General features: G+C 45.5%; 3 long non-coding RNA genes across 3 annotated transcripts; 2 read left to right on the plus strand and 1 right to left on the minus strand.

Annotated features, from left to right (window-relative positions):
* Nucleotides 1-8,413: 8,413 nt before the first annotated feature.
* LOC134550635 (uncharacterized) lies at nt 8,414-10,327 on the plus strand. The gene is made up of 3 exons (XR_010080384.1): nt 8,414-8,586; nt 9,107-9,823; nt 10,251-10,327. It is a non-coding gene; the product is annotated as an uncharacterized LOC134550635 (long non-coding RNA).
* Nucleotides 10,328-24,406: 14,079 nt separating this feature from the next.
* On the minus strand, nt 24,407-29,221 carry LOC134550637 (uncharacterized). The gene is made up of 4 exons (XR_010080385.1): nt 29,159-29,221; nt 28,696-28,758; nt 26,166-26,272; nt 24,407-25,267 (listed from the first exon to the last, which is right to left on the minus strand). It is a non-coding gene; the product is annotated as an uncharacterized LOC134550637 (long non-coding RNA).
* A 308-nt stretch (nt 29,222-29,529) lies between these two features.
* Nucleotides 29,530-34,329, plus strand: LOC134550638 (uncharacterized). The gene is made up of 3 exons (XR_010080386.1): nt 29,530-29,589; nt 29,680-30,020; nt 31,561-34,329. It is a non-coding gene; the product is annotated as an uncharacterized LOC134550638 (long non-coding RNA).
* Nucleotides 34,330-71,791: the final 37,462 nt, after the last annotated feature.

Raw genomic sequence — 71,791 nt, forward strand, 5'->3', positions numbered from 1 at the left:
ATCACTCACACACTGAACTCTCACAAAACCAGACTGGAGCTGAATGTTCCCAAACAGGCTTTTAGACATATTAGGAACGACACAAACATTTAAAGGTTTCTGACCCCAAAAAAGCTTTGAAAAATGAAAATCCTTCTTTTCCCTTCTGAAGTCAGAGAAAGCCCCAAAGTGTCAGGTGCTTCATAAGAGGAGAGAAGGAGGAAGGGAGCAGGAAAGGCTGGTGTGATGTCTGAGTGCACAAGGAGGCTTTTGTGGCAGACAGAGTTTCCTGAAGCACTCTGAAAGCATCCAAAAGGGGCACTTTCTCCTCAGGAAAGGATCCAGCGCAGACCCTGGGAGGACACAGCTGTGATAATCCCATTCTGGGGCACACCTGAAGGGGCCTCCACCCCCTGTATCCATGCCTAAGGGACCATACCACCTGGGAATAAGAATTGATAGTCTTACCAAAAGGACTGAATTTCCAGAAGGTACATTTAGTCAAGTAAGTCACCTTCCACTTTGACAACACCCATCTTTATCCTTGCTTTGCCTTCACCCTCTCGCAGAAATGGGAAAACTCTGCAGTGCCAAGCTCAACAGCATGTCAGGATGTATCCCACTGTGGGTTTATGCTGCTCTGCTAGTGCTGGGGTGAGCTTAGCTGGGAAAGTGGATTTTGCTGTGCTGGAATGCCACACCTTTAGAAAAGCTTCATTCCAGTCCCTCCTTAGGCCAGCCTGCAGTCCCTATTGAGAGCCCTGCTCATGATGCTTGGTTTCATTCATGATACCAACAACAGCCCCAAAGACACCAGGGGAAAGTGAACCCAGGGTGGGGGAGAACACAGGAGTTAACTGCTCCATCCCTCAGCATCATTAGTTCCTGAGAGGGTGTGGAGATGAGACACCACACCAGGGACCACCCAGGCAAGTACAAAGCTCTGCCAGGGCTTCACGTGGGCTCGTGAGAACGTGTGTGTGTGCTTCTTTTTGGTATTACTAGACTGGCACTTCAAGGGGAGGAATTATGTGAGCATGTCAGTGGAAGCTTTATGCAGTCCAAGGTGAGCATTTGAAAGGTATTTAATAGGCAAAACTGTGCCTTGAACAGTCAGCAAATCAAGGTCATCTCAGTCAACAAATCACAAAGAACAGCAAGAGTGCTAAATCAGTACGGTCATATGTTTACAGTGAATAATTTAAGCAGCTCCAGAGTTGAAATCAAGAAGATTTTCTTCAGGGCTTTGAATTTAGCTCTGTTTTCAGAACCACTTAAAATGGTAAATTATGTACTTTTATCCCACTGGTCTCATGGAAACTCAGTTCCTCCTGTCATGACTTCATAAGGGATCTTTGCCTTAAAGTTTGAGCAGGGACAGGTCCTGTTCTCTTTCATCTCTTTCAAGATGTTAACTTTTGCACATATGCTTACTGAGGACAGAAACTGAAATAAAACAGGTTTTACTAGCATTGTTTGAGGAAGCATTAAAGAGATGTTAAGTATATTTAAAATTAGAACTGTTCTGTAATCTCAGCTGGTATAGACTGACATATTTCCAATGGTATAATGGATCTATGCCAAATTACATCAGCTGGCCACAGCATAAGATGTTAAAACCAACATGAAAACTCATCTGATATTTAAAAGCAACATATGGGAGCAGCAGAGACTTCAGGAAGATACTTTATTTTGGATATTTTGAAAACAGTATATGTCCTACAGGAGTGTGGAAAGAGGAATATTAACTTGTATCTATGTCCTATGGGCGGTAATTATAATTTAAATCTTATTAATATTGCTCCACATCTTATTTAACAGTATTTTCCATGGTCTTCTGGGGCAAATGAGTAGAAAGTGAATGATGCATTGTCACATGTGTGTTTAGGAAAAACAAATTTTAAATGGACAGAAATGCTGACCCTGGCAGGACTTACTTTTGCGACTCAAATTCTACATCTTCTAGAGAACATGCACAAAATATTGTAAAGAATATGTACAAAATATATGCATTGGAGAGAGACTATTTACAAGGGCATGTAGTTACAGGACAAGGGGCAGTGGATTCAAACTGAAAGAGAATAGGTATCTAATGCTAGATATTAGATAGAAATTCTATCTAATTAGATATTAGAAAGAAATTCTTCCCTGTGAGAGTGATGAGGCCCTGGCACAGGGTGCCCAGAGCAGCTGTGGCTGCCCCAATCCCTGGCAATGTTCAAGGCCAGGTTGGATGGGGCCCTGAGCAACCTGGGATAGTGGAAGGTGTCCCTGCCCACGGCAAAAGGATTGAAACTGGGTGATCTTTAATGCCCCTTCCAACCCTGCCTGTTCTATGAGAAACCAGAGACTTAGATAGCCACCAAATTGGAAAAAATCAGTATTCAGTGGGCACAGAGGCTGTGCTTGGCAAACAGAATGGTCACTATGAATAGTCCTATCTACTGAATGTCTTCATCACACCCATATTCAGCAAAGTAACCCCAAGAGGATATCAATGTAACCTGGACTACTCTGCTGAGCCAGGATCTGTCTCACCTTTGGTTTACACAGGAGCTCCACCTGCAAGCCTGTTGGTGCTGAAATGCACAAATGGTGCTGTTTGTAGAACAGACACCATGAGAGGATGACACAGACAAACATGGGAAAGGAGCCTGCTTTCTCACTCTCCTTGGCAGCAGGTTGAAGAGCAAGTGCATATTTTATGGTGATTCAGCATCTGACTACCTAAAGAAGAAAATAAATCAGTATTTCTAATGCTGTTTCCCTTATGTCTTTTTAATCTTTTAAAGAAGGTGCAGTGCTGAAAGCTTTACTGTAAAGATTGGTGTCATCTGTAAATGAAAACTGATTGTTCTCATAAAATAAAAGCCTGCTATTTTTACAGGGTTTAGAAAGGAGAATTAAATAGTTCCCACGAAAAATTCAGATGGGGCATAATATTAAAGGGTATTTTGTCAATGGAAGTAATGTTGATGCAGATCAACATCTGGGATAAATTTTCAGCTTGGCTGAAGGTCTCATGCTTTATCAATATACTTTGGTCTATGCATTAAACCCCTCAGAGACCTGCTCTGAAACCCAGAGATTTCACGGTGCTCTGTGTCAGGTCAACCTGAGAACAGAAACAGAAAGGGACATGTATCAAACATAAATCAAAAGTGGCATCAATACTTACAAGAACTCCTGGTTTGCAAGCACTGACACCTCCCTTTCCACCCCACTGATTAAAATAAGCTCATACAGGCATGGATAAGAAGAACTAAAACTGAAATATTGAACTCTCCTTTCCTATTAGCTGGCAAGAGGGGATGGAGAGTTTGCCTCAGAGATGTCTGCAGCTCAGCCCCTGCAGAAGGCTGAATACCAGGACACAGTTGAAGAGTTGCTCTGCAGAGGTGTTTCTCCAGTGACTGTGGTGGTGAACACAGATGAAGCTCCTGAGTTTCAATGAAATTGTGTGAGATTTCTTCAGGCCTGAATGTGGCCCTGAGCACCCTTCAGGCAGCAGAACATGCTCACCATCACCACAACACTGACTCAGGCCCACAGCACACAAATTCTACATTTTTAGCCTTAAATGGCTAAAACTCAGTGAAGTTCAAAAGCAATTCATATGCATTATGTACAACAAAATGACTGGTTTATACCATTATGTTTTGATTTCCTCAGGAAAACTAGGACAATTAAAGGCAGGAAGGAAGATCATAAATTTGAAAGAAGATATGGAGATCACCACTCACCTGAATAGGAAGTTTTAATAGTCTACCATTGACTCATCACAATTTGGAAACAGTTTAGCTTACACTTTTACTCTTGCTTACAGAACACAGAATAGATATGACACTTAAGAATTAAAATAGACTTATGGTAATCTATGCCAAAACAGTTTAAATAGCTGTATTAGTTTTAATTATATGTGTTAGCCTTTCATGGTGTAGGAGTACAGTGAATAATAGCTAGTTTTGGGAACCATCATGTGAAAATGAAGAGTTAGTCTTCAGCCTTTCAGCCACAATAAATTCTCCATCACAAAACTTGCTTGCTTACTAAACCACTCAGCCTCTAACACATTGCCCACACCTAGACAGATAAATCTGGCTCTTTAAACCAGAGAGACAGATACATGTAATATCTAGTTAATTGTGCTCCATAACTGCAGTTTTCTGTATTAGTCTTCCTTTGTACAAAAGAATATGTTGGGACTGATGAAATGAATATAAACATCAATAATGTGTAAGTCCTTAATAAAGGTGAGGTGCTCCACTGTGCCAGAGGTTGTGCATCTTTATATTGAATCTTCTCTCTGTCTCTTCCCATTATTTAATAGATAAAATAGATGAAGTGTGGAGAAAAGTAATATTATCCTTATCTCCTGATAGTGAGCTGTAATACATAGGAGGATTGAGTAACTTTGTGGAAATCTGCGCTATGACCAGGAACTCACCCTGGACTACTTGTCCCATCATCTCAACCAGGAGCCTGCCCTTCCTCTCATTTAGTAACACCAAAATGGAGTGCAATTTGAAGATTGCACTTGAAATGTTTTCATTGAAGCATTTCCTTTGAAAAAATTCCTTTGAAAATTTCAATTTCCTTTAAAATTAACTTTGGCTCCTTGATTACAAGTCTCAAATCCAACAATTGTTCACATATCTGCATATTCACATTGTGATTGTTTCTCTGAAACAATACTTAGGCAAGCGCTACATTGCCCAGTCAGAGTAGGAGCACTGGAGACTTGGAACACCCCTTAAAAACTATTTTCAACAGCTTGTTGCACATGTATGGCTTTCCCCTGACAACCAGGCTCAAAAAGCAGGTAATTCAGCTGGCATTTGGGCAAGATGGTGCCTTACTGTGGCTTCTGTGCAGCCACCACACGCTGCTGAAACCGGCACAGCAACCGCAGAGGAGCAGATCCCAAATGTTTTGATAGACAGAGCCCCATAAGCATCAAGGTGGAAACTCGGCAGCCCACAGACAGCCATGACTTCAGCAGCTGCCCAAACCTGTATCCAAGCATCAACCCACACGAGTCAAGTGGTGGGAGGGAGTTTCTCATGCCCTTCCTCCAGAGCTTCCTCTGGTGTGATGCTGTGTGGTTCTAAGGTGCCTTCACCCTCCCAAACTTGTGGGTGGATTTCACAACCCTTACAGTAGCAAAAGCCTCTCCATATTATCTTCTACTTGACTATTTTCAAAGACCAACATCTGCACTTAGCACAGGGAACACCATCGACTGGCACTTAGTTGCAATAAATCACATTGCCGTAAAGGCTGTTGCTTGAATTAAAACAAAGACAAAATCAGGGAGTATTCAGGGAAGACAGTTGACTCTTTACAGTTAACTGGTAAATCAATTTTTTAATTTACCAGTTAATTGTAAACTAAGTTGAGCCTAAGTTGAGGCTTACTGAGTAACAGTTACTGTTAGTCTTAGTTTTCTATCTGACCACCTTCCAAATGCTTCAGCACTAAATCTACCCTTTATTAAACTAGGAATGTATAAAGCTGTTTCTTGCTACTAGCATAATCAGTCAAATGTAGGCAAACAGTCAAACAAAGAAGAAAAAAACTTCACCTCAGTGAGAAAACCTCCAACAATGTCTTCCATATGGGATTTTTTTGCTTTCTAAGTGCTTTACAATAGGCACTATCACCATCCCTATCTTATAAGTATGTAAGAAAAAGGCATGTTTAAGCCAAAGTTCATCCAGCAGGTCAAAGGCAGAGCAGGCTTTCTAAGGCCCAGTTTAGCATGTTCTCTAGGCCAAACCTCCTTCCACTGAGAAGAATTGCTGGGAATTCCTTAGCCTGCCGTGGGCAGCACTGCCAGAGCTGTGAGGTGAAGAGCTGCCACCTGTGATAAAGATTGGATAAGAGGGAGGAATGTCTTTGCTGGGGGCAAATTCAAGAGTGGAGGGCCTGCTGCTGGAGAGCACATCCTGATGTGGGCTCCTCAAAGCCTCCTGTTAATAAGGGCTTAGAGGTGACGTGTTGCTCTCGTTTTAAGGTCACTGGAATTTGATCTTGCTCTCCTTGTGTTAACTCCTCCTTTGACCCAGACCCTAAAACTCCACCCTTACAACACCAAATAAAACCCCATGACCCTGCCCCTGCAGGCTGCTCCATCTTCCTCTTCATCTTCCTCTCCCTCCCTGGTCCTGGGGGAAATAAAAATGGATTCTCGAGCTTAACAAAACTGAGGCTTGTCTTGTCTGTTTTCCTGCTGGTGGCTGTGCCTCTCTGGACACCATGGTCACTGCTGCCCCACGACACTACGTGTGTGAAAACAAAGAATTTCCTAGCTGGACACGCACATTTTGAGATTTCTGGATCATAATTTGCGCTGTGAATCCCAGCTGGAGGTCAGTGGGCAGACAACACAGAGAAGAGGGAACACTGGTGGATCAAGTGGTCCAGCAGTTTTCTAAGGAAATCAGTGGAATTCCCATTAAGTCTTCTCATATTTTCCAGACTGCTTGGTATTTTCAAGTGTGGCTTTAATCTCCTGTCTGTGGTAAAAATCTAGTTGAGGTTGTGAGCTAACAGGAGTTAAGTCCTTGATGTATGGCAGTGTAGCATATCTTTCTCACAGTTCCCACTCTGGAGAGCTATGATACTACACCATGGATATCAAAAAGAAGGTGAGATTAATCTCTCTGCTGGCCCACATTAATTAGTCTCCTAGAAAAAGAAACAAATAGCACCACTGCAAAGGACCTCTGCAATCCTTGTTATGGGACTGAGCTTCTCCATGTGATAATTCATGTCCTTTTCTTTGCCTGCCTGGTGTTTGCCTTGCCAGTCTCTGTCTGTGCACATCTGGAGTATTTAACCCTGTGCCACTGGGATTTTCCACCTCCTCTGCAGTGATATTCTTTCCACTATCATTTCCCCCCCAGTATTCAAGCCCTGATGATTTTGCTTTCATTTTGAAGTCTAGTGGCTCAAGGAACATTGCCAAAAATGTGACTGTAAACATGCTATGATCCCAGAGGCAGCAAGATGTTGACTCCAAGGAGGTGGAGAACCAAACACAGGACCTGAGTGAATGGTGGTTTTATACCTATTCTTCCCTACAATGGAGACATTTCCAAGCCAATTCTGCTGGAGATCCAAGTCATGAGGCCATTATCCCCTTCACAGTCTGAAAGTGGCCACGTGTGTAGCCCCCACCATGGCTTACTGATGAGTCTTGGTTCTCTCTCCCACCCAGCAGCATTCTTTCATGGTAAGGTTTGCTTCTGTATCTGACTATACCCTGCTGCCTTCCTTTGGTTTTTGTTGTTTTGGGTTTTTTTTCTTTTCCAGGCTGTGTATGTGTTTATTTGCTTTGATGTTCCTAGTAAATAGGTCATTCCTTCCACCCTCTTGTCTATACCAGTTAATCTATACCATTACCTGTTTGCCTGCACTCTTTTCAGAAGGCCCTGCCTCAAGTGGTATTCCTATTAGCACTTCAAAAGAGGATTGATCTGGGTGTTTTTAATGAATTATCAGCTGTAGCTTTCTATCAAATTAGCATCCAAGGAGCTCTTCTGGATTTCTCCTCTCCACAGCCTCTGGGATTACTGCTTTGACCTCTCCTTAGTGAGCAATGTTACCCTGTGGATGTTTCTGCACTTAGATTTGTTCAATTTCTTGCTATTCCCACTATGTCCCACTCTTCATTTATTGAAATCCCTTTAGGATGGTGCTTCTAATAAATTATTTGCAATTCACACTCCAGCTGAGTGTTATCTTTGAATTTGATTGATGTATTTTTCTTCTCCTTCCTCAGTGCTACTGCAGATGAATATAATGTCCAACTCAGCAGGAGTCCCTGAGGAGCCCAACATGGCAATATTTATAAGCATACTCCACTTTCTATTGTAGAGGCTGATTTTAATCTCTCATTGTTATTCTCTGTATCCACCCTACATGTTTCTTGTAATGCTTTGGGCCAAGTCCAGCCACTGTTCAAGTCAACTGTGTCTGCATGGAATCCTTTAGGGATGGATCAGCTTCTAAGAGAACATTATGTCTGAAGAAAGTGGGTAAAATTACTTACTGAAATCAAGAACCTTTCTGCAGAAGAGTTCTCTGTAAAACCAGTTTTCTTGTCAGCCAGTGAAACCCTTAAGGGTAAATTTACCAAGTGACTCAAGAGACCATATCCCTTCTTCCTCCCACCAGCGTGTCCCACCACGCTGTACACTCATCCCACATGATGGATAAGCAGCTGCTTATCCTTCACTCTCCCCACCCAACACTTCCCACTCCACGTGGTTTTCCTCCTCCCATCAACACTGGGAGTATAATCTGTCTGTAGAGTCTATCACTGGGGTGCAACTGCTCCCCTGAGCGTGACCTCTCTCTGTGTGTGACACATTTCTGTTTTGTTCCTCCTGCAGAACAGCTAATAGTGCTTTCTGATTATTAGAGACCAAGTTTCACCTGGAAAGGATGCCAAGTTAATTGATCTGTAATTCCCCTCTTGGAAAAGAAGCGTGATGTTTTCCCTCTGCCAGTCACCAGGGCTTCCTCAGTTCTCCAGGAGCGCTTGAATATAATGGATAATGGGCCTAAGAGTTTTTCAGCTAATTCCTTTAATACCCTTGGGTTTGTACCATCTGGCCCTTTGTGCCGATTTGAATGCATTGTGCTCTTTTTATTTCTTTGCTGTTTCTGTAATGATTTTGCTAACTCCTGGATCTCAGTTCCTTGGCTTTCCTGTGATTGCTCATTGCACACAATGTTTTTAAAGTAATTCTAGAAAACTGGAATAGGTGATCTTTTTTCAGCTCACTGTATCCATGGCAGAAATTAACTTGCTTTTTAAATTAACCTTTCATCAAGAAGCATTGTGTCTCAAAACTTTGAGCTGAGATTATTACCTTTTATCCTATCCTGGCAAGGCTGCATCTACAGGACATTTCCTGCTATTTGAAAGAGAAAGGCATTCAAGAGAATTTTCTTTAAGAGCCTGTATCCAAGTTTTGTTTGTCAATAATGGTAGGGAATTTTTCCTTCTTTCTATTATATCCTATTTTCTCTTTCTTCAAGTGCATTTGTGTGACCCTGCTTACATCCTGCAGATGCTTGTAGACTCAAGTCTGCTGTTTTCTTATCTCTTTTCCAGGTGAGATCTAAGCACGACCTTATGAATCAAACCCACTCCAAATGATCTGATCATGTCTCTACTCTCCTTTGAGGCCGCTGACTTTGCAGTGTATGGCCTTGAGATGCCAAGGAATTAACAGCAACCTTCCAGCCATATCTAAGACAGGCAGATTAGGGTGATGCCCACTGAGGATGGCAAGGAATTTCGCAATGCCAGCTGGCTGCCAGAAGTTACACAAAGATTTTCCTCCTATATAACTTCCCAGCTTTCCTTTACATGGCTGCTTCTGAGGGTCCTTTGGGGATGTTTTTCCCTGAGTGATGGTAGCCCATATTGTTCCACTTTCATGATGTTATTTCCTGGCTACATTGCTAATCTCTGTAGGTGCCACAGGGTAAATTCTCTGTTCAATTGCACTAGATCTCCTCCCATTTCAGCATCAACACCATCTTACTTTACTGTGAATTTTCCCTGCTTACTTGCATGTGACTTACTTTCATTTTTCTCCAAACTTTTCTTTCTATTATCCACTATTCTTTCCAGAATATTTTCCACTTTCAATGGCTTTTATAGGATTTTCTTTTCCTTTTTTAAAAACAAATGGTTTTTTTTTCCTCTTTCTACACAGACATATTAAACATGACAGGTTTATTCCTGTCTACCTCTAATACATAGTGTCCCTGAAATAGGTAGACAGCAATGGGTCTACACACATGCTGAAAGATGGAATAAAAGGTGAGTAAAATTCATTAGATGAAGCAGCTCAAGTGGGCAGCACAATGACCAGGGCATGGTCACAGGCATGGTTTTGATTTGAATGTGAATCATTCCCTGTACAATCCACAGAGCTTGGGAGAGGACAATCTCCTTCTCGCCTGCATTTAGGTGGCACCAGATGAGGGCAGTTGTGGCTGCCTTCCCTCCACCCTGACTTTGGAAGATTTTAGTGACATGGACCCCAGAGCTCCAGTCCTCTGGCACCTCCAGCAAGGTGCTGCCTGGATAAGGACGAGTCCATGCCTGTCAAAATGCTGGATGGGAAGCAGAGCAGGATAGGACACTCGATAACTTCCCTGAGCCTTCAGGCTACAGAGGAAAAATGACCCCCTTTTTCTTTGCAGAGACAATAAACAAAAGGCTGCATTAAAACCTTTGTTTGCAGGAGATCGTGAAGATTTCAGGATACCATACTCCCCTGCAGGAGGAGGGATTAAGAGGGTTACAGAACAGATTTACAAGCCCTGGAGAGAGTAAGTATCCAACGGAAATCTTTGGCAATCCCCTTCCCTTCCTCTTCTGCATCTCACCCTGGCTTCTGGTAACACTTAGAACAAAACCACCAGCTCTTGCTTGTTTTAATGTGTTCTCTGTTTTACCCCGAACCCAAATGAAACATCAAAGGTCTGGCTCAAGCATTTCCAAGTAAAAATAGCTCTAAGGCCAATATATTTAAGGGCCTTGAATGATATCTCTGAAATAAGTCATCCGAAGACCATGAGAGGGGAATGGTGTTGTTTGTCATGTGTGGTGCTGATAGTGGGCAGTACTGACATGTAAAGAGCAATGGGTGATACTGCAAAACAAAAGGAAGGTGAGAAAAGGGGCATGAAGACTGCATTGCACTGCATTGTGGAAGAAGACCAAAGTATATTTAAGATAAAAGCCGGTTTCAGACTGCCTTTCTTTTCTTTCCAATCTGATCCTTCTTCTCTCTTCTGAGAAATTTAGATTTGAACGTGTCTTTCTTGGTACAGGAGAGAATGATGAATCTTGGTACATCCTTGGTACAAGCGGGTATAACCCTCTCTCTCCCACAAAATGCTACAATTTGTTTATAACCATTCAAGACTCATTTATTCCCTGTGACATGCCCATTTTTGAGGTAAGATGAATCAAGGCTATGGAGGCATCAGGCACATCCCATGTAGTCCTTTTGAATCAGCCTTTTGTCTCCATTGACCTGTGTTTGAATAAAGCACTGTGCTTTTATTCTCTGTTACTACAAACTTCTGTCCTAAATTCCTTTGCTTCACAAGTAAACAACATTTTCTCTTTCCATCTTCTGGCAACAAGGTGAATGCACCTTTGCAGTCATTAATCCATACTATGGATTCATATCTGCAGTCTCTCACTGAAACTTGGGCAAGGACAGTTTGAGCCACTGTGATACCAATACCAGCTGGGGTTTTCTGGAATAGATCAGTGTAAGTCCTGTCTTCATTTGACCTGATGTTTTTTACCACCATTTTCCAGCAAATGGTTCCCAAATCCAACATTTCTAATTAGGTTTTCTCAGATATGATGGAGGTATATCATCTTGGGATGTAAACACAGGGTATTCCACAGATTCCTGCCTGTCCTGGCCTGTCTTGGCAGACAATTTCTGAAATCCCTCGAGTCATGAAGGAGGCTTTATTTACCAGGAAGACACTCGAAAGAAGTAGGAAAGTATACTCGATTTTAAGCACACACATCCTTCAAAGGCTGCTGTGTAGACAAACCCACTAAAGTGAATCCTTGTGGCTCACCAGTGAGGGAAATGAATGTGTCCATACAGAGCACATGCAGGTTTCAAACCTCTGTCTGTGAGCAGTGCAGCTGAGTCCTGTTACCTGAACCAGAGAAAAGGACAATAATGCATCAAAATCAGCCACATACACAAGGGACAAGTGCTGGAGGGTGTGAAAAAGCCCCAGCCTTATGGCCCTCAAGGCTGCTCAGTTAACATGAGGGCTGCTGCAGTCATTTAAGCAGGATGAACAAGACACAAAGGGCCTGTTGGCGTTGGATGCTGAGGCAGTGTTTAAGACATCCCTGACTCACAGCTCACAAGCCAGGACTCGTTTTGCAAGTTCAGTCCCTGTTCAGATAGGATCAGGGAATGTCTCTGGGCTGGATTGTGAAGGAAGCAGTCTTGCCAAATATGCTCTGCCCACAGCACCGTCCAGACCCGTCAGATGATATTTCTTCTAATTTTACTAATGTATGCTTGGCCCCAGTTCCACGCTACCTGAGGCTACAGCTGTAATAAAAACACAGCACACATGCTGTGGGTGGGTGCATGCAGCTGGTGGGAGTTGAGGCACGTGAAAGTGAAAAACACAACCCTTTCTTAATTGCAGGAGAGGAACCAAGAAATAATACCCTGCTGAATCCTTTCCTTCTCCCTGTCTCTGTGGCACACCCTCACCCATGGCTCTGTCTGTCTCTGGAGAGGATGACAGCAGGTTTCCTCCGTGCAGAGACTGTTGCATACCTGAGCAATGCTGAGATTTTCAGGCAGCAGTGGGTCTTGTATTGCCACACACAGCTTGTGTTCGGGCGTGGCTCCTACCTCAGGATCATCCCACGTACCCACCTTGTGGGCTGTGCTGGTGGATGGGGTGTGGGTGATCCAATCCCTACCTGAGGATGAAACCATCACGCTGCTTGCTGTGGTCATGGAAGACATGCACTCCTGGAATGGAGTGAAAGAACCCTGGGCATGCATTTGTCTCCTGCCCATGAACTGATTCCATGAACCCTTCTGGTGGAGGTGGGTTGGGCTGCAGCTCTGGACTGGGTGAAAATCTCACTAAGCATCTCATGGGTTTAGAGAGTCTGACTTCTTCAAGCCACCAGCCCTCATGAACTTCTAAAATCACTGCTGTGTCTGCAGAGGAGAAATTAAAACAGAGGCCCCAGTGAAGGCAAGGACTTTTGAGGAAAAGAAAAGCTAGCCCCAGGGAAGGGGCAGGGAGGAAGTCCTTGGTGCAGTCCTTGTTTCTGCTTTCAGGATGTAAGCACAAGCACAAGAGAGAGAGTCCCTCAGAGGAGCAGAACATATTGAGGTCCTGATACCATCCTCAGCACTGAAACTAGCCAACCACCACAGCTCTTGATCTCCCTGCCACAACGTCCCACCATCATGTACCCCTGATATCACTTGTTAGGGGCCACCTTGTTCTCTGACAGCCATTCCTACTGAAATCTCTTGTAGAAAGAATCAGCATGGGTTAGAGAAACCCATAGGTAGTATTGAGAAGGCAGTTTATGTACTGGGAAATTTGGGATTTTTATGGACTTGCAAAAGTTTCAAGCTTCTGCCATTAGTCCGAATTCTTTTTTTCTGAGCTTACAGTGAACACTGCAGATATTAAGAATACTTTCAGTCTAAAAATTTGTATTCACCACACATAGCACAATCTATTTGTGTGGACTTTCAACAACAGCATTTTATTTACTGGCAGCATTTTTTGTTGGTTGATATTTCGCAGCTCCACCTGCTGATGCCCAACCCTGCAGGATGATATGCAAGTAAAGATGATGCAAGAAATAGAAAATGGTCACTTCCTTTTTCCACTTCTTCTGATTCATTTCACACACTTGGTATATTAATGATTGTTTTTTTCACTGGTCTGTGCTGTCTCAGATGCCTTAAAAACCCTTGCTCAAGCAATGTACTGTCACATCAGAAGGAGTTTCTTTTCCTTGCTCTCCAGGGGAACCTCCACCCTTCTCTAGGAAAAACACATGAGATGCTAAGGCTTAAAATTTATGGAGCCTGATTCAAAAGCCAGGATGTCTCCTGGTCTCAAGAGAAGGGAAATGACCCTTGGCTTATTTTGCAGTCACTCCTTTTCAGAGAAGGAAGTGCTAATAAGCGCTCACTTGAGGCACAACAGCTTAGCACAAATGGAGGCCAAAAAGCAGACACATAATTGCTGTGAGTGGGAACAGAGGAGCCAAGAGGAACACGTGAGAAGTTTCCCTTGTGAGCAGTGCTCTGGGAGTGATGCACATCAGCAGTCACAGTGCTGTCTGGGATGGGAGCTACCCAACACCCAGGATTGCCCCAGGGATCCTGCTTCCCCTCCCAAAGCAGCTCACTTGGAGCTGGGGATGGGTCCATGGTTGCAGCATGGGACAGGAAACAGGAAGGAGAGACAGCACTGGGAAAAGGAAATGCCTGAAAAACTTCCTAGGTGTTGGTAGCAATTCCTTATGGAGAGAGTCCATTGCATGCTCTGCAGATACGTGAGCAGTTTGAAAACAGCTCTGAAAACCCATCCTGTCACCCAGGGGAAATCTCAAATGGATTTCAAGGCACAGCACCCTCAGGCTCTCAGGAGGCCTCCTGGAAGAATATCAGGGCATTTGCTTCCACTGCACCCAGCACCTTCCCCTTGAGGTGAGCCTTGCCACAGCCTCCCTAGTGGGGACATCTCCTCGGCTGTGACACCTGAGTGACCCACACTGGTTTCCCCTCCACACACCCCAAGAGTGACCATGCTCAAGGCCCCACAGAGCACCAACCACAAAACAACATGAACACCATGATGCAGCTGGAAACCAGAAAGGGCTGTTAGTTTGTCTTACCTGGCTTGGCAGTCACAGACCACTGGACTCCACATGAGTACTGCATCCAGAGACTTGGTCACACAAAATGTCTTGATCCTCTCAAGACTGTAATGTCTCAGTCAGAATCTGGGAATGGAATGGACTGGTCTTCAGCAGTGGCAGAAAGGGGCTTGGGTGAGTTGTGCCTCTGTGACACCACCAGGCAACCTGCAACTCACTACTGTAGAGGATGGCAAAATGAATCAAGATTCTTCTTCTCTGGTCTGAGGATAAAAACAGTTTTGAACCTCAAACAGAGTCTTCACTTTGACCCTCAGCAACTTAGAGTCTAAAGGGGATGTGGAAACACTGCCATGTACAACTGTTGCACCACTTTTCTTGTTACACTTCCACTTATTGCTCAAGAACAGTCCACAGCCCTTTTGGCCAGGACTTGCCAGTGTTTGTGACTAAAGGTTCAGCATGACAGTGGCTAACACCCTTATTAGTAACTTTTAATAGTTCTCAGACAATGGGTAAAATTAACTTAAGTAGTTTCCTAAAGACTTGATGCACAAAGGTTTGTGCATGCCCTTTGGATACTATAAACAGCTTATAAGAAAATTGGTTATGAGTAAATCTAGGAGTCCCAGGCAAAAAATTCTTCTGTGTTCCTCATTTCTGTGGCCTTTTCTTGCTGTTACAAAGTGTCAGAAGGTTATTTACTGTCACAGATGCATAAAAACACACAATCCCACCTGATTTTTCAGAGATGATGCTCCTTTCTAATGTCCTCATCTTGGAAGAGAGAGGGAATGGCAGCACCTCAGCCTCTCCCCAACAAGCAATTAATGAATCAACAGTGGGGATTATTCTGCTGTATTTAGCATTGGTGCAGCCTCACCTTGAGAACTGTGTGATGTTCTGGGCCCCAGATTTAAGGAAGTTGTTCACGTAGTTGAATGCATCCAGAGAAGGGCTGGTCAAAGGGCTGGAAAGAATGTCCTGTGAGGAACAGCTGGGGATTTTGGGCTTTTCCAGTTTGGAGAATAGGAAGCTGAAGAGTGAACTCATTGCTCTCTGCAGCTCCCTGAGGAGGGGAAGAGGAGGAGGAGGTGCTGATCCCTTCTCCCTGGGATCCAGTGATAGGGCACATGGGAACGGTTCAAAGCTGCTCCAGAAGAAATTCACTCCTGACATTACAAACTATTTCTTTACTAGGAGGATAGTCAAACATTGGAACAGGATTCCTTTGAGAGGTGGTTGATGCCCCCAGGCTGTCAGTGTTTCAAGAGACATTTGGACAAGGCCCTTGACAACATGCTGTAACTCCTGATCAGCCTGAGGTGGTCAGGCACTTGAACTGGACGATCATCATTGGTCCATTCCAACTGAAATAGTTCTATTCTATTCTATTCTATTCTATTCTATTCTATTCTATTCTATTCTATTCTATTCTATTCTATTCTATTCTATTCCATTCCATTCCATTCCATTCCATTCCATTCCATTCCATTCCATTCCATTCCATTCCATTCCATTCCCCTTGGCTTAGCATTCAGCTGCTGGCAAAGGCCCCTTCTTGTCTTCCACATGGGCCACAAAGTCTGGCTTTGCTGGGTTGACAAACTGAGTCCAAAAGAAAGAACTGCTTGGTGATTGTGCTTTGGGAGTCCAGGCTGCCAGCTCAGCCACCCACGCTCGGACTCTGTCCAGGGAAAATGACACCTGGGCATTTCCAGTAAGCCCAGCATCCTTTCACTGGCTGCTGCTGGGAACTCCCCACTGAATCATCCAACCCTCTGCAGACATACACGCATTTCCTTCTGTTTCCTTCTGGAGAAACCAATCTGTGTGCACCCTCTGAGAGCGTGGGAGGTCTGACAAGCAGGGCCAGTCAGCCAGGTATCAGACAGGCAGGAGTGTGTTTCCAGGAACATTTTCAGATTTTCAAACTTTCAAATTTTTCAAAACTTTTAAAGTGAAAGTCTGACATTTTGTACGTATTGGGAACTGGAAGTAACCTGAACCTTTAGAGGGAAGTGGTAAATGAGCAAAAATTATACTTTTAGAGTGCACCTACTCCTGCAGGAGCTGTGAGCTTGTATTACTGTCATATTCTGAAGATTCAGCCACGTGTGTGATAACCACATTGAGGAAAATTGCAGCTGGCTTTCATCTCCCTAATGTCCAGGAAGAGGGAGAGTAGGAATTGGATCAGAGGGCAGAGTATTCCCCACACCATGCAAGTTTGCCCTGTTGCACACACACACTTCACAGAAGAGCAGTGCCAGTAGCTGGATCAAAGCACATAATGCAGAAATATATCCTTCCTTGTTACAGCAAAGTGGGAAGGTGAGGTGTCAGTGCACTCCGTACTGCAGGGTTGGGTTTGCCAGGCTTCATGCTCTTTGCTTGTGTTGCACCCTCATTAGCAAGAATCAAAAGTGCCTCCAGTTCCCCTTGTTCAGCTCTCTTCCAGGTGGAATCACCCACCCACTGTGGTTAAATCACTTCTCAACCTTCTGTCTGACCAGCAAAGAGCATCCTGGCCCCCAAAGCTCATTTTTCATCTGCAGCCTGACTTCACTGATCCTCCTTTACACCCTCTGATGTCTTCATGTCCCCTCACTGCCCCAGCACAAGGCACTCTGGTAAGAGATGTGAGTTGCTTTCCTGATTGCACGTCACTCCACCTTCCACCCTTCTGTGAAAGAGCCAGACATTTCTTGTCACACCTCTGCACAGGAAGCATCTCTAGACATTGCTGGCACCACTCCCCCAAGCAGCCTTCCATCCTGTGGGCAGGCCCAGGGTTTGTCTGAGATGGAGAGCTTGCAGCCCTGCCAGGCTTCCCAGGTAGCATGTGCCAGAGCATATGGAGTTTAAGCACTCAGAAATGTAAAGAACAGGCTGACTATCCCTCCCCCTCGCCAGCCAAGTTCTGCACATGTTCCCCAGTAAAATTTCCAAATGAGGTCAAGGCATTCAGCTCATTATCATCACAGAGTTCCCCCACCAGACTGAAGGGTGTCCTGACAGATGACAAACACTCCATCTACGCAGTGTGGATCACCAAAATCCACCACTGCAGCACAGCTGCTTTGGACTGGAACACAACAGGTCTCTCAAGCCAGGAGTGTTACACAAGCATTGCCTAGAAAGGAGAAAATCAGCAAAACTTCCCTAGTTTAAATCACAGCAGAAAATTAAGTAAATTAAAAGTGGGCTTAGCCAGTGACATTCAGACTCCAACAGCTGGGAACGGAAGGTCCTGGTGGTTCTAGTGGCCACAAGCCACCAGGAAATGAAAAGCAGCTTTCTCTTTGGGAGTCTGGGGGCCAGCAACACCATGGCCCCTAACAGCACTGAATTAGTCCTAGGTTGACCCTACCTGACAGAACTTCCTGCAACATCTGGATATTCTTTGGATGTCTCTGCCAAGTTGCAGCTCGTTCCCAGCCTGCTGAGGTCATGAGACCTAAAAACACACATCTGCCTGGGAGCTGGCAGCCTCAAAGGACAGAACTGGACTGAGAGCTTGGCTATCCCTTTGCCAGCAATCCCGTGGGCACAGACTGGGCACAGGCTGCTGGGACTGGTCCAGACTTCACTGGCAGCATCAGCCCCACGCTGGCCATGGCAAAGTGGCTTGGAGGTGAGCAGGTCCTGTCCCCATCCCTGACAGCTCTGCCCGGGGGGTGACACACACACAGCAGCCTGTGTCCAATCAAGCTCCAACAGGATCCACTCTGGGGAGGGATTTGCCCTTCCTTACCCAAGCTGACTGTGCAGGATGGTGAGTCATGGCACCTGGGGGCAGCTGGGTGAACAGGGCTCCCTGGGACAGATGTGCCTCTGTCCATCCAGCACAGTTCCCTACTCAGCCTTGGGCCAAGCTTGCCCACAAACTAACTCTGGAAGAATTTTCCCTGTCTCTTGTGCAAACTCCCACCCAAGCAGAGCGCTTTCCTATGGATTCAATTAAAATTTCGGTGTCCTCTGCAAACCACAGGGCATCTGCATCGTAACATAAAATCAGATCTGGTTTGAAAGAATACCATCCTGTGTCAGGGAGGCCCTACAGGGCACAGGGATGATAAGGACATGAGCAAATGCCTGGCAGTGATGGGTGGTGGTGTCTGGCAGAGCTGACTGAGATGTCCACGCTGGCGGTGGCACAGTGGGTGACAGGCACTGCAGTGGCACAGCTGCCTGAGCTGAGCTGCGATCCTGAATAAGAAAGCAAAGCCCTGGTTTGGTGTTTTTGTGCATGTGGAGGGTGTGTGCCGTGGAGCCAGAGTGTCTGGGGCAGCCGTGGCCGGAGGAAGCCGCCGCGGCCGCTGGCGCAGGAGGAAGTCGGCGAGTGCTGGGTTTTGCTGGAGAGCAGGGGAGGTGGAGGGGGAGTGGGAGAGGGGAGCCCAGCCTAGGAAAAGGCACGGAAGGAAGAGGCTTGGACAGTGCTCTGCTGATGCGGACACAGAGGAGAGGGCTGGGAATGGAGCTTGTCCCTACAGGAGGCTTTGAGAGGTGTGGGAGAAAGGGCTGAGGTGCGAAGATGCAGGGACTGGAAGGAGCAGGAGGACACAGCTGGGTGAGGTGGAGGATTGCTTCCAAGTGGAAAACAGTCCAGGAAATAGTGGCTTGAACTGGAGGGTTAAACCCAAGCATACTAGGAGATATGGAAAATGTCATTAGTGATCAAAAGTCATCATTCAGAACTGCTGAAAGTGTGTGAAATGAGAGGCATCCTGGAGCAGCCAAGATGAACAAAACCCAAAACTTTGCCCTCAGGTATCTGTAGCAAACACACAATCAGTCTTACCTTGTAGACTCATGGCTTCATTTCACCATCCTTTTTGTTTTGCTTGGTTAAAACCCTTAAGCTTTACCTGGCACCATTTAAATCTGATGCAAAGGAGCAGGAAAGCAGGGAATGGGCACATGTTTTTTGCTGGAAAATCCCCAGGTGTCTGTACACAAGCAGAGAGTAGACCAAAGTCATGCAGTCAGGAGCAGGCTGGAAACATCCAGCAGTACATGAGGCACATCACCAGCATGTGCTGGAGGCATCTCTTCCACTGCTTGGAGAAGCCAAGCCAGCAAATATTGGTGTGCACAGTCCCAAGGGCAATGCCAACGGGGCTTGGGGCAGTACCAAGGCAGGATTTCTAGGGAGCTGGGCCAGGAGAAAATATCTCCTATGTCACAGCCACAAGACAGCCCCATAAAGGAGTCAGGTAATGGGGCTCTCTGGGTATGAGTTTAACCAACCAGTTCTGCTAAACCAGATACAAGTATGCATGTCCAGAGCAGGGTGACAAAGCTGGGGAAGGGTCTGGAGCACAAGGCCAATGAGGAACAGTTGTGGAAGTTGGGGTGTTTAGCCTAGAGAAAAGGAGGCTCAGAGGGCACCTTATCCCTCTCTACAACTCTCTGAGAAGAGGTTGTAGCAAGGTGGGGGTCACCTCTTCTCCAGGGTAAAAAGTGATGGACAAGAGGAAACAGCCTTGAGCAGTGCATGGATTGGATGTCAGGAAAAAGTTCTTTACTGAAAGGTTGGTCAGACACAGGAAGAGGCTGTCCAGGGAAATGGTTGAGTTACTATCCCTGGAGGCATTTAAAAGATGTGTAGATGTGGCACTCAGTGACATGGTTTACTGGTGGACTTGGCAGTGTTGGTTGATTATCTTAGAGCTCTTTTGCAACCTTAACAATCCTAGGATTCTAAGTGCTTCCTGCCCAGCCCAGCCCAGCCCAGGATTAAAAGCTGTGTTTGTTGCTGTGTCCTAACACCCATACCCCTTTGAATGTGCCCTGGAGATGTCCTAATCAGCTCCTGATTGAGTAAACTCCTTACCCAAGGGCAGTGCAGGATTTAGCAACAGCCTACAGTGCAGCTGGCAGCCCCCAGCAGGGCTCTGCAGCGCAAGGCTATCCCCTGGCTTGTGCTGCTTGGCCCCTGGCACTTGCTGCCATCAAAGGGTTTGCAGAAATCCAGATGGGAGATGGCTGATGGCACAGCTCGGCAGTGTCAGGACTGATCTGCAGAAATGCTGTGTCGGGCTCAGACTGGCTGAGCTCAGAAGAGAGATGTGAGTGAAAGAGGAGTGTCTTGCTGATGTGGTTCGTAACTCCTGGGCTGTGGGCTGAGTCTCTTGCGTTGGCATCTGGTGTGTACCTGGTGAGGTTTAAAAACAAGTAACTTCAAGAACAAACAGAGAGGCAGAGCTGAACTGCCTGGGGTTGCCTGTCTTGTGACTGCAGACTCCAGAGTCCAATAAAACACGAGATGCAGCTGTGGCAGCACTGTTACATCTGTAGGCACCTTTTGTGCCTGCTGTGGTTGAGATGCTTTTGCTGCTTTTCCCTGCAAACCAATGAAGTTTCTCTCTCCTTAAAGCAGAGGCAAGAACTCACAGAAATAATAGGAGTGCAGCATATCTGAGTGCTGTTCCCTTCTGCCAAGTGTTTGTTGCAAGCAGCCAAAACGATCAAAAGTCGACCTGGAGGGGAAAAGAATGATACAGACATGTTTGCAAATCCTGGCTAAAGACACTGCATGGAGCAAAGCTACAAAGCTGTAACTTCTTTTTAGTTGAGTTTCAGTAAGGAGTGGCATATATTGTGGCTAGCACATACAGAATTTTGATGTATTAAATATTTCTAAAATTATATGGCACTCTGTTGTGTGTTATTATAGGTCGATTGGGGATTTTTACCTGCAACAACCCTAACAATTAAGTCTGTATAATTCTTGCTAAACCATCCTGCAAGGTCAGAATTGTGGTCTGTGCTTGAGCAAAGAGAAGAGCTGAGGTTCAAGGATAACAACTTGCCAGGCTGAAAAACATTTAGCACCTGCATTCTCCCATCACACATGGGAAAACAGACACTGGTTTTCTCCACCAGCATTTTTCCCGGTCTGCAATATCTGCACTGAATACTGTCAGCCTGAGAAGGAGGTAACAATGTCACAGGCACTGAAGTAATTTCTAATAGCAATGGAAAATGTCCAAAAATGGTTTCCTGTAAATGCGATCTAAGTTCACCATTTCTGCTCCTGGTGAGCAAAATCTTAGGCAGTTCTGGATGTCTTCTTGATTTTTAAATGTGACTTGGAGCGTGTTAATGTTAATTACAAGTACCAAGAGCTTTGCAGGTTCTGCTGATTTGGATGGAAAAGCAAAGTATATCCTGTCTTGTTTCATGATTCAGCCCTCTAATTGGTAGTTTCAGTTCTGATGGCAAAAATCACCATGGTAGTAGAGATGCAGAAATAGTAAGCTGCTTTTCAGATTCCCAGCCTGATCTTTGCTGTTGTAGTTGTAAATCAGAGACCTGTACAAAATAAAAGCTGTATCGTCTTTCTTAGCAGGCAGGGAATTTATAGAGCATACTATACAATTACCCTACAACATATTTTTATTTCTTTAGTAAGTCTGTCACTAGAACTTTCCACCAAATATAGAAAAATTAGTGTAAATGTATTAAACATTTGTCATAGAAAAACGTTAGCAACTATATATGCATATATGTATATGTACACATATGTGTGTGTGTATATGTGTGTATATATATATATATTTGGCTGCATATATACATACATACCTAAAAGCACATATACATTTTTTCATAGCCTGGCCATTTCTCACTGCAAAAGCCTTCTCTTAGTGCTAGATACAAGTATTTATCTGCTAATATATATATATATATATATGGTGTTCAGGCAGTGGTTCTTATCCTGCCTGCCTATGACTGCATCCCCCCAAGAATTGCTGAGCTTTTGCAACCTGCTTGAACAGCTGAAAATAAAGATCTTAATTAAGAAAAGTCAACCTGGCCTGCTTGATCTTAGGCACCTTTCTTCCTGCTTTCCACCTGAAATCAGATTTCTATGAGTCAGGGAGGAAAACCCAGTGGAAAACTGGTAAAGGAGGAGGAATGTGCTCAATACAGAGACCCAAAGAGAAATAAAGGCAGGGCTCATGTTTCATCGTTAGACATGAGGTAAGATCATGGCTGTGAAGTACCTCAGAGAGAGACATTATCAAAACCTGAACCTTGTTTTCTCTTAAAACAACCCTTGCTCAGGGAACCTGACAGAAAGGTCTAGAAATGAAAGTGATGCTGAGTGTAACCAAAGAGGGCTTTTTATATCTTTAGGCTCAATGCACACGATGGACAGTGAGCACCTGCATGTGTTGGACAGCTGTAGATGTAAAAATGTTCTCGGATTTTGCACAGGTGTGATAGAGAACCATAGAAATGAGTAGGAAGTTGCACAAAAAGCCTGTTTGGTTTCACTCAGAGAAAACTATGTGGACAACTGGTAAGTAAGCACATTTCCAAGGAAATGGCATCTTCCTGCAGAGGTCTGGAGGCAGGAGGGACTGATGCAGAGGGTGATATAACCCCACCAGCTTGGATCAGGAAGATGCACTGGTCCAGTGCATCCAGTTCCTGTGTTTGACCCCTTTGCAGCACACATGGTCTGATCTGCTTACCAGTCGTGTGTCACCAGCAAGAGTGTTCATTCACTGGGGCAAACTGGGCAGGGAATTGCTGGCTCTCTGGTCTGGCTGGAAGCTTTGCTGCAACCTCAACATAAAGTTACAGGGCTCAGCTCAGGGGTCTCTGGAAGAAACACTGTGACCTGCAGCATTCAGGGGGCTGTTCTAGGTGACCTAAGTGCCCCCTTTGGCCCTACGCTCTATGAATATTCCTGTAGGACCAACTGCCTTAATCCCTTACCAGAGAGGTGGGGGGATACTGATCTTCCCTCGTAAGACTTTCCATCTCTATTATGGCACACAGTCTTAAGCAGCTCACGTTCACCCATATGGCCAAGCACATACTTTGCATTTGTCTTCTGCTCTGGTGTTAATGATCCTGCCAGATGCATTCACAAATTCACCCAGCACGTGCAGTCCTTTTGGAATTGTGCATCGGGTAAGAGATACTGGTTCCAGGAGCTGAGCCTGGGGAGTTCATGTTGACTCATTCCAGCAATTTGTGGAGAACAAAAGAAATAGGTGAATTCCCTTCTTCCTTGCAAAGTTTCCTGCCACTGACACAAGTGTTTCTTCAAACAAAGGATTTTTCCCCCCTCCTCAGATGTCCTCAGACACTGAATTTGCCGTATCTGATAACACACATTTCCATAGCAACAAATAGTGATGACCCAAACACAGGATTATGTGACTTCACTCAGAGTTGAGCAGAATATTAACAAGGATACTGATAGCTAATACTTTCCACTCTGTGGCACCTCCCTGCAGAGGATTTCAGGGAGCTTTACGCACATCGTCCCCAGTTTGCAGATGGAGAAATGAAGAGAAGTAAGTGATCTATTCTAAGACCAAGGAAAGAGGCTGGGCTCAGAGTGCCCAGAAGGGAGGGAGGGAGGAGAAGGGTCACAAAGAGCAGGTCTTCTCGACTTCAAGCAGCAGTGGAGCTGTCAAGGTCCTGCTCCGATTCCCGAGAGCTGCCTTCTTTGGGATAACACATCCACCTCGCTGCTTCCCATCCCCTCTCTCTGTTCCCTCTGAGGATTCTCTGTGATAAAATGGCATCAGTAGGTCCAGCTGCCTTCTGTTAGTATTTGGTGGGCTGGTCTTACCCCTCCTAAACAAGCCCCAAAAGCTTGGAGGCTTCCTTCACTCAAAGTGATTTTCTTCAGGTGATGGGAAGGCAGAGGCAGTTTACAAACACAGGGTTGCCTCAGACCTGAAATACATGAAATGCAGCTCCAGGAGTTTAAACTTCAGCAAGAGACATTAAAAAAGCAACTGGATGAGCAAGCATCATGCAGTGCTCTACTGTAGTCCAGGGAGGAGGGAGAGATCCCGCTGTCTGAACTTGCACAACACATCGTGGAAAACAACCTGTATCTCACTGACGGCGAGTTGAAAAGACTGTTGCATCTTCAGAAACTCAAGGAGCCTTTTAATTTCAAAAGAAATTTAATGAAAATGATAAAAGGAAGCACATCCCTATCTCTCCTCCCTCAGATAATTGGGTGTAAATACCAGCTTCTTTTCATGCATCAAACCTTTTATCTGTAATTAGAATTGGCTTCATCCAGCTCCACTGGTATCCCATGCTAAGAGGGTTCTGGTGGTGGAATAAAGTGCCATGTGATTATTTATTTACTCTTACAATACATGTCAGAACAACTTCGGGAGATTTGTCTGGGTTTGGAAGCAGAGCTCTGAATGGCTGCTCCAGCTGAAGCCCAGGAGGAGATCCCTGATTCTCCACAAAACCATGCTGCCATGGTTTTCTCCCTGTGTTCAGAGAACAGGGGGAATTCATTCAATGAAGCACTTGGGCATGAGTTTACATCCAAGTATTGCAGAGAGTACCTTTAGAAACCAGGGGAAATTAACCACAAGCTTAAAAATGCTTGAAAAATCCTGAGGTTTTCTTTTGGCTTGCTGTGTGTTTCAGAAAACCAATTAAGCTTTTAAAAAGCAGACCAAGTAAAACCTTTTTTTCAGTCATAGTTATGCTGGGACTACATGAAGCCTTCTTTTACTGGGAAATACAATGATAACTCAGAGGGAAAGGGACTATGGTTGGAGACAGTTTTGGATGTGTGGGTAGGATAGAGAAGCAAGAACTGGATGCTACCTGTATGCCACAGCCCAGTGAGTAGGATGCCCACCTACTGCATGGGAATCCCCTTTTGCTGTACTGGGAGAACCACATAAACCTTCATTCTTCCTTCCATCCCTCTGGACGAGTGCCCAAGCACCCATTTTGCAGAGCCCTGGTTGCATGGAGCCTGTTTTCCATGGTGCCTCTCAGGAGGCTGCAGCTTGCAGGGAAGTTGTCAGCTATCCATGTGACCTTGACCTGCAGCAAATAAATGGTTTCTTAGTATTAGTAATGCTGAGCCAGATAACGTATAAGAAGGACTTCTCAGACCTGCAAATATGTTGTATAGTATGAAAGCACAGAAAAAGGAGTCCTGTACTCAATCTGCATCTTCTCACCAGAAATGAGCTTCCCATCACCTTTTTTACCTCCCATTTGAATAGAGTTTTGTTTTGTTTTTTTAAAAAGTACCTTATGAGTCTCAGGGCCTTTAGAGGAAACTAATAATGTTCTATGACAAAAGACCTGACTGGGTTTAGGGTGGAATTTCTGACTGGCAGACCTTGCTGAGGATTTGAGGCAACCCCATATCCAGTTGCTGTCGTGGTTCACAAAATGCTATGTATAACACAAAAAGGTGCAGAGTGAACCAGCTGAGTGTTAAAGCTCTAAGCAAGCTCATAAATTAACATCCACTATGAAAGGGAATACGTGTGTGTTACTGCACAGTTATTACACATCTCTGCTGGAGAACAGCTGCAAAATCCCTGGGCAGCTACTGGAGCCACGGGCCGCACTGCACAACTCAAAGGATTTTAGCTATGGCTCATGTACCCTCTGGGGAGACAGACTGGGCTTTGGAAAAAAACTAAAACCAAACCCACAGTAAACCAGTCTAACTCTGGGCTTTCTGCATGTGACATGAGCAGTCAGCCTGTAAAAGGAGGATTCCTTTAGGCTATAACACAAAAACACATTTTCGTGTGGCTCGTTCTAAAGAAGAGACATTTGCTATTTTTGAATAACATAGGGTGTTGATGATAGAATTTGCAGAACACTGTGATACTGATGGAAAGTAAATTTGTCTTTTGTCCCTGTGGCTGGAATAAAGTCAACAAAAAGTGCTATGTCCAACAGGATCCTGTTCCATTTGTACCTGGATGCTAAAATGTCTCCAAATCTTGAAGTGAATTCAGGGAGAGAAGCATTTTGCATGGCAATCCTTTTCCTATCACCTGACACACTCTTCCTACTACTGCTAGCCTAAAAAAAATTAGAGAAAGGAGATTTTCTATCAGTCATTGAGCTACCTAAAAACTGTAGAGCAAAGCAGAGCATCTTCCAAATAAATTCAGGCAAGCAGTTAGCAGTGACTTGGAAGCAAAGCACATTAGTTTGATGCCAAAAACAAGCTGCAGTGCATCCTGCTGAGGTCCAGAGGGATCATCACGCCCTGAGCTGGCTGCAATGGCCTTGCAAACACCCACCAGCAGCAGCAGCAGATGTGTTACAAGCAAAAAGCCTGTCTGGAAACTCAAGTACATCTCTGTGTCCACTGCTACATCCAGATAAGTGGACCAAACAAGCCATCTGAATTCCTGGACAGATGTCACCCACATCCCCATGAATTCCAGTGGGGGCTCACAGCAGTCCCGATGAGTTAGGACCGTGTTGGCAGACCTGCCTCTCATTGTTTTCTTCTAGTAAAAAGCAGGATATGACAGGCTGAATTTTGCCCTGAATTCCATGGATAGGATGACTCAGAGACTGAGATATTTCAGGGGCAAAAGGGATCAGTGCTTGCTGGGCAGAGGGAGGTCTTTGCAGCAAGGAAGCCAATGCCATTAGCCCTTGCCTTTAGGGAGCTGACACTCAGCTGCGGTGGCAGCCAGAGGCTTCTCCTCCTCACCACGTCACTGCAGACATTGCTTCAGTTAATTTGGTGAAGAAACACTGCAGGGGAAGTGACTTTGATGCTTCCTGCAGGAAAGTATATATAGACCAGCCAGTGCCTCGTGCTTTACACGCACAGCCAGGTCAGGGTGGATTTTACACTCAAACACGCAAGGGTTGTAGCACAATGGACCTGTGTGGGAGGGAGGGAGGGACCAGATGCTCAGATGCTTCCTTCCCCACCCTGGCCCAGCAGTGACATGCACATATCTTGCTTCTTCTTCCTAAGGATCATGGTCATTTCCAACTCCACGCAGCGCTTCCCAAGGGCTCAGCTCCAGGCTGCCTACGATGCACCAGGCTTCATTTCCACCTCTTACAATACACAGAATATTCCTTGTTACTAGTTGTTTTGGGGTTTTTTTGTATGTGTGTGTTTTTGGGTTTTTTAATGAGGTGGAATAAAAATTGACTTTGGACCATGTAGTTCTTCTGCAAAGAAAGTTCTTAATTTCTCTGCAAGTTGCCTAAGCCCTTAGGAAAAGCTTAGGAGAAGAGGACTATGAAAAGAGTCTGAGAATGGAATGAAAAGAAGGTGTTTCCAAATGAAACAAAGAAAATTCAAAATCTTGATTGGCCTTTTCATCATCATCTTCAACCTCCCATATCTGCCTTCTACACCACATCCCTACACAGAATGTGTTTGCTTTCAGCTGGGCCAAAACTCTTGGTAAATTCCACCTGCTTGCATGAATAGAAACAGAAAGCTCATCCAGCTCTAACACTTTAGTCAGCAGGAAGCTATAGGTACATTTTTCTTTCCTAAAGTGATTATTAAAGCCTTTTCCCATCAAGTCCTCCCAGGGGTAGAGACCAAGGAAAAGCTCAAACATGGGCTGAGCTGTAATCATTATTGCTCAGTGGGGAGGCTTGTCCCCAAGGTAACTTGCCCTGGAAGTTTGTTTGCCATGAAAGCAAACAGTGCTATAGTAACCTGCCCTGTGCAGAATGGCCCATGCCAGCAAATCTAGTAATTCCTTGCATTCACAGAAATAACTGCAGGGCAGATGCACCCAAACTGCCTTTAAGTGACTCACTTCTGAGCAGCACATTGCTCAGTGCATGCTCTTGTTGGAGGCTTATGCCACTGCTCACAGTTCTTGCCTGCACCCTGCCCCAAACAATCCCAGCTGCTCCTCTCCCAGCTCCTTGTCTTGGGTGGTTTAGCTCTTCCTTGTGTTTCCCACTATTTACCTACTATTATCTAGTAGGTAATGAACCCCAGTTTTGTGCTTTTTGGAGCCTTCACCAAGACTCTGTATTTTTCTCACCTTGTGGTCAGTGTCAGTCTCACTGGCTCTGGCTTTACCTTGTACCAGGGCTCTCCCTCTGACCTGCTTTGCCTCCTCATCTCTTTACTGCCTGTTCCATCCTCCAGCCCCCTCTGCCAAGGGCTCCCTGCCTCTCTGCCCCATCAGTCCTCTCCTCACACAGTTCTTGGGAGTCCTTGCAGCAGGGGCTGGAGGGTTCAGATGTCTTCACAAAGTCACTGCCAGCTCACAACAATAACGAGAAATTATTGAGGGCTATGTGGGTACAAATCATGGCCTGGAAAGAAGGAGTACCATAAAATCCCAGAGAAAAGCAATATTACAGAAACCTGTGCATCTGCCATACTTTTATCTTTTTACAGCCACCAGTAGGTCAAGGCCAAGAACGAGGTCCCAGAGCAAGATATGTCTGATGACTGAATTGGGAGACCCTTTCTCATGTTTTGATTAATTTGTCCTCACCTCTTCCATTCCAGAGCAAGTTCTCAGCCCCTTGCACTCACATCAGTTGTCCACCATGTCCAGCTGAAAAGAGAAGGAACAGATTAATCAAGTTCAGCCACTGGAATATGTTGAGGCTGCTATGGATCTGGAGGACAGCAGCTTGCCTACTCCACTCCTTGGTGGGCTCATTCTGCTGACCCAAGCACCAGTGAGAGCACAGGGATTGTCCTGTCCATGCTGCTGTTCCTTGTGCTGTCCTTGTGCTCTCCTGGTTTAGGAGGTCACTGGCATTTCCCCTTCCACTGGTCTCTCCGTCTGCCTCAAGTTCCTACAGCATCTGCCCAGAGGGACTGAGATCTTCTCTCCTTCTGATTCCAGAACCACCTTTGCTGTCTTTCAGGCATCTCTAAGAAGCAGATGAGCTCTGGGGAAAGCTGTAGGGTCTGTGAATATACTCATAGTAGACACAACTTTTACTGACCATCTTACACAGCCTAGGTCTGTACAGTTTTTAAGACATCCCTCCACACATTTCTATAAACACAGTCCTCAGCCATTCAAATTAGGAGCCATGGAGAGGCAACCAATTCCCTCCCTACCTCATGCACACAAACAGTATCACTACATTAAGACATCTCATAAATAAAACACATGTCAGAAGGTTTCCTTGCATCAAATACTGTAAACAAATGCATTCAGTCCTGTTTGAGTGAGAAGACATTTGTGCCAAGCAGTGCTGCAGGAAATCATGTTTATACCTGCACAGAAATTGCACAAGATCATTATGTCCTTGTGAAACTATTCCCTCTGTCCCCTCCCTCTCTCCCTCACCCCCACCAAAGCCAAGGTCTGGGATAGCCAAGGCTCTTTGGGATTGAAACTACACAAGTGCAGCCTGCCTGGATGCCACAGGTCTGTTTGATCAGTGACTCAGAGCACTCTTCTCATTCCTCCTTCTTCCCAGTTATTCTTTGTCTCTTCTCATTTTTTCCCCATGCCCAGATTGCAGTGGGAGCCCCTTCTTTCTCGGAAAGCCTGGAGAACACTCCAGGAGCAGAACAGGAGCAGAACACTGCCTTTGGGAGAGGGCAGGGAGCTGCACTCCACTCCCACCCAGCAGCTGTGACCCTGCTGTGAGCATCCATCATGAGGAGTGTATGGAAAGGGCTGAGGAAAACACCAAGTTCAGCAGTTGACCACTTTATAAAGTATCAGCATAGAAATCCTGTCTAAACCATGTATGTTTTTGTGTATTAACCTACAGCAGCCCTGAAACAGGATCACAGCTGCACCCAGTTCAAATGCCCAGAATTTTAGTGACTGATAACGACGTCTGGGAAGAGGTAAAGATGGATGTGACAGAGATCTGTCTTCTTTCTCTCATTTCATTTATTAGGAAAGACAGCTGCCTTAATTAGTTTTTTGGGTTTGGGTTGGGAAGGGTTTTATTGTGTGAGGCTTTTTGTTATTGTTGTTGCTGTGTAGTTTTGTTTGTTTGTTGTTTGGTCCTGATCTGAATTTGGCCATCCACTGTAGAGTATGAGTGACACTGAGCATCATCATTTCTCTTCTGTTTCTGATTCATTGCTGAACAACTGCTTTGCAACAAAACTTTTCAGATCAGAGACATCATAAGTCAGTATTTCTTTGTACCAAGAAGACACTTGTCCCTGTGCACAGGAAAGCTGGAGCCAAACAAAGCCTTTGGAAGGTCTAGCAAATCAGGTGATGTGTCTCTGGGAAGAGGACACTTTGCTCAAGAGGGGCAGGTGATCAAATACTGAAGAGTCCACAAAAATGAAGAGGATGTTTTCATTATTACTTGGAAAGGAGCAGTGATGATAATCACTTCCTCTGTTCTCTTCATGGCAGAGAGCAAACCTTCATCACCAATTTATCACTTGCACAGAAAGAGGGGCCAGAGTGAAGTGAAAGGACATCACCTCTCCCAGGACTGCCTGTGGGAACAGGCAGTGTGAGCTGTCACAACACCTCTTTAAGTTCATGTTCCAGCTGCCACTTCATATTCCAGCTGCTGGACCCTTGCTGTGTTTAGTAGCCCCACTTGCAGTACTTGGGTAATAAAGTTGATCCATAGAATGTGTATAAGTAACACAGCTGAGTAAATGAAAAATACAGCTTGCAGGCAGCCTGTGCTGAATCTGAGGGAGGCTTCTGAAACAGAGTTACTTGTCAGATGGGGAACAGGTAATCAGGCACTGAACACATCTGCTTTTACTGAACTCAGAACTGAATCAAAATTAATGCCTGTTAAAGAGCCAGAAAGATCCTTCTGATCGTTTACACAGGGCATGCAATTTCACTTCACTGTTCCTGAATCTGCCCTCATAATTTTTAGCTGATTTAAGGCAGGTTTTTCAAAAATTATCTGACCATGATTTAGCAAATTCAGGCTTTAGGGAATCTATTGCACCCACTGGCAATGTCTTACAATGAGAATTTGCCTTCTCTGATCAAGAGAAAAACTGTAGGTAACTTAGAAGCAGGATTTGTTTACAGGGAGCCACTACCCATTAGGTATGTATTTTGCTCTTCAAATATTTAGTATTTTAAAATTGGGCTAGGCAATTGGAAAAAAAAAATGGAAATAATTGTTTCTATTAAAATCTAGGAAATTTGTAAAATCAAGTAGAAAAGTTGTTCAAACATCCTATCCCACCTTTTGAGAATAAAGTACTTTTCCATTTCCACCATAGAACAACTTCTCATTTTTATATCCTGCTATAATATGGAACATAATGTAAGAAAGTAGTTATAAAAGATAGTGAAAAATGAAAGTATTGAAAAATAAAAATTAATCAGGTCAAAAGATTGAATTTAAATCAAACAGCCTCATGTTTGTTTGTGTTCTTTTCCCCAAAGGTTTCCCTTACAGCAATTTTGAATTTCAGTACTGCTCTGAACAAACTCTGGAAATCTTCCTGAGGCAGAAAACCAACATTCAGTAGGATCTTCCAAGATTTATGTTGCTGACCCAGCTTGCATTACCAGGGGACAGAACATAGCTGTATCAGATAGGGATCCTGATCAGAGAACACACAGCTACATCTGGGGTCTGTGCCAGCACAGCCATTCCAGCACAGCCTCCAAAGGAGAAACTCAGCTTCCATCACTGCTTGTCCTGTCTGCTCCTGTTTAGCTTCATAGCCCCACACTGGCTCAAAAACGTGCATTTATCTAAAATAAAGTTGGAGCTTTGGATTTCACTTGGCTCGTGAAGTTTGGTCCCACCCACTTTTATTTGTTTGATTTTTTTTATGTATACATATACATGCATATGTATACATGTGCATTCACACATACACAGAAATATACAATGATAAAGACAGAATACAGGATTTAAAACGTTTTCCAGGTGGTTTTCAGGCCCAACAGCTGAGAGTCTTTTTTTTTTTTTTTTCTTTCTAAAGTACTAAGAGGATAAATATTGCCATTTAAAAAATAAACTTCCTCAAAATTGTCCTTTCTGCTCTGAAAGACCATCTTGTTCTTTAGGTGATTTATGATATCAATCTGTAACTACACGTGTATTGTTCAGAGTGTTCAGCAAACAAGACGTGAGTGTTTGAAATACTTCAGGGCAGGAAGAGGCACAAAACATCGAAGCAGCCTCCCAGTTCTAGCACGGGCACTTGAAACCCAGTGTCTTCTTTCCTGTTAATACATCTCAGGCTGTCATTGCCTCTTCATTTCCACATAAACGAGCATTGACAGGCCAGCTAAGCCAGGCATTTGCTGTGCAGAGACCAAAACCAGCTCAAGTTGAGTACATTCCCACTTTTTAAAGTGTTCGGCCATTGGCCAGCTGGGCCAAAATATTCTGATTTTTTTTTTTTTTAAGTGAATGATTGATTGATGCCCAGAAAACATTTCAAAGTAGGAATGTGGGCCAAGTAAAATGCAGCAGCATGATGAATGTTGGGAGATTGGTGTACCATGAGTGTGGAAACCACCATTTGGTGGCAGGGTTGGTCCAGCCCTTTCCCTGGCCAGTTAAATCCTGGAGGTTCCCATCACGGACCTGCTGCCTGAGGAAACCAATTTCTGTTTCAAGGGGCTGGGATGGGAAGGTCTCCAGAGAGAAGAGCAAAAAAGTTAGCTGTAAAAGACAGGAGCCCTGAGAGTATTATGGGAATCCTGAAGTCTATAGCCTGAGGGTTTCTGGGCAAGAGGGGAGACCCATCCCACTGCAAGACCAGCCATGTCAGGGAGAAAACAAGACAGTGGGAAAGGAGAAAGAGAGGAGTAAAAAGGAGATCTGGTAATTTGCTTAGAGAACCAAGGAATAATCTAGGCTGGGAGGCACTTCTGGGACAAGTCAATCCCACTTTGAGTTGGACAGAGATCAAATTGCTCAGGGACTTGTTCAGTCCAGCCTTCAACATCTCTGAGGATGGGAAATCCCACAGCCGCTCTGGGTGACTTGTGCTATATTTGACCACTGTCATGGTAAAAAATTTTTTGGCCTTATATCTAACTGGAATTTTCCATGTTCCAACTTGTGACATTAGAGGGCACATCCCTGCTCGCACCTTTTGTTTATGAATTTGTAATCCCTGGCTCTGCTGGCACTCCTTGTCTCCACAGCCTTCTAAAGCAACAAACTCCCCAAGCTGAGTACCAGCTATGCAAGAAAGGCTAATCCTGGTGGTCTAGGCCAAGAATGACCTTGGGGTGGTGGCAGAGAGATGGACAACAGATAGTTCTCTCTTCACACATCTTCTTCCTCTGTTGGCCTGCTTTCCCATCACGACCTATTTTCTAGCTTGGAGCTCTGGGATCCACAGTTCCACAAGCATTTGATTTGCCTGAAGAATATTGCAAATGTTATTAATTTCATCAGTGACTGATTTGCATAAATTTGTTCAGCCAGCACTACAATAGCTCTTTCTGGCCAAGTCTGAATGAGTTACACGTCTAATATTACATATTTCACAAATGTTATATGTGTATTACCTACGTGCACATGTGCTTATACATACATTCATCACCTCGATACATCCTTTCATGTCAGGTATGCGAATTATTTTGTTTATGAGAAACAAAGTTCCCTCCCTGCGCCAGGATTAAGACCTGCGTTCCTTTCCTGCCTCTCCTTGGGATCCCATGTGATCTGGCCAAGTCATTTCATGTCTCTGTGCCTCTGTCTCCCGTTTGGGGAGCAGGGGCAGTGCTCGGGGAGAAACCGTGGATCGCTCTCCTCGGAGAAGAGCAGGGATGTGTCATTCTCTGCAGAACAATGGCACTTCTGACATTCCTAATGCCATGGCAATATGAATATTCAAAGCAGCAGGGCCTTTGTTAGAGATCCTGATTAATTGGTGATTAATATCACTGTCATTTCCTTAGAATAATGTGTGCTGTGCTCTTATCTGGAGAAAAGGGGAGGAGAGAGGGGGAAAGAGAGTTCCTGAGTGCACCGGTACACGGGCTTCAGGCAAAGCCTGCGGACTCCATTAAGGACAAACACTGCTTCCCAAACTGTCCCTATTCCTGTGACATTTACACTGCTCAGGCCCATGTACTCAACACTCAGCTCCAGGAGCCCTCTCTGATTCCCAAGTGCTGGTGGTGTAAAGTGTCAAACCCACCAAACTCCAGGATGATAATTACAGACTGCAGCTATTTTCATCTTTCTCTTGTGGACACACCATGCCCCTCAGGTGATCCAGCTTGGCAAAACCCTCCTCTGAGTGTACAGAAGATCCACCTTGTCATAATATTGGTCCCTAATTAAGTTGTTTCAACAAGAAGGCATCTTTGAAGGACACACGTATTTTAGAGGGAAATTAAAGTATTAAGCACACTATTTGGGATGTTTCTATTTCACTGGAATATCTGAAGATAACTTTACCATCAAAGCGACCATATCATGTAATTGCACTCAAGCTGCTGGCCACAGCACATCTCCAGAACACCTTTTCACTCCATTATGTGGCTCAGACAGAAGAATTTTGTCCTCAAATTCTTGTTATGCACACATATAGTGCATATTTTCCTACTAGACAAAACTTAACTGTATACAATTCCTCTGCAATGAATTACTTTTCTAGGATTTAACAACAAAGGCCCATTTGGAAACCATAAATGTGGCATCGACCCCAAAGGACAAATACTATACTTTCATCAAAGCAAAACATAGAAACTACATAACTATGGCAAAACATGGGCCAGAGCACTAGCAACATTGCTTCAGAAAGGGTCTATGTTTTGACAGGCAAAAATGCCTACTTCAACCAAGAAGCTAAGAAAAGAGTCTAGTTCAGTACATGAAATAATCAAATGGGGTGCAAATTTCATTCGTATCTAAGCTCTGTAAATGAAGATGGATATGAAGATGTGTGTTTCTAAGAGGACACTTAAGCAAAGATAAGTGGTCAAGTGCTCACAGCTTTGCTTGTGTCAATGTTATCTGTAGATACTCTTTTTCCATAACACTCTGAGTGACTTTTCAATGTATAGATAATATGTTTCTTAAATGCAGCCCATATACATGCATTGTAAATGGCTCTACCATTAGGAATCTAAATTTTGCCATTTAATAAAAATTCTACCCCTTTCAGGATTCTTCTTTCTGGTTTTGTTTGATGAAGCCTCTTTAAACACGAGTGCAGGATTTCAGCAATGGCTTTTCCATCACTGCTGCACCAGACTGCTCTGTCTGCTGAGAAAGGTGGTGCCCCTGTTTTGGTAGCAGGGAGGGAAGTCTCTTGCCAGAAATCTCACACTTGTAATTCTTAGAAAGGTCAGAGATGGAGACTAAATTCTAAACAAATGCAGACTTGACTTTCCTGTTAAAAACAGCCAGATCCTTTTGGGTTCTCCAGGCCAGGAATGTCCTTGGGTCTGAGGGAAATTCTGGTGTCCTGTTTGCTCATGTTTTTCTACATGAGGAATCACTATCAGCAATGGCCAAAGTTAAACTCCCTGTTTTCCCTCCTAGTCCACTTTTTTGCCATCTTCCTCCACCACTCTTGGCAAAATATCCATCTACCCTGCTCTTAGTGCTCCCCTGACTGTGTTTTCTTAACTTTTACTTTATGATCCCATCCCTGCCAGTCACTTCTCTGGAAACTCATCCTCCAAGCCCATCCCTGCTCCATGTTCACCAGCTCGTAGCATTGACTATTTTCTCCTTACCTGATCCTAGTTGAATAGTTCTTGCAAACAAGAGCTAAACAAACATAAATATATTTATATCATGCACAAATAATCTTAAGTATTGCAGCAACAAAACCAACAACATAATTTTTTTTCTTTATTTAATCACAGTGCTTCTAGCATCTGAAAAGCTGAACAACGCCTGCAGTAAGCCCTGTATGAAGATGAGTATATGGAGAGATATTTACCAGTTTGAGGAATTCACAAGGTACAGAAGGAGGAAAATGCTCACTGCAGTGATGGGAAATTGAGAAATAGAAGAAACACAGGCACTTATCAAGGTCAGGCAGGAAGGTTGTGGCAGAGCATGGTATAGACTGCACAATACTCAGGCACCAGCCCAGGCCTTTGCCAAGCAACTATCCAGCTTTTTTAAATATTCATGGAGGAAAGACAGCCTTGTGCAATGCTCCACAAATAAGACAGAACAAATGACCCTGTAGAAGGGCAGACTGCAGAAACTGAACTTGAGGGGTTATTATCTGCTGGTAGAAGGTTGTAGATATTGCCAAATGCTAATTTAAATTTTTTTTTCTGGTTTACAGTGCTTAGGAAAAGTGAGAAGTTTTATTCTCAGCCTGAAGCACTGCAGCAAATTCTGTCCAGTGGAGTAAAACTGGCCATGTTAACAATCCAGATTTTATATGTCACTGTTTTATCAGATTTCCAGAGACATATAATGTCTCTTTCTCCTGCCAGTAAAGCCAGATGCAGAAGTATCCGTGTGTTTATTTAGCACAGGATTGTTAATGGCTGGGAGTAGCACACACTGGGGTGTGGCTTCCATGTCTTGCACAGAGAAGTCAGTGCTAAGAGACCAGAATTAAAACAGACTGAAGCAGAAGTGCAACCGACTGACCTTGGCGCCAGCAGAGTGGGAAAAACATTAGGAAAATCTGGACTAGGCAGCCAGGTCAAGGCTGATTTTCACCCTTTGAAATTCAAAGGTACTTGATACAAAGCATTAATATAAGTAAATTCTTAGCTTTCCGTTTCCTTAAGGAAACAAACTTTCAGACTTCAGGCAGTCCTTTTCATCTCAACTTGAAGGGAAGAAAGAAGATTCTAGATTGGTCTTTTCAGTGAAGGACTTTTTGCATAACTTCATTAAGACAAAACAAGATGGCATTATAGATTAAAATAAAGACTTCTGTTAAGCAGGAGGTTAAACAAGTCTTTAAACACAGCTCCTGCTTCATGTGCTAATCCTGGTTTCATGACAGTTTGGAGGTACAGTCTTTTCCTCTTGGCTCTATTTGGCTCAGCTTGAGTCTGAGCATCCCTGGTTGAAAACAAGCCTGGCACCTGCAGCAATAACTTAGAGCAAAAAGGGGGTGTTAATCCCAGATGCCTTTGATGGGAAAAATTATGGTGTCAGTGGAGTTATCTCCTCTCTCACCCTCACAAAGCTCTTCCTCAACAAAAGACAAAAGCACCCAGAGCTGTCCTGCAGCACACAGCCCAGGGAGCACAGAGGGCCAAAACACCTGCAGCAGGAGGGGGTTTTTATCCCACTCACAGCACTTTGCATTTTGCTCTGCCCCAGAGTTAGGAAGGCAGCAGAGCCTTTGGCTGGGAGAAACGTTGTGGTTGTTCCTAACACAACTGCACAACAGTTACAGCCTTGCTGAGAACCCAGACTGGGGTTAAAGTAAAGGTGAGGGCTGAAAAACCAGTCCCAGAGAAGGGTTAAGGCAGGAGAGAAGCTGGCCCACCAAGGGCAGTTTCGGGTTAAAAATCCCAAACCCAAAAAAAATTCTTTGGACAGAAGATACCCATGTCGAGCTAAGGCAGCATCTTTACCAGTGTTAAAGTCATATTTAGAGCAATAAAACTCCTCACTCTGCCTCTGAAGAAGCAGCAGCAGAAATCTCTGATAAGTGGGAAGGGAGGAGAAGAGCATTTTACATTCTCATGGTTCCTTGGCTCACTCCAGCACTCTTTGATTAACTAGGAGCAAGATTTATGTGCTATAAAGTGCTCTGGGGAGGTTGCTGATGCCAAACCTCTGCACCTGGGTTTTGAAAGCCTCCCTAAAGTTATGAGAATATCTGTATATTCTCATCTAGGAAAAGAAAGCCCCCCTGAAAACCAAAAGTAACTACTGCTTTTTGGCAGAACAGCAGAGTGCAATTTCACCTAGGAGGGAGATTTGCAAAGATACTGACAACCACTAAATGGCCTAGTCCCACAGAAATTGGATGTGAGTGAGCATTTCATGGCCATTTACCCCTGGGGAGAGGTGTCCCCTTACCCCTGATTAGCTTGGATTCTTCCATACAAGGAAGATTAAAGAAATATCCCATTAAATTATTTTGGGATTGTTATTGTTTTTCGTTCTTAAATTATTCTACCCAGTATAATCCAATGGAAACTTGTTTCAGAGGACAAAAGAGCTCAGCTTCTCTTAATGGTTAGTGGAGTCACATTCTTGTGTGACATCTGGCTCTAATATGATTGGGAATGAGCAGGCCAGCAGGACAAGAAGTGCAACCAGGGATGTTATCAGCCTCTCAACAGCCTTGGAAATTGATTTTCATCAACTATTGTTTAAAACTATTGTGCTGAGCGTTGAAATTGGCCTGTTTTGTGAACAATTATGCTGTGCTGATGATGTTTTCAACTCCTTTTAGAAGCCATCAACAGTCTGCAATATCTGGGTGTTGTGCAGGCTTTGTCTGGAAATGGCATCCAGCCTTCATCCAGTTCTGACCAAGTGGAAGCTCTTCAAGGGGATGTTTAAACACCAATTTCCACCAAGCAAGGTTTTTTTCAGAAATGTGCTGCTGTTTATCACCAGCTGATGCCACATGTGGTCGGAGCCCTCACTTGATTTGATTCTTGTTTCAAGGCTGAACATTGTGAACTGGGACAAATTTTACAGCCTGCAAGAGCTGTGGTGGCTTCAGACTATCCATGAGCAAGAAGGGAGAAGAGAGAAGGTGTCTGCACTTCAACAAAGGTGGAGAAGCAGCAGAGGTAAAACAGCCTCGAGGAGGGGAAGCTGAGGCAAACTGGATGCTTAGACACCAAGATTTTGACAAAATTTGGAGGTCAAGTGGCCTTGGGCAGAGAGAGGAAAGGGGTGAGATGATATTTAAATGGAAAAGATGCTGCCCAAGGAATTTTTTGGTCTCATGCCTCCACACCAGTGTTCAGTGGTGCCACCTTAGAGGCTGATGCCTGGATGGCCATGGAGCACAGCTGTCTGCTCACAGGGAGAACAGGGCTCTGAGCCTCATCCTCAAGCACTCCAGGAGTGAGGTGACAGCCAAGAACGTGGTGGGTGAGCGGCAAAATACTGGGAGAGGAAGAGGGTTTGGGGTATGAGAAGATGCCTTGGAAGAAGTTGAAGGTCTTTGAAACTGAGGTGGTAAAAACTTCTTTTTCAAAATCCTTTGGGGTCTCACTTCTGGCGCACACTGAGGAACCCACAGTGTTGGAGGCAGTCCCTGCATCATTACAAGAAAACCTGAACAGCAACTAGCAGGACTTTTATCTTCTAGCCTTTTTGTGGCTAGGTGCTGCCATTACTTGCTGCTGATCCCTCAGACAGGCAGGCAGCAGTGCCCTCTGCACCTCCCACCTCTGTACTCACGCCAAGCCCTTCAACCACACAAGGTACAAGAACAAAATTTGCATTTAGTCTTTGAAGCAAAAACAGTATCTCCAGGGCTTCACGTGGATTAGGTCATTAGATCTCTCCTGTTGGACAGGAGCTCCCTGAAGGAATGCAAGGAAGTAAGCACTGTTTTGTCTTTGAAGAAGTCAAGAACCATGGATTTAACTCCCACTTGATCCTTCCAGTTATGCAACTGGGTTCAAACCTAGAGAGGACTGAAAGAAAAAAGGAGCTATGGTTCTGTATCCAGACAACTGCAGTTCAGATTAAGTGGTACTTGGCTCTGACAACAAGCTGGTCTGCAGGCACCCATGCTGCCTGACTTGTTCCTGGGTGTCCAGGCTCCCTGGGACTTGATGTTCATGTGAACAATAAGTGCATAAATTATCCAAATGTCAGGCACTTCCTGGCACTCGCATGTACTGGGTGCCTTGTACTCTCTGTTCACTGCACAGAGCTCCCTGCTGGATGATGCTGATGCCAGTGGAAATGTCTGCAGCCACCTCCAGCCTGTTATCTAAAGGCCTTGTGGTCACCTCATGTGTCATCTGAAAGCTTTCCCTGTCAAGCTGGAGGAGAAAGGCAAACCAGGTTTACCTGCATTGTCTCCAGACCTTTGCAAGTTCTCTTCACAGGAGCAGAGCTAATTGGCATCAAATCACTCCTGCTAGCACAGGCATCTGCTTTGTTTTCTTTCCAAAGGGGTGCAGAGCACAGAGTTTGTTCAGCCAGTCTGGAGGCATCAGCTGTCCTCTTTCTGAGGCTGAAGAAAGGCTGATTTTTGAAATCTCTTACGGTGCTGCAGGTATGCTTCAAGACCAATTTTACAGATAGTGGTCCATCTCATTTTGAAATGCAAAATAGGTAATTGTACATGCAGAAAGATTTTTCCAGCTAAACAAGTAACCAGCTAATAAGCTGGAGTGAAACAACCCAACACTGTCCCAGAACCATGAATTGTGAGGAGTTAAATGAGCCTTAAGAGATTAATCTAGAAAAGAGATATTTCAGATGGTGAGTTGATGGAGCCAGTAGTGCAGTCTGGGCAGTGCAGTCTGTGACAATCCTGTTAACATGCTTGCTATAAAATTTCACCACATCTATACACACATTTATGCATATGTATGTACAATAATCTCCTAATTGGCCTGTAAATGAGATGTTGGTATTATCCAAAAATGAGACATAGCGCACAGTAAGAAATGCAAGGATTTTATCTGTGGGTTTATTTGTAAAATGCTGACATTTAAATACAATGTATTTCTAATTTTTTGTAATCTGGATGCCCGGATGGGAAAAAATTGTGGTGGTCTTCTGATGCAGCACCGATCAGCAGAGGACCCAACCCATGCAGAAGAGAAGGAACATCAGTTCCTCCTGTTTTCTTGTGAAAACTGGTGTGATTCCTCTCGCTGATGAAGTGGCAAACCCGTCTTCCAGGATTACAGCTGGCATGGTATAAGTCTGCACACTGTTCTCCATTGATGGTAATTTATGAAACTTTAAGAAGAGGGGGTTTAATTGGTGCTAGAGAGCTCAATTTCTTGAACCTCAGACTGAATGTATGCAGAGAAGTCCAGCTATAAATAATTCCTGTGCTGGTTTATAAACTATTCTAAGTAGCAAATATCATCTGTTAACCTTATTTGCAATTGGTACATGCAGCTAAAGGAAACAAATGAACTGCTGCTGAATTAATTTGCAGCCCATCCAGAAACTTTTTTGCACTTTGTCTGGAAAGTTTCCAGGCAGCAGAGCATCTGGCATGCAAAAAGTGGGTGGCGTCCTAGGAAAGGGGGTTGGCTTTTTTTTTTTTTTTTTTTTTTTAAATACAATTTGTTTACAAAAATATCCACCTTTGGCCAGATTTAATTCTGCTGACCTGCCTGGAGTAGCCCATTTTAAAGAGAGTGGCCTTTGCTATTGACAGAAGCTTTAAGCCAGTGAGAAGACACAGCCCCTTCCTCTCAATAATCCTCTTAGGGTGAGAAAACCTCCTGGTGGTGTCCACCTCTCTCCTCTGCTGCAGATGGGGCTAAAACAACTCCTGTAAATGAAGCACTGAAGTTTTTCCTGATGCCTGGGAGGGCAGGAAGACAGTGTGATGGTTTTGAGGGTTGCTGGAGCCTGAAGGTGCAGGAGCTCTCAGTGTGTGCCTCTCTCATGGGTTAGCAGGCAGATCTCCTCTGGGCTGCAGGTAGCTCCTGTCTAGGGAAGAGCTTTATAAATAATCCCTCTTTTCTAGGAACATGCCCAATTTCTTATGTCAGCTGCCCCACTGTTTTTGCAGTGAGAGAGAAACAATAAAAGGAATTTCTAGTAGCTCCTTCTCAAGAAAAAAAACACTTGTCCTAGAAATGCAGCTACAAAAATTCTTGTTCATCTCTTCTGTACAATTTGGTTTGTTTTTTTTTTTTTGCTGTTACACGTCTAGGACAGGCCTCCCATGCTGTGTGCTGCAGGATGTGCAGGATGTGGCCTGGAGCCCTCCTGTTTCCATGGCCCTGAGCTCACGCCTGTTCCAGCAGTAATAACAACACTGTTAATAAGGATAATGACTGCAGAGCTGGAAGAGCATATCTGATGTTTTCACAGGTGATGTAACTTTTCTTGATATGGAGGTGCCTCTCAAACCCCTTCAGCTACACTTTTTATTACACTCTGATTTATCTTTGTTTTTTTTTTCCTCTCAATACACTTCTGGTTCTGGTATAAAACAGCTGATGCACTCATAGACAGACGAGTTCCCACAAGCAATTAAATTTTGGGTGCAGACATTGGTGTCCTATAAATGACATTTCTTTTGAGGGAGGGAGGAAACACAATGGAAAAGTAACTATTTTAACTTTAAAAACAACAACAATAAAAACTTGCAGTAATTTCCTAGAAAAGAGAATAATTAAGAGCCAAATCACCACTTTAAGTACAATATGAAGCCTTCATCAGTAATAAAATTCTAACAAAATGTCTTGAGAGCACTGCAAGGCTAAAGAGACCCTTAATTGTGTGGGGCTTGAGGTGGCACTTGAGGGAACATGGCACACTTAGTCCTCTCCCAGTAGCAAAGGACACAGCGGTGTTGCTATTGAGGCTGTTTGGAAAAGTTTTAAGGCAAAGGGTGATCTCAGTTATTGTGTCTGGATCAGCTCCACTAACTTCATCTCAAAATGCTACTCCAAACTTTGTCATGCTTGTGGATGGTGGGAGTTTGGTCTGTTTTCCCTGGAGTCACCCTGCAGGCATGCCTTACCCTTCCCTGCAGGAGCACATCCTGCACCACTGTTACACATCGCCTGCTGCTGCTACAGAATAAAAAAAAAAAAAAAAAAAAATTGCAGGGGGAAAATTGCACTTGTGATTAATGCCTGAAGTTTTTATGGATGTTCATAAGACATCACTTTCTGTGACCACAGGAATTCAAAGCTTAGTCAGGCTATTAGATCTAAAAAGTTTTCACTGAGATGTTTTGCTTTTGAAAAGAGAAACAAAGAAAAACCCTTATTCTTTCATCTGCTCCAAGAAATAGGCTCCTGAGAAGCTACAGGAGGGTGTAAAGGTTCCCTTTCCATTCCAACCCAGGAGCAATGCTGAAGTTGCCACTCTGGGGTGTCTCCATGTCATCCTGGGATGAAGGAGAGACATTTTGGAGCTGCATCCTGCCAAGATTTCCACTGGGAAGGCTGCCCTTGGGTACACACCTCTGAGCCTCCTCGGGGACATACCATGGAACTTTCCAGAGCTCCCAGGGGATGGCACCCTCTGCTTGGCTCCACTGTTGGTGCTTGCAGGAAGCACTCGAGACAGCGTGGGCAGCATGGCTGGCACGGGAGGGAAGGCATGGCCACCGTGAGCGGGGCTGGAAGGTGCCCCAGCACGCCAGGCCTGGGCACGCTGCCGGGCCGGGGCTCACCGGGGCCATGGGGCTGGCTGGGAACACCCATGGGAAGTGCTACAGCATCACATCAGGATGGACCAAAGCAGCCCCACGTGCAGCCCTCCCTCGCCTTGGAGGGGGACATCCCACAGTTTCACTTGGTGCTGTGCTCGCCTACCAAATCCTGACTTTTCTATCCAGCTTGTTCAGGGCAGGGCAACAATTACGAGTCAAGAGAGGAAGCCACCACCCTGCCTTGCTGGAGCACCCCGTGGCCCTCCCTTGGCCATCATGCCACCCCTCAGCAGCGTGTGGGTAGCACTGCTGGGATTTCGCCCAGAGCAGCCAAATCTGTGCCCTGAGGGAGCCCATTCCTGCTGCCCCACGCGCTGAGTAACCCTGCAGGAATCAGGGCCCGCGATGCCGGCGGAGCGCCGTGCTGTGCCGGGCCCCTCCCCGTCACCCAGGAGAATGGAGAGTGGGTGCCAAGAGCGAATACCAGAGGCATGAATCCTGCCCCAACAGCTCATGGTTTGCAGAGCTAAATTAAAATGATAAAGAGGCTGCAAGGCCGGGCAGGCTCGCTGGCACAGGGCTGGCGGCAGCGGCAGGGCCATCGCCTCCCTTCTCGCCACCGAGGTGTTTGAGCCAGGCAGGCGCTGCTCGTGCCCACTCCTCTGCTGCTGCTGGTGTCTTGAGAAGGTGCTCACCTCCAGGACAGAGAGGGATTCACCTGGGTCCCACCCTTGTCCAGAGCTTGGCTGAGCAGCTGTGGTGGGTTGAGCCCTGTTCCTGTATAGACACTCAAACACACCCGTTTGGAAGAGTCACTGTGGTCTGCACTAAGGGACACCATTGCCATTTTTCTCTTCACCTTTCATTTCTCTTCAGCTTTTGATGTTGAAGGTTCAGGCTGTTGTTGTGAAGGGCAAAGCATTTGAGGGATTTGCCTTTTTCCAGTACCCACCACTTCACTGACTGGAGGGATCCAGCTCATCCTCCCTTGGTTTAGGAAAGCTTAAAGATTCACCTCTTCCCTTCAACCTAACCCAATTTCAACCCATGCAGTGGTCCTACCTTTACACACTGTGTCTCTGGTCCACCAAGAGAGACCCTTTCCCTTCCTTTGTCTTCCACAGCCAGAGGCAGTTCCTATGAAATTTGATGGTTTTCCTACACCCCAACTTAAACTGATAGGTTGCTGCATGTGCAAATACTTGTGTCCACACAAAATTTCCTCAAAGTAGTCCCAAGGATAAGAAACCTTTCACAGATCTGGTTGTACCTCACCACCAGTGCTCCTCTTCCATCTTTCCCACAAGAGCTTCCCTCCCCTCTTGCCATCCACATCCATTTGTGGGTTTAGGTAATCAGGAGTAAATACCATAGGAGGCACGTTCATATAGTTGGAATATCCCAGTGATCTCTGAGCTGCCTGTCTGTAGGAATAAATGCTATTAAAATGCAAGTGGTTTGCAGAGGGCCTGAATTCTTATTTATTTTGTATCAGGATCCTTTGCCGTTCTTAGAAATTTTTTGCCTTTCCAACATCCGGCAAGATGTCACAGGAGCCACAAAAGCCTAAGATACACACGTTTACGTTTCCTGGAACTTGCTGGCTGTTACAGTGCCCTGAGACATTCTCCCAGCTCTTCCTCCTCAGGGACATAGCTGAGCTGCTTCAAGGACAAATATTCCAATTATAGACAAAGCAGGGAGCTCTCAGAGGCAGGTGTTAACATTCATCTTACTGCTCCAGCTTTTCCAGTGCCTGTTTTGGGGTTTCGAGGCTGCAAATGCAATCCCCTCTGCTTCTCCTTCTGTCCACAGGTCTCACTGTTCTCTGAGTTCACATCACTGTCATCTCCTGGTAAAAAGGGAAAAATCTAAATGGCACCTCTGCAATAGGAGACATGACACTTGTGTGAAGCACCCTGAGTTGCCGGTGAGCATGAATGGTGACCCCAAAACCCACCACCAGGTGAGCTAAGGGTAGGGTTGCAAAGCTGATGGCTGAGGGGAGCAGCCAAGAACTCACTCTTCATCCCCACTCAGCTGATGGAGACATCCCTGCATCACCCACCTCCCCTCTGCCACTGAGGAGTTGGAATACCATGGATATATCACTTGTAACCACAGGACAGCAGTAGGATCTGTATTAAGCACTCTTGCTATGAGTGTCCTATCCTATCTTCTCCTATGCTATCTTCTCCTATCCTAAACCACCATTTCTCAGTGGAAGAAGAGAGAAAACAAAAATGGTATCAAAGAAAACCAACCTTTTTTTCATGGACCGTGGAACCCTGAGTATACCTGTAAATAGGTACCAGGTAAAAGCCCCTATCATTCATTGGTGATATTCTGTTCTGCCATGTTTTTCAGTTGACTTTTTCCATCACCAGGGATAGCAGTGTCAGAATTGAATGGACAAAATACCTGACAGGGAATGGGCCATGAGGAGAAACAAATCCCAGTTTTAATGCTGTGACCCACTGTTTGTGCTTGCACACTTCGTGTGTCTTTTCTCTCCAGACTACAGGTACTTTGGGACAGAAACCATCTCCCAAAGTTTGTTTGCAACAATTCCCCTGGGAGGGCAAAGAAGAACATAATAAGTGCTTAGTGTACCATAGAAGTATTTAGTAAATAACAGGCAGTTGTGAGTCACTGCCCTGTAACTCCATGTCTGGTTCTTGGTGAGTATTTTTATACACAACTAAGAGACATGAGGACTTACGCCCTATCTTCAAAAGGAGGAACCTAAGGGTCTTGACTCACATGGAGTTAAAAATGCAGTGGCTGAGGCAGGCAGATGTCCTGCCTCTCTGGATGGGGAACATGAACAGGACAGCTGAGACCAGTCCCTGACTTCAGCTGTCCCACTGTGTAGTGGCAGCCACAAGTCCCTGAGCTCCCATTACCTCAATCTTTTTAGTCCATTCTGAAAACAGCTTCATTTCTTGACACTTAAAAACTTATTGGTCTTTTGGCACTAAAATGTATGTTTATTTTCTGGTGTTTGTTTTGCCTCGGCTATTTTTTTTCTGGCTTCTGAGCAGGATTTTGTCATCTGTATGATATAATTTCATGATATAAAAAGGTTTGTTGAGGAACAGCTGTGAATGAGTCTGCAGAGCACTTGAGAAGCACCCAGCTGTGGGGACAGTTTCATCTGTGGTCACCCTGTGAGTGATGTGTCCCACTGCCCCTTCCTTTCTTCACCTGCTGTTCAACTTCATTCAGACTTTGTGAGAACTTGGTGAAAAATATTGGGTAGTCTTGGCTAATGTACATCATAGGAGGTGAGTTCTCTTACCCAAGAGCTAGTTCCATACCTGGTAATGTTGGTGGGTCTCAAGCTCATGCTCAGAGGTCTTTTCCACTGGCTTTTCCAGCAGTGCAAGTAAAACTGCTGAAGTTCTACCAAGTGAACTGGTAGCAGGAGGTGGGATAAAGTGGGTTTGTCGTGGTGGACAGGAAGATCTGGTAAGTGTGGCAGCTGGATCAGCCAGATGTTTCTCCAGGTTCTGAGGATTGTTTGAAGAGGTGAGATGTGGAACCAGCATGTTCTTACTCTCATCAAAGAGTTTTTCATGTATCCCCACAGATAAGGGAGCAATCTTAAGCATTTTCCTGTGATAATCTTGTCTGACCAATTAAGCCAGCCTCTGGATTTTGTGTCCTGTATTGAAATGAGAACCTCTGGGAAGCAGTGCCAGCAGAAGGACAAATTAGCAATTGGAAATGCTCTGAAACATATGTTACAGGGAAAAAATGGGGGATATGCAGAAGGGGGCTGTGTCCAGGAGAAAGCAAGTGCTTCCTAGGTCAGACCCATTCCTTATCTTCCACATATCCAGGCCATCAAAGCAGCATCACAACCTGACTGGCAGGGCTCTGCTTCCATGTTGCCACCCCCCAAAACTCCATTGCAGACAAAACTAGAGGTCTCAGGCCATCAAGTGCATTTTATTCTGGCAAAAACGACAGGGCTGTTCATCCTGGGTCCCAGTGCATTCCTCCTGCCACTTCTCCTTAAAAGGCATCACCCACCTGGCCCCATTACGAGCATGAACTCAGCAGCCCCACACTCACCCTTGCGTAGCAACTGCTGGATAGTGACAGATTTTCAGGGAATTGGTGGTTATCTGATACATAGTTGAGCAGCCATGTTCAAGGCTATAATTGATCCTTACTCTCTTTTCTTTGCCACAGGCCCACCTGCTAACTGCAGCTCTTTCCATCAGGTTGTCCTCTAAAAAAACCAAGGGATTAATCTTGTGGCGTAGCTCAAATTACACAGGAGTTATTTGGCAGAATAATATCTGTGCGCTGAGCTAAAGAACCAACCTGGGAGTAAAAAAATCAAACAAGGCTGTTCTCTTAATGTTTAAAACCTAGAGAGATGGTGTAACAGGCAACACAGAGGGCAGATTTGCATTTTTATTTTCATTTTGAAGGGGTTCTCTTGTGCTGTGACATGTGCTCCAGGCTAATGCTGCTTTACCTTAAACTGCTCCCCTCGGGTGAATTCTAACAACTAACAGCTCTCATGTTATTCCAGCTGTAGGCAGAATGTGTGGCACTGTGCTTTTTATTTGAAAAAGAAAGTCACACTGGTGCAAATAAATGAGACTGGAATCACTGATGCTGCGGATTATTTGCAGCTTGGGAAGTACATGAGGTTGAAAAAATACCTCATTTATGGGCAGGTCACTATGGAGGTTAAGACCTGAAATGGAGTCATTAGCTATGTTCTATAGCTATGTTTGGTAATGTTTCTTAAATTATTCTTTCTACAGAGATAAAATCACTGCTTTCTTTTCTCCCTTTTCTGGTTTTATGGTCGCAGAATACATCAACATATATTCATTTTTTTGCACTTTCATAGTTCCCTTCCCATGTTTATGAACACAAATTAATTTAGCACAGAGGCACTTGGACACAGACAACTTTTCACCAGCTTAAAGGTGAGGAAAAAGACCTGGGGGTAAATAGCAGGGAAGCAGAAAGCATCTGGAGGCAGCTGAGAATGCCAAGGAGAATCCAACATGCTCCACAAAACTGCCACCTGGATCTGCTGGCCACCAGCATGTGAACTCGGACATCAGCACAAGGGGAATTCCTTAGGAAGAAAGGACCATGGAAGCATGGCCTGGGAGTTGTAATTACTGCTTTGACTGCCAGTTCTGCCAAACACTGATGTCAGGACAGCACAATGAAGGGGAAACCCCCCACTGGCCCTGCTGCCACCTCGTGCCTCTGTCTCCCCATGTGCAGAATCCCTCTTTTCACAGTTCTCTGAAAATTCTTAAGAAATCTTAGGGAATTCTTATAAGAGGAACAAGCCTGCAATAATGGTGACCCATCTACATCACAGGGATAGCGTTTTTAGAAGAAGAAAGTGCTTTTTTTTTTCTGACAGCCCTGCCAACAAATTCACTGACAAAAGAGCTATTTTTTGGGCAGGAGGTTGCAAACATTAAAGCCTGACCTCAGCCATGATTACATGGGACACTGCTGCAGTTGGTATCACCTCAGTTCACTGCAGTTGGGAAGTAAATTAAACCTCTGTTTGCAGAAGGGGCTGTGCATTCATATGCCCCTATAAGCCAGGGACATATTGATTTTCCAGCTGGGGTAATTTCCAGTTTAATGAATTACTACTAAAATGAGAAGAGAGAAGGTTTCTCCCACTCACTGCAATCACACACCAACGCTGGGGCTCAGCTGGCCAGCCAGAATCTGTGAGATGCTGTTAAACAGAGCAGCCCTCCAGTTATACAGGGGAGTTCTCCAGATTTTGAGCATTATTGCAGGTCAGGTCTTCTCAGGACAAAGCAGAAAGGTGCATGGCCTGAAATCCCAGACTGAGGACCTTATCAAACCACCTCCAGTCCACACCTCCCTGCAAAGGCACATGAAAAGAGCTGTGCACAGGGGTCCTTGGAAGGGGCAGAGTGACTGGATAGGCTTTGGGTGTCAGAGCACCCCTGTGGCATCAAAATCCACCTGGCACTAGTAGCATTTATTCCTTAGCCATCATTTGTGAATTATTTGGGTTTTTATCTAATGTGCCCATGTTCTTCCCTTCCCCCCACCCCCCAAGTTTATGAAGTAATTTATGCACGTGTGGAGAGATTGACGTTTAATAGGATGTTGGAAAAATGGAATTAAAAATTTCAGGAAGGAAAATAAGCTGGAAAATGACATTTGATCTTTTAATTGAGACAGCTAGGGAGAACTGAAGAGATGTCAAGGGATGATATGGGGCTGACAGGGAAGTGGAGATGGAGGCACTTAAATATCACATGAAGTTCTGCAGATTTGTTTTACTTTAAAAAAGAAGAAAATACTGGAACTTTCTTCAAGTTTTAGGTAATTTTCTGATAAATTTAATACCTGGTTTGGCTTTATGGTTTTTTTGTAGATAATGCACCAAGGCTCCAGATAAAATGTGTTTCTGATCCATGTGTTGGGTCCTCCTGTTGTCATTGCAACATCTGTCAGATCACAGAACTCATCTGCTCTCTGGTCAATGACAAATCTGCTCATAGCTGCTAGAAGATTGTTCTTCCTTAAAACATTCTCTCACCTTTCATGAAGTATTCAACTACGTGCTGAGGAGGTTTAGAGAAATAATGTCTATAATTTTACTTAATCTGGTTTGTACTTTTCTGCTTAAAATGCCCATTTGGAATACATGTGAAAGGTTTTGGATTTTCCTAAACAAAACATTTCTTAAAAAAAAAAAAAAAAAAAAAAAAAAAAAAAAAAAAAAAAAAAAAAAAAAAAAATCTCCTTTTCTGACAAGTGGGAAATTTTGATTTTCTAGGTTTTTTTCCTTTCAAATTGCAGCACGTCTTTGTTTTATTCCTCCTTTTAAGTCCTTGTAAGCCCAGTATTACGCTGTTATTGGGAAGTCAGGGATGACAGTGCTTGTCATCCTCTTTCTCTGTCTCAGATTTAGATGTCCAGTGAAAGCTAAGCTCAGCCTTTTGCCCCTTCCTAGAGAGCGTGGGACAAGCTGCCAGCTGGGTCTCCCTCTGCCCACTGTAAATCGAGCCCAGCAGCTCAGCCCTAGCGAGTACCTGACTCTCAAATGGCTGAAATTGCGTCAGATGATTTGCACCCAGAGTGACTGGAAGAGAAATGAGACACGGGCAAACAGATGATTGCAAGAAAGCTGAAAAGAGAATGCAGATTACCACAAAATCTATGTGACATTGAGTGACAAGTGAGGAACAAAGGGACTTGGAATGAAAAGTGAAAGGGGAAAGATAAGGAGGAGAATTGCTATTTCAACTATTTTAATAGATCAATATCAATAGTTTAAATTATAGATATTTTTTGGTAAAAACTTCATGATTTCTCACAAGTCTACGTTCACCATTTTAAGATGAATTTCTAGTTTTTCCCAGTTTCTGATCTATGTTGCAAAATAAATGAAACCCCTGCATCTACCAAAATAGGTTCTGGCATCACTAACGGCTTCCTCTGTCTTTCTCTGCTTCTCCTTTCCAGCTTCAGCTGTTGTCATCTGCTTTCACACATGCTCTGTGCTGCTTTCCCTGGCTCCAGATAGCCAGAGAGAAGACAGTCAGCCAACACAGTGCAGGCACTACGGAGCAGCCCCAGCAGCCTGTAGAAGAAACAATCCACTTTTCCCTTTCTGGGATCATCCTGTTGTTTCCTGACTATGCAGGACGTGGTGTAGCTGATATACTGGCCCTTTGATAAGTGATTCTATGGATAAGCCTGTCCAGCTGCTTATTCCTGCAGCATGGGTCATATATGGTGTGCTTCCATCTTCCCAGAGCTTCCCTCCAGGGCACACAATGCAAACCCTCATTTTAACCATTCTGCCTGGTGACAGGGTGTCCTCAGTGTGACTTTCAGCTGCAATAATGGGTAAAAAAATATTCCTGTTGGAGGGTCATCCCATGGGGCCCAGTGAAGACCTGCTCCCAAATACTATGGAGCATGGACACAGTCAATTTGTGTCATTTGGTGCCCAGGTCTCATCACTCTCACAGCTGAGAATTTGTACCCAATGTCTAATCTAAACCTGCCCTCTGTCAGTTTTAAGCCATTACCCCTTGTCCTATCACAGCACATCTTGTACAAAGTTCCTCTCCAGCCTTCTTGTAGCCCCCTTAGGCAATGTAAGGCTGCTGTCATTGCAGCCACTGCTTCATTGGTTCCCATTCTTGGTGTTCCTAAGATTGTAGTGGATTTTCAGGAAGTTGCATCATTTGAAAGGGTCACTGGATGGAAGGTTCAACTTGTAGATGCATATTCAAATCTGGAAGACTAAGTGCAAAGCAGACCCCTAGACCTGTAAGGGAAATGTGAGCAAGATATTCATGATTTCAGGCTATGGCAACAAAAAAAATCCAATCCCTATCAGCATTATGACTTGCCATCCTTTATAGTACTATGAATTTTGAAGCTGAAGGAAAAATAAGGAACTTTGGAAGTCACTAGTAGCTATTACGGGAAGTGGTATAGCTGTAGTCAAATAAATGTGTCCCACTTCCAACATTCTAATATATTTTGTCAGTTTTCTGGAAGAGGCGAGAGAATATAATGGAAATTGGGTTTCATTTTCCATTGTTCATTCCTAGCAGTTCTAGTAATATCTGCAGAAAACCTGCTAATCCCAGCTACACACCCACAGGGAGACTCATATTAGAAGCACATCTAAAAATATTTCAAGCCTACTCACAGGTTGTATTAGCATTATGATACCTCCTACAGATGCTAAGATTGGGCACATTGGGGTAGTCCTTGAATAAGCATAGGCTGAGAAATGGTGCTTGTGCCACACCACTGGCAGACCCAGTGCTCAGGAGAGTTTAAAGGTGGGCAAGGATTTAGAAATGCCCAAACCGGGGTCAGACTCCTTAGAGCTGAAAATAAAATCCAGTTCTAAATGCACTTTTTCTCTGTGGCATACTGGGCCAAGTTGCCTGCTCTGTTACATTCATAAATGTTTTACGTCAGTCAGCCATAAAGTGCTTTACCCATATCTTCTCCCCTTTGAAATGGGTATAAACCCAAATACCAGTGGATCCCTGCAAAGGCTCTTTGGCAATTTCTGCTGGCTTTGTAACTTCTGATGTCCCGCTGAGATCAGCCATGACCAATTTGATTTGGTGCTAGCACGCAGCGTTGCCATGACTCTTCCTTTTGCAAACTCTTTTCTTCTTTTCCCAAAGTCAAATATGGAAAAGCTGTGACAGCAGCATGAGCAAAAGGATATTGGAAATAATCCTCTTCATTCAGCCTGCATGCAAGATTTAGTGGTGCAGTAGCATTGCAAGGATGATTTCCACGCATCTGATAACACTGTGACACTCTATAATAAAACATATACCTTCTGTTTCATTTTATCCATTTAAGCCCTTTGAGCAACCAGCAGTTGTTGAGTTCCCCACTCCTGCTATTAATAGTTGGGGCAGACCACTCTGCCTACTTAGATTTATTACATTTTAACTAATCTTGATTGAAGTCTTCGCATGTAAGGGCTCCAGGGTAGTCACTCACCAGGGTTACACATAACACACACACAGAGTTTGCCCTGAAATTAGCTCATTAGATGTCACATAATAACCATTTAATGTGAAAAAAACAGGTTTTGGTTTCCCCTTTTCCTTATGAAACCTGGACAACTAAACACAAGAATCCCTTCTTTCACCATGATGGATATTTTCAAGATTTTTACCCATGCAAAAATCCCTCTGAAGTCTGTGGGGAGATTTCCCTGAACAGGGAAACTTGTGCAACTCCACAAGTTTTGCCTATACTGGGTAGCCATGATTCAAAAGATATAAGGCACAGGGATGCGGAGAAATTCATCCCCAGTACTCCATATTTTTTTCTGACTATTTTCTATAATTGATTTTATGTTGTGGGATTTTTAGTGACACGTGAAAACCCGCTCAGGGGAAAATTCGTGATGCAGTTTCTCAGCTGCAAGGTGAGATCAAACAAGCCCCATGTACATATTGCACAAGGATGATGAAAAGGGTGATGCTTTCCCAATGGCAAAGGGGGTTTGGAGGCTGCCATATCCCTCTGCTCCTCCTTCCTCCCCCAGGACAGCATGAATAAGTTGAGTACCTGAGTATGTTGAGTAAGTTGGCTGAGAAAGGACTTCTGAAAACACTCTGAACACTCTGCTTTAAATGCAACCTTGCAGTTCCTGTAGACAAAATAGTTTCTTGAATGTTCATGTTTCAGTTTCTATTACTCCAGTAAAAAGTAATTCATGCTCATTTTCTAGGTGATATATCAGTGTCAAATGTGTCTCTGAGAAGCATCCAAAACCATAAAATAAAATAAAATAAAATAAAATAAAATAAAATAAAATAAAATAAAATAAAATAAAATAAAATAAAATAAAATAAAATAAAATAAAAATACCTCCCATTCTGGGCAGGAACACCGCCATTCTAAGATTCAACCCACCACAAGTGTTTCCAAGAACTGAATTTGCTGATGAACAAGCAACACACCAGCAATGCACCCTGACTGCCCACAGCCCTCTCTGGATGAGCTAGGCAATTTTGGGAGCTGCTGCTCCTGGAGAATAGGCTGCCAGCTTTTAAAAACCCTCAAAATGCAGCTTATTTTGCCTGAAGTTGATTTTCTCTGGATGCCTGCTGCAACTGCTGCTGGGGGCAGGCATAGATGCAGTGACATCGAGGCTGAGTTAGTGAATGCTCCTATTGCAAGGAAAGGATAAATCTCTTGGGTTATTAAAGATTGGCTTCCAAGTGCCTGCAGCTGGTGATCTGCAGCTGAGGCAGGGTTTGTCCCAGCTGAGAACATGCAGGTGTTTGGGCAAGATGCAGTGGGTATGGACTGAGAAATTGCACAGTGCAGGGAGGTACAGCAGCGGTGCCGGATGCAGTCAGCTCCTGGAAAAGGCACTGTACAGGAAATGTGATGGGTTCAGGACATGTGGAGCTCCCTGACCACACAAAAACCTCCTCCACCACTGGTGCACAGCAGGTCTGAGGTGAATTAAATGCATTCACAATGTGCTGCATGTACAGCTTGCAGGTGAGCAAGGCAACTGTGGGATTTGGGGATGCTGTCAGCACCCTGCAGGCCCCTGTGAGAGGGTGCACATGAACTGCAGAGATCTGGAAACTGTGAAGAAACTTGGCTATTGCCAAAACTCTGCATTTCAGGGAGAGGTAGCAAGAGGCTGATAAGAAACTGTTTTCTTGACAGTTCAGCAAAAATCCCAGGGGGAATGATAACCAGGGAGGGGCTTGTTCTGTCTGAGGTTTGGCAATGGGTTTTGGCTCAAACAGGGACTTTCAAACTATAAAGTCCTCCTACTGTCTGGGCCCAGGACAGAAGTGACAACTTGTTTCCTCTTTCTTTCTTCCTCTGACACACTGGGATTTCTGACTTTTCACTGGAAATTTTATGTGTTTGGCACAGTTCTGATCTTGCACTCTGTGGTGGTGACAGGTAGAGGCCACACTGGAGAGCTGAGTGATGCTCACAGGATTGGTGGGGCTGGACTGGATGGCCCCAAAGGTCTCCCCATCCTGTTTTGGGTGCTGTCTTCTGCTTTGAACCACTGCTTTGACCCACAAGCTGAAGCATGATAATTCGTGATGCTCTGATGTGGGAAACAGGTAGAAAATTCACCCTTTTACTGATCTTTCTGTCCCTGGTTGTGCAACATGCCTCTGCCTGCCTGGTCAGAAAAGGAGCCTTTCATGGAGAGCTGGTAACTGGTGGCATTTGTTGTCAAGAAGAAAGTGGAGGGGAGGTGTGGGAGTCAGGGTTAGGTGTGCAAAGGTGATTTGGACACTGCTTCAATGCTTGCAGGGATGCTTTAAACAGAGCAAACTGTGTTCCAGTGATGTCTGTCAGGAGCAGCACAGTGTGTTTGGTTTGTGGCACTGGCACACACCTCACATGGCTAAAGGGACCTCTGCAGGCCCACTTGAATTGTGAAAACATCAGCTGCAGGGGATTTGCCTCTAATGCCTTTCTTGGCACAAACAGCACCTCCCCACCCCCAGCATCCAAATAATCCATCTCCTATCAGCTTTTGCCATAATATGTAAGGCAGATCAGCATTTCCATCAGGGAAACCTGAACACTTTTATAAGCAATTTCAGGAAGAGGTGCTTCTCTGAGCCCAAATACAGCAGAATCTGGAACAAGAGATATAACACAGTGATGAATCTATTCATCACCAGCAATGTATTTGGGAAATTTTATGACTTTTTCTGCCTCACCTATTGCAAAACTCTGTATCTTATCAGTTGCTCTAAACAGTATCCAGATTTCCTTTGTAAATAATTTTAAATTCACAGCCATTACTTTGTGACTGTTAATGACACTATTTACAAGACATTTTTACAGTTACCAGCAGCTTGATATATGTATATATTCCAGTGAAAAAAATAATTGAGCAGCCAAGCAAAGCATGAAGATTAAAATGTTGTTTTAAGGCTATTGAGGAACAACAGTAATGGAAGAAAGTTTTGATGGGAGAAAGAGAGAAATTTCAGTTAACATTTTTGAGCAAAGACTTGGGGCCATGACTGTGGTTTCTGCTGTTTTCTGCCAGCTGGGAAACCCTCTCCTTTTCCCTGGGTGCAGATTTTCCTTAAACATTATGACTGCAATGCATTTTCCCAGGGTTTTGCATAGAGGGCAGGAGCCCATGGAGCAGTGCTGGGGAGGCAGTCACTGCTGCTGAAATGATGGAAATGTCTTTTGGCCTCAGTCACTGTTGCTGCCCCCCTTCCCCAGCTGATGGGGTGCCCTGCTCTGGGGTGGAGAATTTATGCCCATCCCAGCCTGCAGGGACTCACCAGCAGTGCTGGACCCACAGGAAAACCAGACCTTGCCAAGGGCTGAGTGCAGCAAAAGCCCTCCCTGAAGTTCATTCCTGGGCTGATCTCAGAGTAAAGTTGGCCCATAGCAAGGAAATATGTGTGGGACACAGGCAGGGAGGGGAAGCATAGCTGTGAGGAAGGGGAGAGCTGGGATGGAATATCCATGACCATCAAAAGCCTGAAGGAAAAGCTCCAGGGGTAAGCAGTGGGTACTGAGGCTGGACTGAATCCTCCAAATGCTGGGGGAGGCTTTTGCAATCCAGGAGAAAGAGCAATCAAGACCTGGCAGAAGTGTTTGTTCAAGCCTTGCTTCTTTGATGCTGCTGTGGCCAAAGTACATTGAAAAGAAAAACCCTGCTTAAAAGAAAATAAAGGGCTTAACAGAGCATATCAATTATATAATGACAATACTTATAAAACCATCTGCTGGTCTCCAGTGCCTCACTTAGTCACAAGCAATTACTTGGTGCATTTTACTTTCTAAAGGACAAGAAGTTCCCTGCAGAAATGATATTCTCCCTGCTTCTTGGGAGAAGCTGCTGTGAAGTGAAGCAACATCCTAGCTGCTGAAGCCCCTGCTGTAAGCCAGCACATCAAGGAAAAAGAGCGTTCCACTACTTTTCCTCCTGGGAAGCCTTCACCATGGAACCAGAGCGTGCCCCCAGCTCTGGCCCACTCTTTTTAAACATCACCCCAGGCTTTGCAGTGGGCTTGGGTAGGCTCAGCCAAGCCTAGCATGACAGGAATGCCTTAAAAAATGATCTGCATGCCCCCCTTGAGCCTCCTCATGCTTGTGCTCCCCCCGCCCTGGGGAGGCAGGAGGACTTTGGGAGGCTGCCGTGGTCCAGACAGACTCGAAGCAGCCCCACGGGGGTGATTGATGGGCACCGTGCTGGTGAGAGCACTGAAAATAATCCCAACACATGTTTCCCAGTAGCACCTGGCAGCCAACCAGAAGACAGCACTAGCATTTCCTAAATACTGGAAAAATGACTGTCACTGCAGATGCCTTGCTAAATATAACCACAGTGATGTGGCAGCCTGTGAGAGGCTGGAGAGGGGCAGACACCCAGGACATGCAGCTCTGGTCCCATCTGAGCCCTGGCCGCCATCCCTGCACTGCAAGGTCTCCAGCACTGCTGGTGGAGCAGGCTTTGAAGCCACAGACCCGATGAGGAGGTGTCACTCAAGGCACAGATACCAATAAGATTCTGGAAAATAGAAATACAGAGGTATCCGAGCAAAGCAGGCTCTTACTGTTCCTGGGTGGGAGGGATGATTTAGGGTCTCTCTCCCTGTTTTGGTCTCTCTGGAAGGGGTTTTTCCTCCTGTGAGGCCAGGCTCTTGGGACCATGGGGTTCTCCATGGTGCCTGCACAGGACCCAGGCAAGGCCCTTCATGTAGCACCCAGCTGAGAGCTGGGCAGCTTTGCACACCCAAAAGTCCCTGGCTCTTGTGAGTGTTTTCACAGAGCAAAGTGCTACCAGTGCTGGAGCAGTGGAACACAGGATTTAATTTTTAAAGGAGGTGGGGATTATCCTCCTCAGTGTGCCCCTGTCCCCTTTGCCCCCTGGCCTCACCACAAGGATTACTTTACCAACAGAGTCCAGTGGTTCCTGCCAGCATCAGTCCTGGGAGCTGCTCTGTATTGTGTTACAGGACAAGCCAAGGGGTAGCACTGCCAGGGTTTGCTTTAGCAGCTTGCTGGGCCACCAGATGCATCCAAATCCATGGTTCTGACTCTGATACCTGAATCTCATTTTTCCAAGCTGGCTTTTGTAGGAGGGAGTAGAGTTGAAGGGACCTCTTGGGTCATTCGTGAACTCTGGGCTCTGGGACAAGCCCTGGTCAAAAGTGTTTCATGCTTCTGAGACTCAGAGGTATCACTTTAACAGCCAAAATGTTAAATGACATGCCTAGCTTTGTGCTTCTAAGACAGAAGAGTGTGTTTGCAGAGGTTGCATTTGCTCTCCAGCCTGCTGGCATCCCCCAGCAGGAAATGTCAGCCCTGAGCTGCTCAGCTGCAGACACAGCCCTAAGGTGCTGTGTCATGAACCCTACCAGGTGAGAGCCAAGGGGCAGAAGTTAGAATTTTGTATGAATGTTTTGGTGGGTTTTTTTTGTTTGTTTGTTTGGTTTTTTTTTTTTTTTTTTTTTTTTTTTTTTCTGCTTACTCCTTCCATGGGACTCATGAGGAGTGGCACAAAAGGTGGTGGAGGAGAGCCCTCCAGTCTGGGAGCACAGAAAGCCCCAGTAAGGAGGAGTTTCCAGGCAAGAGATGAAAGGGTGAGGCTGCAGAGCAAAGTGCTCACAGTGAAATGCCCACTCTGCCTTCATCTAACTCACAGGAGCAATGGGGTACTGAAAACATCATGACCCTGCTTTCACCTGATTTACTCGGGTCCCCAGCAGGGTTGTTCTCCTGTTACTTGTGCTTGATAAAGCTCTTGTCATGACATCTTTCTAAATATGTGCTAGCTATGTTCTAACTTGTGGAAAATGCCACAAACAAGGAAAAAATTTAATAGTCTTTTCCTGGTTTTGTACTCTAGGAAATTATGGAAATGTCTTTTGGCCTCAGTTTCATTTCAGTGATGCAGAAGGAACATCTCAGTGAGAGATTTGTTTTTCTGGATTTGGCCTTGCCACAGCATCACAGAATCTGAGCTGTGCGAAGCTGCAAGTCACCTTTTTACAGCTTTTATTAATGAGCAGTAATAAAAAAAATTAAAAAAAGAGCAGAATAAAATGAAAATGTAAACTCTGGGCTATGTCCATTCTATATGTTTGCAGAGTGTCTGCTAGAACAAGCTCAGGGATCCTGAAAACTTATTATCAGAAAGCTAACAAAGGAAGGCAATTGCAGAAGTCTATCTCAAATCCATCACCTAATATACTGGCAGAGGGTAATTTTGGAAATCATTAACTGAAGCTGCTGCCATCTTTTAGGTGCAGCTGCTCATGTGCAGTTCTGACCACTCTGGAAATTCTCATTTGTTCGTTTTTTAAATGATTCAAGCTTCAGACCATAGGGATGAACAATGAATTTCCAACCCAAGGGGCACAGGGTTTCAGACTTGCAGGTGTTCTCTCTAACAGGAGCTGTCATAGGAACAGTTCCTACAGCAAAGGTAAACAAACAGATATAGAACACAGTCCTCCAAAGGACAGCTGGTGAGAAAAGCTGTAAGGGCAGAAGTGTCATTTAAACAAAAATAGCCAGTTTGGGATCCCTTGTACAGGATCCTTCTGAGTTGCCAGTGTTTGACCATATTTGAGCATACAGTTATGGCTGATCCATTTTTGTCTCCAGCATTATCTGTACAACCTAGAATGCAGCATGTGAATTCTTTGATGCAATGAAATGGGCAAAAGCCATCTCAAGACAAGGATGTAGCTTCATAAGCACCTCCTGAGCTTTTGGGTTTCCTTTTTTGCCATGTGCTTCCCTCCAGCCTGGCTGTCTGTGCCCACCTGTTGCCTCTGTTCTTACATTTCCATTGTAAGTCAAAATGGGATGGGAAGAGTTATCTTCATGAGGGGCACTTTTGCAGGGTCTTAAAGCATTATATGTCATGCTCTCCTACAGCACTGTGGGAAGATTTAAGAGCTTTCTGGATTGTTAAACCTGTAAAGCTCCGTCTGCAGGTATGTAGAAAATTCTGTGCTCACACACAGGTGCAGACTGCCTGGTGTGGCATTTTGTGACCCCCTGGAAGATGGGAATTCTTGGGGTGTGACCAGCAGGCATGGAGCTGAATGTGGGGGCTGCTGAGCCACCTGCACCCCAGCTGGGAGAAGGGACATGACCTGTCCACTGTGACATCTCCTGCCTGTCCTGGGCTCAGCTGTGTGTCCATCCCTGGAGCCTGGGATGGTGCTCCTGGGCAGGGTCTCACTGTATGGGGCAGCAAGGGGCTGTGGTATATGGGGTCAGCAGCTCCTGATCCAGAGGGGAGAGTAGGGCTTTTGGGAGTGAAGAACTCAGCTGAGTGGTGAAATTCTGTGCTCTTCCTAGTGTGCCAGAGGGTAAATCACCTTCTCAGGGCCTTGCTCCCACACTCACGTTTGTCCTGCCATCCTCCACCTCATCTCCTGCCAGTCTGTGTCCTGCAGAGCTGTCTGTGTTTCACACCCCTGTTTATGGGATGTGATGGAGTTGGACTGGATCCTTGCAGGTCCCTTTCAACTCAGGAGACCCTCTGGTGGAGCAGTGAGCACAGAAAGGGGTCCTTCAGCCACCTTTCTGGTTCCTCCCTGCCTCCTGCACAGCTGTCCTGCAGGCAATGGGAGCAAAAGTCTCCTGGCATATCAGCTGAGCTGGGCTCTTTGAGACTTCATTGCTGCAAATCTCACATCCTATCAGGAGATTTCCCAAGATTCAGCATGCTTCAGGATGCTCTCAGGTGGTTTTGGTGAGCAACCCTCCATGACTGAGACTCACAGCTCTGGCTCTCTCTGCTTCAGCTCCCCTCCAGTGGCATGCTGGCTCCTGAGAGGCATTAGAGGGCATGAAGCAAAATCAGCTGACAAAAAAGCTCCCTTTGTCTTCATACTCATCTTATTAAGGAAGGCCCATTCTGTGTCTTCCCTTTAATTCAGATTTTAGCAAAGTTAACAGGCACCTCAGGAGCCATTAGGATTTTAATATTCATACACTTTCCTAATTGTTCACTTCCCAGTGCCTTCTTTACCTGCCAGGAGATGGAAATGTTCCTTGCCTAGAGCCAGATTCCTCCAGTTCCCTGACTAATTTTCCTACAAATTTTGCAGCCAAAGCAGTTGGCTGGAAGACTTGTTCAACACTTAAACTGCACCTAGGGTGAAATTCATCTCCCTGGCTCCAGGTGCCTCCATCTATCTGGTTACCATCTGACCTGCTGTTGTCTTTTTAGAATCAGTGGCTTCAGGAAGGATCTGTCTCATGCTGAAATAGGTGCCCAAAATAAGTACAGCCATGCTTTAGTCTGTGCTATGGCTGTAGAGGGAACTCTGAAAAGACAGCAGGGATGTGAACATCTAAAATGCTGTGAGATGAATCCTACTCTCATGCCACAAGTGCTGTTCTCTGGTACTTAAAACTGGTTAAAAAGAACATAAGGAATTATAAAAAATCCCCAGCTGCACTGAGAAAAGTAATCAAAAGACCTGTCTTCTTACTTGTTGCTCAGATTGAAGAGTTCTTATTTCTGTCTAAATCCAAACATCCTCTTGAACCTCCCAATTCCATTGGCAGCCCCAAGAAATTTATGTGGAGTTTCTGTATCCATTTTCTGGGGGTATGCACACAGATTGTTATCTTATCTGTAATGAAATGTCCCTTTCTCTAGCAGAGCTGCAAGTTTGGATGCCTGAAACAGCAGCTTTTGAGGTCTGTAGCTGTGGATTCGGGGCAGGCTGATGAGCTGTACCTGTGCTCTGCACACCCATGTCCACACCAGGACAAACACAGGCAAAAAGGGCATCAAAGAATCACAGAATGCTTTGGGTTTAAAGGAACTTAAAGTTCATCTAGGTCCAACTGCCCTGCCATGGGCAGGGACACCTTCCACCAAACCTGATTGCTGCAAACCCCATCCAGCCTGGCCTTGGACACTTCCAGGGATGGGGCAGCCACAGCTTCTCTGGGCAACCTGTGCCAGGGCCTCACCACCTTCACAGGGAAGAATTTCTTTCTAATATCTAATCTAAACTTGCTCTCTGTCAGCTTAAGGCCGTTCTCCCTTGTCTCCCTTTTCCTACCACTCCATATTCTGGTTTCTCCTGAAAGCCTCCAGGTGGGGAGGAGAGAAAACTTCACTTTGGTCATGAATCCTGCATTTTCAATCTTCTCAGTGGCTATAAGACCTTGTAGAGTCTTTAATTTCGTGGGACTTTGGCACAGGTTAAGAGACAGCCACCTAGTGAACCTCCCTCCTGAATGAGACACTGAACACCAGGGCTCTTTGAATGGAGCATTAGTGCTTATTTTAGGTCTTCAGGTTATGCTCTTGCTGTATGGCTGGCCAATGGACTGGAGACTGTGAGTCTGCACATGTGCACAAACACACAACTGGTCCCCAAACTATCAATTACAGCACTAAAAAAGAAAGTTCAATATCTGCTAAGACACCTGGCTGAAGAGGAAAAAATAAAAGGAAAAGAAAAAAAAGAAAAAAAAAGGAAAAAAAAAAAGAAAAAAAAAGAAAAAAAAAGAAGAAGAAAGCATAGAAGTGGCTAGAGAACCATCCAGAAGTAATAAGTGAAGTTTCTAAGCTAAGTTTGAAGACTAGCTGCAACTTGTCACACAGGAAAAAACAGAAGACAAAAGCACCATTATGCTTTCTCAAAAATGTAAGAGTGCAGCACACACATTCCCTGACAAGGTCATTAAACATGGGTTCAGAGACCCACAGCAGCATTTGCCCGGGTACAATGGGTGTTTACTCTCTGACTGAGCGAGGTGCTGGTATGCATAGGGGTCCTGTCGCCTGAAGAATATCTTTTTTGGCCCCATGTGGATCATAACTGCTTGGTTTGGTTAGTGCATAGAAATGCAGCTGAACCCTCCCCTTCAGATATCTAATTTGTTTGGAATGACAGGCATGTCCTGACTAAAAATTAATTCTGCCAGGTGATAGAACTTGTTTGAATTCGCAGGAATTTGCCATTTGGAAAAAGGAAAAAAGGAAAGACACTTAATTAGGGATGGAGCTAAAGCAGCTAATTTGATCTTTCTATGGAAAAAAAAATAAATTACTGGTTAAATATGAAGACTGTGTGCTCTGGGTGAAGCATGCTCCCTGCTTGCAGGTATGCTTTGATGAGGCTTCTCCTGCTAAGAAATGCAGCGCACGGTTCTGTCAAAGCAATAACTTTATCTTGCTGCTTGTTGTCTTCCTGCCTCTGCCTCTGAGCAGATGGCCCAGCCATGCCAGGTGTTTATCCACGGGGCTTCATGCTGGCATTGGGCTCTTTGTGGCATGTGGCACAGCACCCACAGGGAGGGGAAAGACAAAGCTGGCTGCTGTGGCAAGAGGAACCCACCCGCCTCTCCAGAGCTTCCCACCCCAGGCACTGCTTCAGCTCAGCCTGTCCCCTGGCCTTCCCAGGGGAAGGAGAGCCTCTACTCCCCTTCCTTTTCCCTTGAGCTGGGCAATCCCTTTTACCCACAGTGTTTTATCACACCAAAACCCTGTGGCACAGCTCCTGTGACAGAAATGGTGTGGTGGTGGGCACAGCTCCACCATGGTCAGGGCTGGCCCAAGCATGACCATGAGACCACTGCCCACAGCTTTGCTGTGCCCTGGAGAGCCCCAGGGCAGCCTTGAAGGAACATCTGTGTTTGCCACATCCTCAAGGATGTCTCAGCCCCTGCCCAGAACGAGCCTTGCAGATTGGTTTGACCTCCTGCCCACAGAAACCCAGGAAAATTTCCTGCTGACTTCCAGCACTGCAGATCATTAACAGCACCAAGAACATATCCCAGCAGCAATGGCCTTTGGGCTTCTTTCTCCTCAGGGAGGTCTAGGATTCCACTGCTCCTTCTGCCTCCCCTGGGACACCCAGTCCAGGAGCCTGGCTCCAGAGAGCTTTGTCACCCATCACATCAGAGTGCTTCAAATGGAGATGGGTTCAGACTCACCCTTCCCCTGGCCACGAGAAGATGGTCTAGACCACTAAAACCACATTTTCTGGAAGCAGGTTCTCAGATGGAGCCACTTCCTGAGAGGGAGCTTTGTCCTTTATCAGGAGGAGCGAAATCAGAAAGAAAAGCTAATTAATTATTTTCTGGAGGGAGATTTTTTTGTTTAAATCTTTTTTCTTATTAGTGTCCTTCCAGTTTATTACTCATCTGTGGCTTTTTTACCAGTTATCTTTCAGGTGAGGCGCAGTGAAGTGGTGTTACATTCCATGCATGTAGGGGCTTAGCTGCAGTTTCATTGTGTATTCAACCCTGTAATTAAGACTCAGATGGAAGACTTTATGCCTCTAAAGCAAAGAAATTCTAGGTTTCTTGGCAAAACATTTGGCTGAGTACATAGAGAGCACCTTAAGTACTTAAATGGTCTCTACGTGAGGAAACCTGATGCCAGAAATGATGTACCTTGAAGGCAGGCTGTTGGGAAAAGGCAAACAAACCAGTGCTAAAACGCTTAATGTCTCAAGGTACATTCTTCCTGGGTATTATTTTTCTCTTGGAAGATGCTCTGTGAGAGGAATTGTATTCTCAAAAATGACTTGTTGCTGGCACTGGGTTTATGTGAGCCACATAAGGTGTGGGAGTCAGCAAAAAGCACCCGGCTGGTTCTCAATAAATTGTGAGGGACTCCACTGTCCCCTTTGAGCAGATCAATACAGTGCCAGCAACCAGGAATATTCCCTGGGAGGAAGCCAGGATCTTTCTTAGGGCATGTCCACGCATGGCTGCAGTGCCTGGTCCCTTCAAGGGGAGGGAGGAGGGCCATAGGACTGCAGGATGAGGTGCATGGCAGGGTGGGTGTTTCAGTGGCTGTGGGGCGTTGGCACAGGAGGGCTTTACCCACAGAAACCCGCCCCAGGGAAAAGGGAAATGTGCCTCCTTCAACCCAAAGCTCTGCATGGGACAGCCAAGGGCTGTGCTCCTGCCTGGGTATGGGCTGGGGCAGTCACAGGGGGAGGAGATGCTCTGCTCTTGCCAGTGGTGTTTTCCACCTGGGCGTGCACTCAGCATCTTCCCCTGCCTCTCCTGTCTGCGTGTCACCCTGCAGCCTTCCTGCATCCCCCAGGGGATGTGCAAACCTCTGCTGGAAGAAAGGCTGTGGAGATGGGGGACAGCAGAGCAGCCCTGTGACCCACCTCTCCAGCAAAGCTGCTCTTCCCTTTGTTGTCTCCTGCTGGAAGGCAGTGCCACTCAGTGCAGACTGATAAGCTGGAATTGCTAGGTAGAAAGAGGGACACAGTCATTAGACCCAGGAGTGTCACCCACCTGGTGCTCAGACTCCTGGGCAGAACAACATGGGTTCACAGCCTTAGAAGCCACCACCGGGGTAATAAAAGGCAGCAAGAATATTAATGCTAACAGTGATGGTGTCTGGTTCACACAGATCTTCTTCCAGCAATTGGTCTCAAAATACTACAAAAAGGGATCAATAGCTTTTTTAATAGATGGAGAAACAGTGGCACAGAGCAGTGACCTTGTCACTGTCATCCAGCTGGCTGCCAGCAGAGCCAGAAGCAAAATTAAATTCTTAGCCCACGCTTTCCTCAGCCTAAAACCAACTCAGCTTTGCCAATTTGACTTTTCACAGAGCCTTTCTAAAATTTGGCAGAGAAAGGTCCATGTATCCTCCACTCACCTCTCCTGTGTTTGGAGCCTATCAAATGCTAAATGAAACAGCAAAACCAGAGCAATAAAGATTTCTATCAATGGGGACCTCCCACTGCACAAGCAATGTATTTAGTTTGACCTTCAAAAGTAAGCATTTTGCCAGAAGTCTGCCCGAGATTTCTAGGGATATCTTTGTTTCTCTCAAGGAGATGGTCTGCATATCAGATCAGCCAGAATTATTTGGGATGTGCAAATTACAACAGCTTTTTTTTTTGCTATTAGGCATCAGAGTAAATTAGTATAAGCCCTACATGGAGCATCTTGTTGGGGCATACAGTGTATATGCTCCAGGGCGCAAATATTTTACACACCCTCCCCTTTGATTTTTTTTTTTAATGGAATATGCAAATCGTGCATGTTTCAGCTGGGATTGTCTCTCTTTGATCTGACTGTTCTCCATCCTGGAATTTCTTGCAGCAGGGAGAAGCTGAACTGAGATGTGCAGCTACAGGGAATTTCACCCTGCACTTTCTCCAAGCCTGTCAGGAGCAGCAAACTCACTCCAGAGACCTCAGGGTGTGGCAAGAGGTTTGAAATAAAGTCTCTGCAAAGGAAAGGCCCAGAGAGAACAGCTCCAGACCATTGCAAAGGATGAGCAAAAGGGCTTGGGTACCATCCATGCGAGGATTCACCAACAGCTGGGACAGTTGCGTGACAAAAGGCCATGATTTAATTTGGATTGCTCTACCTGTTTGCAGCATGAGGTGGTAGAGGAGGTCACGGTGTGTGCAGCAGGGTGGAGAGCAGCATTTGGCTCTCCTGCCCAAGCCAAGACCTACACCAGTCAAATCCCTGTCAGCACCTGCTCTTAGCACTGTTATATGTGTGCTACATGAACGGCTCAGTTTGCTGCCTTTGCCCAGCACACTCGTCCCCACAGGGTCTTAAAAATAATTCAGGGTGTGAACTGTCCCATGGTAGCACCTACAGGTGTCCTGCTAAGCAGGGCAGGAGCTGCTCCATCCACCAGCGAGTCACGGAAAATGGTTTTAGGAAGCACAGCACGGGGAAAGGCTGGGGTGAGAGCCACCTGCAGCCAGCCAGGAGGGCGGGCAAGGTGCAGAGGAGAGGTCAGCTGGAGCAAGGAGCAGTGCCTTGGCTACGCTGCCAAAACAGCTCCCGCCAGGGCTTGAATTACCGCCTTTGTGCAAACAGCCGCGCGGCCACCGCCACCAGCTCCCGCCTCTGATGGAGAGATAGGGCTGGAAGGAAAACAGAGTGCTCAGAGAAAGCAGCATATGGCCATACGGGTGGGTTTGCTGGGTGAAACCTGCTCCTGCTCCCGCTGGAGATGGGGGAAGTTTGCCTCTGACCACAGCCACAGCAAAAGGGGAGCTCAGGGGACTGGATTGGACTGGACTGGACTGGACTGGACTGGAGGGGTGTTTTGGCACACAGGGAAATGTGTGATGAAGGGACATATCCATGGCCAGGATGATCACCCACCTGTATTCTAGGCTGTGCTGCAGCAAAACGAGCAGCTTCAGGAATTTAGAAGTTTTGGAGATAGCAATTTGAGTTGTCTGCAGAAAAATCTACTTGTATTGGGGAAATGAGGGAAGGAGGGAGGGAGGATGGCCTTCCTGAATTTGGAAAGCATTCCTGTTTATTTCTGCTTGCCTATGAGGGAGAGGAAAGCTCAATGAATCATCCCAGCCACATAAAGAGCACAACTAAGACTTTACCTAAGCAAGAAGAAAGCTTTTTCATGGCTCATAAATGCTTATTGATTTGTCCTTTTCTATTTGTGTGCCTCTGCATTTCCAGGAGCACAAGTGGAAAGAAAACATCCCTGAAAAAAACCTCACAACAGTATTAGCAGAGGTCTGACCCTCAGCCCCTTGACAGAGATGTAGCCACTTGCCTCCAGGGATGGGTTTGGTCCATCCTCTGCTGACAAAAACAAACCAGCCCTGTCATGTGGAGTCCCTGGCATGTGCAGCCCCTGGCCTGCAGCAGTGCCCTCCTGTGCTCCCCACTGCCTCTCCCCTGCACACATTTGCCTTTCAGGCAAGTGCAGGACACTGCCAGGGGTCAGCTGGGGGGTAGCCAAGAGTTTGGCCTGCAGTGTCTTGGGCCTTATCAATGGGTTGTTGTTCAGCTTGAGATTCCTGAGCTCCTTAGTCACATCTTTGCAGGTAACTATAAATCACCTTGTGTGGAGTTTTGCAATACTTGGCCCTCTACAATTTTGCCTCTTCTGAGTGGCCATTTTTGCCATTTTTGCCATTTTTGCTCTCCTTCAGACAGGTCTTCCAGTTACTGGCTCTGGGTTCACAAAAAATTAGTTGGGCTGATTCTCCTTCCTTGATGAAATTATTGAATTTCATTAAAAGCAGCTAGAAACACATTAAGTTTCTCTGTGCTCTTGTTTTTCCATATTAGGAATAGTTGCCAGTGGGCTGGAAAGTTGGTAAAAGCATCCAGAAAAGCATCACCAAACAGGCTGAGGGAAAGACTGGGCTGAGATTGCATATCTGCCCAAGTGTACATGTCTGCTCCAAGTGTTTCCCCTCAGGTGGGCTCAGTGGTGGGTGCTGCTGGAAGCCCTCCTGCTGTTGCTGTGGCAATGACCAGTGCTGCAGAAGCAGGTAACTTGTGGGGTCTCCCTTTTGCCCCACATCAGATCCCATCCACCTCTACGGGTGATGGAGCCCCAGAGGGCAGCCCCTGCATCCCCACTCCTCCTCTGTGTTTCATGCTGTGCAGTGTCACAGGGCAGCAGTGTGGCTGGGAGCAGGGCTGCTCAGCTGAATGTGTGTCCCAGGAGGTTTCAGCAGATGGTTTAGGAGTGCTGAGGCCATGGTAGGGCCCTGCCAGGGGCAGGGGCCCTGCCACCCCTCCCACATGTGCTTTGGGACCGAGGGGATGTGCTGACCAGCCGTGGTGTCCAGCAGCCTTGGGTGACAGCAGTGCCACCCCATGTCTGTGGGGTTTGGCTCTGGGGCAGCAGAGTATTCCCACTCCCTCAGCGCTGAGCAAATCAGGGCAGAAACAAGTGCATTGCAGACTTTTACTATTTACTGCCTCATTTTTCGCACAGGCTCCTTGCCTGTCTTACAGACTGGCTAAAACCATGGAAAAACCCCGGGCTGCTGCGGCAGCCATCAGCATGGCTGTCATGTCTCTGTGCCCGTGGGAGCCGCCCAGGCTGCCGAGGCTGCCGAGGCTGGATTTACTTTTGAATTAATCTTTTTTTTTTATTACGGGGGGTAAGTTCTGACTCTCCCACTTTGCAGGTTGGCTCTCCCTGCCGAGCTCACTCAATAATGCATGACAAGGGCTGGCAGCAGCGGCGATGCCGGCGCGTCCCGCTCCGTGCGGGGTCGGGTTTCTGCCGCTCGGGAATTCGACAGATGGAAACGCTGGGATTCTTTCCACGGCCCTCCTGCCTCCCAGGCCCCCAGGATAGCAGAAGATTATCGGGGGCATATCCCAGCACAGTCGCAGGCATGGGAGAGGGAGGACCTATGGGCGAGGGTGGTGGGGAGGAAGAGGGGGTATGAGTCATTATTTTAATGAAACGGGTGAAGATGAGAACCTTTCCTATGCCTGGGAAGGCAGTGCACTCCTAATCATACTGCTAATTAAATCAGTTTGCCTTCTTTAAACTGATTTTCTTTCACTCTCATGACTTAACTAATTAAAAAACTCAGACACAAGGCCCCCTCACCTCCATCCCCAAAATGATGCTGGTGTGTCCTTTCCTTTGTTTTTCCTTCATCACGTCAGAAGCAGTCCTCTGTTCCAAGGGAGTCTGAAGATGATGTCCAATGCCAATCATTATTAGAAGCTCTAGGGCTTCTGCAGAACATTGTACTGCCAATCTTGAGTCTCAACTCCTTTCAGATATCCACTCCTAGAGAAGCAGGGACTGGTCCATAAGGTCAGGTTCTTCCCCTGTCTATGCAGGGGATGCTGTTTTCACATCAGTCCTTTTTGTGCCAGTGGCCCCAGAGGTGGCAGCCTGATGCATTAGAGGAGGAAAGAGAATTTCAGAAGCTGGTCTGGTGGTAGAGCAATGTGTACCTTATTTCCCTAACCTGTGTTGACTGTGAGAGCAGCGTTTTTCAGGTGACAGAATACAGGACAGAAAAAGGTGGATTAGGAAAAGCAAAAATGCACAGGAAGTCACTGAAAAGAGGAGCAACCAGGAGGATGTCACAGCCAAGGCTAAAAAAGATCAGAAAAGACAGCTAATTTGAACAGGGTTTTCATACAAAACCAAAGCACTAATGGTAATTTTCTGTGTCATATGCCTTTGTTTCTTAACCCTGAGAAGTACGGATGGGAGCAGCAGCATGCACCAGCCAGGGATGTTGGGATTTAAGGACAAAGTGTCAGCACGTGCTTGAGTATGCACAGGTGAGGCCATCCTGAACATGGGTTGAAACCACACTCATCCTTCAGCCCTGAGGCTGCCTCCCATCACCTCTCACATTCATTGACATTGGGGCATGATGGTTTCTGACTTCAGCCCCAATCCTTTCTATATATGTAAAGACTTGGGCTTCTTTGTCCCCAGAAGCCATCTTTCCTTCCAAAAACCCAAAATCCCAGCTACCTTCTGGATTTCATCCCAGATTGAGTAGCTGCTTGTTTCAGCAAGAGTTGTCTGCACAGTAACAAAAATATTCGTCTTCATTTTAGAGCAGGAAATGTTGCAAAAGCCAAAGCTGGTTATACTTCATGGTAATGTCAGCTGGCTGAAACAGTCTCACAAAAATAACATTGCTGTCAGAAATGATTGTTGGGATATGGAAACACCAGTGCATCAGAGACTGTGGAGTTTTGGGGACCATTCCACTGCTTCTGCAGGTGCTTTCAGTGGAGAAAGGGTTGAACAGAACCCATTACTCAATGCCATGCAGTGCCAGCCTGGGATGCCCAGTTATGGCTGAGTGAGCACAAGGACAGCAGGCTGCTGGGTGCATTCCCTCAGCCTTCTGCAGCTGCAACTCACATTTTACCACCTAATGCTGCCCCACACAGCAACAAAGCTGCTAAACATGGGGCTTAGACACATCCATAGTGTGAATTCACTCATTTTTGTCTTGGCCAGGACATGCAGGATGCTCTGGCAGCTGTGGGAGCTGAGCATGCAGGAGCAGGAGCAGTGATGCTGCGGGCACGTATGCTCCATGGCCAGCAAAGCTGGGAGGGGAAGGAGGAGGAGGAGGAGGATATGTGCTGAACTTCACATCCTCAGGGCCCAGTCAGTGCTTGGGGTGGCAGGGGGGACATGATGTGGCCCAGCAGGGCTGTTTCAGTGCCTGTGGCTGGAGAGGGACAGCTGGCTGCTGGCAGGGACATCAACACAGGGCAGGGTGAGCCTCCCCTCAGCTCCAGGAGGGTATAACACAGAACATCAGGCAGCCATATCATCTGACTTTATCCCTTTATGAGGCCACTTTGTGGTCTCTGTCAATCCTGGGTGACAAGATGTGTAGATGGAAGCCAGCATTTGCTCCGTGTCTCAGTTTGCCTGCTCCAGGCAGGCTTAAAGTGCCTTGAGAACAGGCACAGAGACAGGTCCTGCACCAAAATATGTCACTGCTGGCTGACGCAATCCAGGCAAGAGACAAGGGGACTTAAGACAGCTCATGACAAATATTCCATGAGAGTCTCCTTTAAACCTTGCCTTCAGGCTTTTGGGCTTAAAAATAACACACACACCGCTGGGGCCATTTATGTTTAGCTCCCTGGGGGCTTTCTTTCCTGCAGGAATGCAAGGATTAGATGGTCTCCTCCGCTTGTGCAGTGACTCCAGCAAAGTGATCATGTTCTTCTCTCCTAAAGCTGGGCTGGATTGGCAGCAGTGGTGCAACAGCAGATGCATGAATGAGATTCCAGTGCTCCCAGTCCCATCCTGGTGGGAAGGAGGGCACTGCTGGGCAGGACAGGCTCCAGAGCAGCACCTGCCAGCCGAGGAGAATGTGGACAACATGCAGGTCTGTTTTGTAGGCAACCAACCCCACTGATGGCAATCCCCAATTTCTGAGGGTCAGAGCCAGCTGCCTGGATGAAATTTGTGACAAGCTGCCAGCAGGTTTCAGTGCACTGAAGTGGGGATGATGGCAGGAAGTGGCTGCAGAGTTTTGTTAATCGAGGAAGTGTTAGATAGGCAGGTACTTAACAGGATGCAGAAAAATCATTGGAGTAGAGGGTTTAACACTGGCTGGAATATTGGCTGTGGCTGGGGGATGTTG

Source organism: Prinia subflava, chromosome 5 (assembly GCF_021018805.1).
Source record: "Prinia subflava isolate CZ2003 ecotype Zambia chromosome 5, Cam_Psub_1.2, whole genome shotgun sequence".
NCBI lineage: Eukaryota > Metazoa > Chordata > Aves > Passeriformes > Cisticolidae > Prinia > Prinia subflava.